The sequence below is a fragment of the Nicotiana tabacum genome, chromosome 6 (genome assembly GCF_000715075.1).
Source record: "Nicotiana tabacum cultivar K326 chromosome 6, ASM71507v2, whole genome shotgun sequence".
Lineage (NCBI taxonomy): Eukaryota > Viridiplantae > Streptophyta > Magnoliopsida > Solanales > Solanaceae > Nicotiana > Nicotiana tabacum.
The window spans coordinates 191606502-191678590 of record NC_134085.1 but is presented as its reverse complement, the minus strand read 5'-3'; the positions used below and the strand labels follow the sequence as shown (position 1 = coordinate 191678590).

General features: G+C 37.9%; 2 protein-coding genes across 4 annotated transcripts; one reads left to right on the top strand and one right to left on the bottom strand.

Annotated features, from left to right (window-relative positions):
• The first annotated feature begins 20495 nt into the window (after positions 1–20495).
• LOC107826626 (protein PAF1 homolog) lies at positions 20496–28304 on the top strand. Its single transcript, XM_016653626.2, has 12 exons — positions 20496–21930; positions 22460–22528; positions 24469–24576; positions 24667–24850; positions 24939–25015; positions 25110–25229; positions 26715–26820; positions 27230–27316; positions 27404–27472; positions 27570–27641; positions 27725–27868; positions 27960–28304. The coding sequence occupies exons 1-12, from the start codon at positions 21143–21145 to the stop codon at positions 28104–28106; spliced, it is 1971 nt and encodes a 656-aa protein (XP_016509112.1). The 5' UTR covers positions 20496–21142; the 3' UTR covers positions 28107–28304.
• Positions 28305–29088: 784 nt separating this feature from the next.
• Positions 29089–50246, bottom strand: LOC107826625 (MMS19 nucleotide excision repair protein homolog). Of its 3 annotated transcripts, XM_075256248.1 has the most exons (22): positions 50046–50246; positions 49883–49945; positions 49737–49791; positions 44381–44478; positions 43396–43554; positions 43180–43239; positions 39817–40005; positions 39123–39176; positions 37647–37733; positions 36857–37562; positions 36159–36538; positions 35626–35699; positions 34863–34968; positions 33884–34737; positions 31943–32018; positions 31739–31850; positions 31138–31214; positions 30340–30420; positions 30086–30165; positions 29922–29990; positions 29574–29629; positions 29089–29467 (listed from the first exon to the last, which is right to left on the bottom strand). In XM_075256248.1, exons 1-20 carry the CDS (start codon positions 50121–50123, stop codon positions 29957–29959), a joined length of 3423 nt encoding a protein of 1140 aa, XP_075112349.1. In that variant the 5' UTR covers positions 50124–50246; the 3' UTR covers positions 29089–29467; positions 29574–29629; positions 29922–29956. The 3 variants fall into 3 exon arrangements, with proteins under 3 accessions (XP_075112349.1, XP_075112350.1, XP_075112351.1); XM_075256249.1 differs by lacking the exons at positions 29089–29467; positions 49737–49791; positions 49883–49945; positions 50046–50246 and having other exon boundaries at positions 29489–29629; positions 43396–43550; XM_075256250.1 differs by lacking the exons at positions 29089–29467; positions 49737–49791; positions 49883–49945; positions 50046–50246 and having other exon boundaries at positions 29489–29629; positions 44336–44460.
• Positions 50247–72089: the final 21843 nt, after the last annotated feature.

Below are 72089 nucleotides of genomic sequence, written 5' to 3'. Positions count from 1 at the left end.
AGCTAAAGCTGCTAGCATTCGTATGGACGTAATTCTCGTCACTGGAGAATATGTATCAAAGTAATCAAGACCTTCTCATTGTCTATACCCTTTGACAACAAGTCTTGCCTTAAATTTATCAATAGTGCCATCATCTTTCATTTTTGTTTTAAAAATCCATTTAGAACCCAAAGGTTTATTTCCGGGAGGAAGACCAACCAATTCTCATGTATGGTTGTTCAATATGGATTCTATTTCACTATTGACTTCCTCTTTCCAGAATAATGATTCCGAAGAAGACATAACTTCTTTAAATGTTAGAGGCTCATTTTTCAATAAAAAGTCACAAAATCTGGTCCAAACGAAGTAGACGTTCTTTGACGTTTACTACGTCTTGTGATGTTCTAAAAGTCAATACCACACAAGAGGGTGATGATTTGTATGGTACCCAATTTTCGCTCTAGAAGAACCTAGTTCTTCTAGGTGTTCTAACTACTACTGTTTGCGGAATAAAAAGTAAATAAAATAAAGAACACAGAGATTTTTACGTGAAAAACACCTAGCTCAAAAGGTGAAAAAACCACGACCTACTACTCAGTAGGATTTTCCCAAACTTTCACTAAAACCACTTAGCCAAAACCGCATTTACAAAAACTCTTTGTAAACCTAAGGATTAACTCTAATTACTTGTAGCACACAGCCTCAACTGTTGCGACAACTTCAAGTTAGCTTATAACTTGAACACGCAAAGTACCTAATACAATTGCTTCTATGAAAGCTGAAAGGTACAACTTTAAACCACCTACTACAATTGAACTAGAATAAGAAAAAAACACAATGGAACTGGTTCTTCTATCTCATTCAAGTAGCTTCAGGAGTGCACACTCAAATCTCACATAAATTGCTTGCAAAATCGCCTTGCTCTTTTGCTTTCAATTTAGTTTAACTTCTGCGTTGGTGCAATACCTGTAAAAGAGAACAATCACTATCATTTAATAGGTTAGAAATCAGAGTTTGATTGTGACTCAATTTCTGATCTTCTATCGTAGTTGAGTCCTTGAAGATATCAAACTCTAACACTCTCTTTATCCAGATTGTATTCTCTTCATATAAGGAGACTTTTTCCCTTTATCCAATATGCAACCTTTTCGATCAGATCAGGAGATATTGCTGCTTGATCAGTAGGACTTATCTCCTTTACGTGCATCTCACATGTACAGGTTGATCATGACAGTGCTTCACAAGATGGACCTGGTCCATGACTGAGTTCATTTGTCATTCTTCAAAACTTCACCTGTTCTTGGGCCAACAAATTCCCCCTTTTTATGATGACAAACTTTGTGCTTTTTACTGATCAAAAAACCTATAAGGACTCAGCTTAACCATCAACACTAAACTTAGAAAATTTTCTTTTCATCAAGGACCAGGTTAATTAGGTTATAAATATCACTTATTTCAGAATAATGTGTAAAGTACAATATATCTTCCCCCTTTTGGCATCATCGAAAAGTTACATACACAGTGTGAATTCCCGATTTTAATAAGTACTCATGGCCACTGGGGCAACTGCAAGTGCAATCATCACTAATCAAACAAATATATTTAAACTATCAAGGTTAGAATAATCATTGAACAAGAGAAAATAACAGTTGTCATTGAGAGAGATATGTTGCCACTAACAATCCACAAACAGAAAGAAAAACATCCAAACCATGAGCAAAAAATAGAAAAATCCCTAATCTAGATCACTGGGGGGGTACTAGAACTAGTTCAGGAGACAGAAACTAAGAGTCCTAAGGCTTGGAGGAACTGGAGGGTTGAGTTTGGAGAAGATTCAGCGTGTTCTGAAGAATTCCATCATTCTTCTCCTTTTCTTTTGCAAGCTCAATTTTGAGACCATCCCTCTCAGCTTCCACTTCAACCACATGAGCCTTGAGCCTAGCAATTTCCGCATCCTTAGCTGCACATTCCTAAACCAAAGTCCTAACATTGTTGTTGATGGGTATCCTCAAGGATGAACCAGGTTCAACTGGGATAGCATTGACTGGATAGTCACAAGCAAGAAGAGTTTTGATTCTAAAGTGTTCTTTGCTCGAGGCCATTTCCCATCTCTTCAAAGACACATTGAGCCTGTCCAGAAATTGTGGTTAGTATAAAGCCATATGGGGTAGCATGAGCCTTGGAACCATTTATAACCCTGTCTAGCAGTTTGACTATGAGGGCAGGCCAGTTGATTTGCTTTCCTCTCTCCAGGCATTCCATAAGAACCAGATCCATGTAGTTGGCAGTGTGCTTTCTCTCCTGTCTTGGCAATAAGCACTTGTTGACAAACTCAAACACCACCTTGTGCTGAGGCGTCATCTCACTTTTCTGCACAGCTCTGGCTTCATTTACATTCTCTAAATCACAGAACCATTTGGTGATTTCAAGGGTAGTGGGGAGGGAGTCTAGGCATGGCCACCTTTGCCTAGTATAGTCATCAAACCCTTCAGAGGTTATGTCCAGAATCTCTCCCAGTTTCACAGCATCAAACTGCACTTGAACTCCCTTCACCTGGCTACTGACAACCCCATCCTTAACAGCAGCATTTGCCATAAATTCAATCAACTCATTTCTAGCTAGCCTACCTTCCATCTGAAGGACCATGTCCTTCCTTCCCTGAGAAGCCAAAGAGTCTACCAATCTCATCATCCCTAGTTCCACCATGTCCTTCAACAATCTACCTTTTAAGATTTTTCTTTTGCCAAAAATGGCAAGCTTATCCTGTTCCTTCTCAGATTCATCTTCTTCTTCTTCTTCTTCTTCTTCTTCTCCACTCCAATTATCATCATCAAAAACTTTGGTTTGCTTAGCTTTCACTGCAGATCTTGTCCTCTTGGCTAGTGTAGGTTCAGCAGATACAGGCACAGAGGAGGACTTCTTGGAGGAAGTCTTGGGTTTCTTAGGCTTGCGTGTAAGAACCTCCACTATTGTACCCCTCTCTTGATGGATCAGTTCCATATTTTCTTCCTCAACAGCCTCTGAGGATTCTGCAACCTTTCCCTTTCCCTTATCGTTTTTCTTTTTCTTGCTTTCTTTTAAAGCCTTTTATAGATCAACTTCACTCTGTTTTACCCTACTTCTTGTGGCTCTACCCCAAGGGACTGAAGAGGCAGTAGGTGTTGGGGATGAGGCTTTCTTTTCTTGGATGGCTTGGGAACATTTGGGGCTTTTGGTGTAGTAGCTTTGCGTTTCTTTGGAGCATAACTTGCCCCAACCTTTTTCGGTAGGTCAGCCAAGGTTTCTTCAGTAGAAGAAACATGTTCATCTCTTTGTTTGATTAGATGAACCAATCCCCCAACTGCTTCCCCAGAACCACTTCCCCCTGACTTCATGTCACTCTCATCTAACCTATCTTGTGCAACCCCACATATAGCAAGAACTGGTCCCTTCCCTTTCCCCTTCTCTTCACCACATGCACTCTCTCTCTCTTTTTCTTTTTTAAACTTCTTTTTACCTCCACTCCTACTCATCTCAGGCAACTCAACATCCCTAATGGGTCCAACCAGAACAAACCTAGTTTCTAAGTTTTCAATCACAGAAGAACTTACCTCAGAAGGAGATCCTTAAGTCTTTTCAGAGTCAGAAGACCCATGTCCATCTCCCTCAGACGCGGATTGAAAGGATTCAAACTCAAAGATAGAATCAGACTTTGGAGCTGGGCTTTCTTTCACTTGGCTAGCTTTCAACCTTTCATTTAAAACCTTCCTCAAAGCCCCAGATGCTACAGTTTTTCAAGCAAGCATTTTTTGCCTTCGAAACCTAGATTTTGGAGATACACTGGGTGGAGTAGATGAGGATGAATTTGAGGGAGATGGTGGTGGTGGAGTGCTAGGATGATCTTGTGGGTTAGACATGATTCTTCGTTTCTTGAGAGAATTTGGGAATTTTAAAGAAGAGGGCAATTAGAATTGAAGAGAAATTTTTTACGGTTTTAGAATTATGAAGAAGACTGGAGATGTGGTGTGTATTTAAAGCGAATTAGACATTAAATAAGTAACGACAGCTTTTTCAGGGGTCAAATAAAAGTCTAATCAAACTTAAATTCTAGAATTTTAATGATAGATTTGGCTTCCCTAGATATTAGGCAAAAATCACGGTTTAGAGTTCTAGATGGACGGAACTGGTTCAATGCTCAACGGATAAAATTTTCTAGGAATTTGACAAGTATAGGACTTCTTCTTATGATTGAATTATTAATCTTTCTAATTGTGCAGAGTATAGAAAACATACCTGAGCTTTCATATAAACCCATACTGATGAACTAGGTTCTTCATATAGAACTCTCTTGAACATGCTTCAAATGACATGATAGAGAAAATGTTGTAAGAGATCAGTGAGTCATATATACACATGTCACGGTAGTATACTAATTAAAGTATGAAACTGAGTACGAATTAATCTAGATATTTACACAAGGTTAGAATTCCTAGCCAAAAAAAATTTCATTTTTTTGTGCATTCTGAGATGGATTTATTAGGTGATATTAATCATCCCTAATTCTAACCTATTCCTCTTAAAGTTTTCTCTACTCAGTGCTTTAGTGAAGATGTCAGCAATTTGCTTATCAGTAGCACAGAATTCTATGGAGATCAAACGTTTCTCAAAGTTATCTCTTAAGAAGTGGTGCCTAACATCTATGTGCTTAGTCCTCTTATGATAAATAGGGTTCTTTGTCATACTTATAGCACTAGTGTTATTACAGAATATAGGAATGCAACCAACTTCAATGTCAAAGTCTACTAGCTGTTGTTTGATCCATAGCAATTGAGCACAATAAGAGGCAGTAGCAACATAATCAACTTCAGCAGTAGATAAGGCCACTGAATTTTGCTTTTTAGTAGCCCACGACACTAGACATGAACCAAGGAAGTGTGCCATACTTGAGGTGATCTTCCTATCTACTAGGAAACCTGCATAATCAGTATCAGCATATCCTACTAGATTGAAATTACTACCTTTGGGGTACCAAAGACACAGATCGGTGGTGCCTTTCAGATATCTTAGTATCCTCTTGACAACAGTCAAGTGAGACTCTTTTGGATTTGCTTGAAAATGAGCACAAAGCCCTACACTGAAAACAATGTCAGGTCTGCTGGCAGTAAGATACAAGAGTGAACCAATCATACCCCTATACAACTTTTGATCAACTGATGAACCAGGTTCATCAATATTTAATTTAGTGGCAATTGCAATGGGTGTGTTTATTTCTTTTGATTCTTCCATTTTAAACTTCTTGATAAGCTCTTTTGCATACTTCTGCTGATGGATCATGGTTCCATTAGGACTTTGTTTGTTCTGTAAGCCTGAGAAGAAGTTAAGCTCACCCATCATACTCATTTCAAATCCACTCCCCATTAATTTTTCAAAGTCCTTACTTAGCTTATCAGTGGTGGCCCCAAAGATTATGTCATCAACATATATTTGTACCACAAGGAGATCCTTACCTTTTTCCCTTAAGAATAAGGTACTGTCAATTTTACCTCTTTTGTAACCATGCTCTAGTAGGAATTTGGACAGTCGTTCATACCATGCTCTTGGGGTTTGCTTGAGTCCATAGAGAGCCTTGTCTAACTTGTACACATGTTCAGGACATTCTTTGCTCTCAAACCCTGGAGGTTGTTTTACAAACACTTCTTCTTTCAGGTAGCCATTCAGGAAGGCACTTTTGACATCCATCTGATGAAGAGTGAATTCCATGTGTGCTGCAAAGGCTATGGGGAGTCTGATTGCCTCAAGTCTTGCAACTGGAGCAAAAGTCTCATCATAATCTATGCCTTCCTCTTGACTATAACCTTGGACCACCAGTCTTGCCTTGTTTCTTGTAACTGTTCCATCTTCATCAAGTTTGTTTTTGAAGACCCATTTTGTACCAATAATTGATCTGTCCTTGGGTCTTAGAACTAGATGCCAAACTTGACTTCTCTCAAACTGATTGAGTTCATCTTGCATTGCATTCACCCAATCTGCATCCTGCAAAGCCTAAACAACATTTTTAGGTTCAATAAGAGATAAAAATGCATCAAAAGCACACAGATTCTTTAATTGTGATCTAGTTTTGACTCCAGATGTTGGATCAGTGATAATGTTCTCAATAGGATGAGAACTTTGATACTTGTGAGGTTTTACAACCAACTGGTTTCTGCTAGATGTTTCTCCCATGTTCTTTTGCTGAGGAACAGGGTCATGAACAGGTTCTTTTAGGGGATTTATTTCAATTCCTTTTTGATCAGTTCCCCCTGTTAGGTTGCCCTGGATGGAAGAACATGTTCCATCACTTGTTCCTTCTTTTGGTGCCACTTTGACTTGTGCTAAGGTTTCAGTCAAATCCTTTACCAATCCAATGGCTTCATCTTCATGTTCATGTCTCTCAGAAAGAATGTAAGTTTCATCAAATACTACATGTACACTTTCTTCTACACACAAAGTTCTTTATTGAACACTTTATATGCTTTGCTATGTGAAGAATATCCCAAGAATACTCCCTCATCACTTCTGGGATCAAACTTACCTAGGGAGTCTTTTCCATTATTGTGCACAAAGCACTTGCATCCAAATGCCTTAAGATGGGATATATTTGGTTTTCTCCCTTTAAGTAACTCATATGGAGTCTTCTCTACAAGATGTCTAGTCATGCATCTATTGATAATGTAACATGCAGTGTTTACAACCTCTGCCCAGAAGCTATGGGGCAGTTTACTAGAAAGAAGCATAGTCCTAGCCATGTCTTCAAGAGTCCTGTTCTTTATTTCAACTACTCCATTTTGTTGAGGGGTCCTAGGAGCAGAGAAGTTATGAACTATACCATTTTCATCACAAAATTCAGCAAACTTAGCATTTTCAAATTTAATTCCATGATCAGACCTAATTGATGCAAGTTGATTTCCTAATTTTTTCTGAGTTTTTCTAACAAAGGCAGTGAACATGTCAAATGCTTCATATTTAGATGTTAGAAATAGTACCTAGGTAAATCTAGAATAATCATCAACAAGTACCATTACGTATTTCTTTCCTCCTCTGCTCATGGTTCTCATTGGACCACAGAGATCCATATGGACCAGTTCTAATGACTTGGTTGTGCTTACCATTTTCTTGCTTTTGAAAGATGATCTTACATGCTTCCCCCTTACACAAGCCTCACAAACTTTGTCTTCTTTGAACTTGATGTTGGGTAACCCTATCACCAAGTCCTTAGAAACCAATTTGTTTAGTTGATTCAGACTGGCATGACTAAGTCTTTTTTGCCACAGAAGGAGATCATTATCCAGCACACTTAGGCAGGTTAGTTCATTTTCTGAGAGGGTAGACAAATCTACAATGTAAATATTGTTAACTCTTTTTCCCTGCAAAACAATCTTGTTAGTGGTAAGGTTAATCACAAAGCATTTATTAGAGGTGAATGCTACAAGGTTACCTCTGTCACATAGTTGTGACACACTGATCAGGTTGTATTTCAAGCCATTTATCAAGTATACATTCTCAATAGAGTGAGACTCTGTCTTACCTACCTTTCCAACCCCAATGATCTCATCTTTCTTCCTATTTCCAAAGGAGACATTGCCTCCCCTGAAGTCCTCAAGTGAAAGGAACTAGTTCTTGCTTCCAGTCATATGTTTTGAGCAGCCACTATCCATGTACCATATTTGGCTGCTTCCCTTCACTTGGACCTCTTGTTCATCATCTGATTCTCCGATGGCCATAAGTGCTTGTTCATCTCCAGATTCGTCTTCTGAGTCCTCATCTGATGTTTCTCCCTTGGCAGCAACCATAGCTTTTGTTGATCCTTTGTTCTTTTTTGGTTGAACTTGTTCCTTCTTCATGTTCCTTCGTTCAGCCTCAATTCCCCATTGAGGGCAATTCTTGATCATGTGATCAGTCTTACCACACTTGTAGCAACCCTCATTGGTCTGTTTCTCAGGAGCCCTTGATTTGTTGAAGGTTGTACCTCTTGAAGAACCCTTTCCTCTCATCAAGTACTTTTTTAAATCTCTTGTGATCATAACCATTTCATCATCCTCCAGATTTAAACCTTCAGCAATTCTAAGAGCCAGACTTCTTTCCTTCTTTGGTGCATCCATTTTCATGGGTTTCCTTCTCAGTTCATAGGCAGTAAGGTTTTCAATTAGTTCATCCAGATTGAGGGTAGCAATGTTCTTTGATTCCTGAATAGCAGTGATTTTACTTTCCCAAGAGACTGGCAGAACCCTTGTCAAAATCTTCTCAACTTTGTCTTCTTCAAGAATAATCCTTCCAAGAGACTTAAGTTCATTTGTTAGTGTGGTGAACCTTGTATACATCTCTTGGATGGTTTCTCCTTCCTTCATGGTGAAATTCTCATACTGAGAATATAGCAGTGTTCCTCTGGACCTCTTCACTTGAGGTGTTCCTTCACGAGCCACTTGCAAAGTGTCCCAGATTTCCTTAGCAGTGGTACAACTTTGAATTCTACTGTACTCATCTAGACCTAGTCCACACACAAACCATTTCTTGGCCTTGGCATTCTTCTCCCACTTCTTCAGGTCTTCAGCAATGCAGTCAGCTCTTGTCTTTGGCATATCCACTCCTTCAGCATTCTTCTTAGTAGTTGATAGAGGACCATCAGTGACTATGTCCCAGAGTTCATAGTCTTCTCCTATGATGTGATCCTTCATCCTGTTCTTCCACCAAGAATAGTACTGACCATTGAAAAGTGGAGGCCTAGCAGTGGATTGCCCTTCCCAGTTCCCAGGTGGTGCACTCATGTTAATCTTTTCCTAAGGTGTTAGTCTCTTCAAGGATAACCCGCTCTGATACCAATTGATGTTATAAACGTCAATACCACACAAGAGGGAGGTGATTTGTGTGGTACCTAATTTTCGCTCTAGAAGAACCTGGTTATTCTAAGTGTTCTAACTACTACTGTTTGCGGAATAAAAAGTACATAAAATAAAGAACACAGAGATTTTTATGTGGAAAACACCTGGCTCAAAAGGTAAAAAAAACCACGACCTACTACTCAGTAGGATTTTCCCAAAGTTTCACTAAAATCACTGAACCAAAACCGCATTTACAAAAACTCTTTGTAAACCTAAGGATTAACTCTAATCCTTTGTAGCACACAGCCTCAACTGTTGCGACAACTTCAAGTTAGCTTATAACTTGAACACTCAAAGTACCTAATATAATTGCTTCTATGAAAGCTGAAAGGTACAACTTTAAATCACCTACTACAATTGTACTAGAATAAGAAAAAACACAATGGAACTGGTTCTTCTATCTCGTTCAAGTAGCTTCAGGAGTGCACACTCAAATCTCACATAAATTGCTTGCAAAATCGCCTTGCTCTTTTGCTTTCAATTTAATTTAACTTCTGCATTGGTGCAATACCTGTAAAAGAGAACAATCACTATCATTTAATAGGTTAGAAATCAGAGTTTGATTGGGACTAAATTTCTAATCTTCTTTCGTAGTTGAGTCCTTGAAGATATCAAACTCTAACACTCTCTTTAACCGGATTATGTTCTCTTCATATAAGGAGACTTTCTCCCCTTATCCAATATGCAACCTTTTCGATCAGATCAGGAGATATTGTTGCTTGATCAGTAGGACTTATCTCCTTCACGTGCATCTCACATGTGTAGGTTGATCTTGACAGTGCTTCACAAGATAGACCTGGTCCATGACTGAGTTCATTTGTCATTCTTCAAAACTTTACCTGTTTTTGGGCCAACATCTTGGATCCTCCTAATTAAATGTAATTTCGTTTGTTTCTTCCCGAGGTCATTTAGATCCTTCACCAAACGACTCACATTCCTTTTTATACGGGTATATATTTTCAAAGAACTCAACATTATATGATTCTATAACCGTATTATTGTGAATATAGGGATTTTCTGATTTATGAATCAGAAATAGATATGCTTTACTATTGGTCGCATATCCTATAAAAACACAATTAACTGTTTTCAGTCCTTTTTTTACCCTTATGGGTTTAGGAACTTGCACTTTTGCCAAACACGCCCATACTTTCAAATAATTCAAGTTGGCCTTCCTTCCTTTCTATTTTTCATATAGAATAGATTGTGTTTTGCTATGGGGTACTCGATTTAATATCCGGTTAGCCGTAAGAACGGCTTCCCCCCCAAGTTCGATGGCAAACCAGAACTTATCAACAATGTGTTCATCATCTCCTTTAATGAACGATTCTTTCTTTCCGCAATCCCATTGGATTGGGGCGTGTAAGGGGCTATTGTTTGATGAATAATTCCATATTCTAGACATATTTCTTCAAAAGGAGATTCATATTCACCACCCGTATCACTTCTTATCATTTTTACTTTCTTGTTAAGTTGTGTTTCAACTTCATTTTTATATTGCCTGAATGCGTCTATTGCTTCATCTTTACTATTAAGTAAGTAAACATAGCAATATCGAGTATTGTTGTCAATAAAAGTTATGAAATACTTCTTTCCATTGCGAGATGGTATTGACTTCATGTCACAAATATCTGTGTGAATTAAGTCTAAAGGATCTGAATTCCTTTCAACCGACTTATAAGGATGTTTAACATATTTAGATTCCACACATATTTGACATTTTGATTTTTCGTATTCAAACTTAGGCAATATTTTCAAGTTAATCATTTTCCGCAAGGTTTTATAATTGACATGACCCAAACGTACATGCCATAAATCATTTGACTCCAGTAAGTAAGAAGAAGCTGAAGTTTTATTATTATTTTCGACAACTATTACATTCGGCTTGAAAAGGCTCTCAGTAAGGTAACTTTTTCCTACAAACACTTCGTTCTTACTTATCACCACCTTGTCGGATACAAAAATGCACTTGAAACCGTGCTTTACAAGAAGTCCAGTAGAGACTAAGTTCTTCCTAATTTCGGGAACATAAAGGACGTTGTTCAAAGTCATGACCTTGCCAGAAGTCATTTTGAGAAATATCTTCCCATATCCTTCAATTTTTGCTGTTGCAGAATTTCCCATAGAAAGCGTCTCTTTGGGTCCAGTAGAAGCATATGTAGAAAATGCTTCCCTCACAGCACAAACATGGTGCGAGTGGCTCCAGAATCAATCCACCACTCCATAGTACACAAGTCATCAATATCTTCGTGCTTTTCAATCATGTTTGCTTGACCCTTCTTCAGAAACCATGTCGATGCATTGGTAGTCACCATCAGACAGTTTGGTTTTCGTTGTCATTCATCATTTTTTCTGTAAAAGAATGACACAAACAAACGTTTAAACTTGGAGTAAAAAAATCACATAGATTTTAATCTCCAACAAACCGCCACGAAGGTTTTAAAACTGGAGTAAAAAATCACGTAGATTTTAATCTCCAATAAACCGCCACGAAGGCTTCAAAACTGGAGTAAAAAATCACGTAGATTTTAATCTCCAATAAAACGCCACGAAGGCTTTAATCTCCAAAACGGGAGTAGACGAAACCACAAAGGTTTTAGTCTTCAGAATTGTAAGTTCTCCAACAAAACGCCATGAAGGCTTTAATCTCCAAAAACGGAAGTAGACAAAACCACAAAGGTTTTAGACTCTAGAGCAGTACATATACCACAAATACAGAAATAAAGATTAAATTCCTTAAGCTTGTTGGTTGTATCTTCTTACTTGTTGTATTTGTAAATAATAATTCTGGAGAAAAGAAAGTTAGCGTATAAACGTAAATATAAACGAAACAATAATTAATTCGAGCTCACTGAATTCACATTGTTTCCTTAAGGAATTTAATCCCCTCTTAGTACCCATGGTTATGGATTATTTATTCCCAGGATAGAACGAATTACACACTGGTGTAGCGGCACTTCAAACTCCAACATTTTAGTGAACACAAAGTTTGGCAGCAAATCACACTTACGGTTGCTTTGTTTGTAGTTTAAAACAATGTAGAACAAAGGAGGAGAACTCAGAAGTCGAATGGAAAATTTGAGAGGAAGGACTGCAATTTATAGCCAACGTTGAGTTTTAACTGAAGAGGAGATCAACAACAGTGAAGCTCTCAATTCCATTTCTGCCCGAGCCTTCTCCTAACAGCTGCTTATGTTTATTTTTCGGTGTCTTTGCTCTAACAACTGTTGCACATATTTATAGTGCAGTCAGCTATTAAGAGAATGACCAGCCACCACTCATTTACCCATGGTGGAACATGCACTAGGCTGTTATGGAGCAAGCACTTGGCCATGGTGGGAGGAGCACTAGGCTGCCAATGGACAATGGAGCATGCACTTGGCCGAACTGGTGGGACACTTGGATTCTATCCACGGATTGGAGAACATCTGTTACAAACACGGATAATATTATGTTAATATTCACTATTAACAAATAAATTTGGTCCAAAAAAATAATCAATCAATCGATCATTTGACCAAATCTAAATCCAAATCCAAATCTGAAGCCGAGCGAGCGACAACGACAACGGTGCGAGGCTTGCCTTCTTCTTAACTCTTTAAGAGCTACAAGAAGAGCAATTGTATATATACCCACCAAAAGCCTTTTCCTCTTCCAATATGGGACAATGTCTCATTGTCAAGAGAGGGAAACTTAAATTTTACTCAAAAATTTCATTTTTCCTCCATTTCTCATTCACCCTCTTTTTAAGACTTTTTCATCTTAAAAAGAAACTCAACAATCCCCCACATAAATAGGGAGTGGCTATATCACAGAAGTATGCATGAAAAACTTGTGTGATTTGCAAGCAAGGATTAATTGCATCTGGATAAGTAGGTTTCCCTTTGAACTTTTCATAGTGAACTTATGTCGGATATACTCGGCCAATCGGTAGATTTGATATCTTTGAACCGTCGAACTTTAGTGTATACCTAGACAACCATAAGTCACACAATCAACCCTTAACGTCTTTGGTTCTCATTGATGTGTTCGTTTCAGCCATGAACACCTCCTGGTTTAAAGCTCTTAAAGAGTTAAGAAGAAGGCAAGCCTCGCGCTATCGTCGTCGTCGCTCACTCGGCTCGGCTTCGGCTTCGAATTCAGATTCGGCTTCGGCTTCGGCTTCAGATTCGGATAATGATCGATTGATTGATTAATTTTTTGTACCAAATTTATTTGTTAATAGTAAAATATTAACAGAAATGTTATTAAATATTTGTTTTAATAACAGAATATTAATATTAAAATAAATATTAATATTAAATCCTCCAATCCGTTTTTCTATTTTGGTAACAGAAAATTAACTACCCTCTTCAATTTTTTCTCTTTATTTTCCCTCTTTATTGTTGAGTAAATAGCCATTTATGTAATGACATTTATGTTGTGGCCATTTTGCATAAACAACTATTCTGAAGAGTTTCACTTCTGAGTTTCTCCTCCTTCTTCTGCATACTTTTAGCATCAAACAAAGCAACTGTAAGTGTGATTTGCTATCGAACTTTATGTTCGCTGAAGCACTAGGGTTTGAAGTACCACTACACCAGTGTGTAATTCGTTCTATCCTGGGAGGAAATAATCAACAACCTTGGGTACTAGGAGGGGATTAAATTCCTTACGGAAATACTGTGAATTCAGTGGGCTCGAATTGGTTTTCTTTTATTTAGTTGTTCATTCCTGTTTATGTTCATTTATATTTCTAGAATTATTTTACAAATACAGTTTACTAACAAGCTTAAGGAATTTAATATATTTTCTGTATTTGTACTCACTATTTCTGGAGAGTAAAACTTTTGTGGTTTTGTACTCTATTAAAATCTACGTGATTTTAACGTTTATGTCATTTTTTTTTACAGAAATGACTAATGATAATGTGAACCAAGATGTTCCAATGGTGACTGCCAATGCCTCAACAAGCCAAACAACACCGACAACATTGGCACCGGCGGAGAAATTCGAAAAGTTTTCTGGGATTGATTTCAAGCGCTGGCAGCAAAAGATGTTCTTCTATTTGACTACTCTAAGTCTCCAGAAGTTCATCAAGGAAGATGTTCCTGTGTTGTCCGATGAAACTCCAAAAACTGAATATTTTCTCGTGATTGAGGCCTGGAAACATTCAGATTTTTTGTGCAAGAATTATATTCTAAGCGGTTTGGAGGATGCTTTGTATAACGTCTACAGTGGCGTGAAAATGTCAAAAGAACTATGGACTGCGCTTGAAAAGAAACACAAAACCAAAGATGTCGGGTTGAAGAAGTTCGTTACTGCAAAGTTTTTGGACTACAAAATGGTAGATAGCAAGTCTGTTATTACCCAAGTCGAGGAATTGTAAGTGATTATTCACGATCTCCTTGTTGAAGGTATAAATCAAATTAATATTGATGTTGAAAGTAGTAATCTTAGTATTTTTACTAACAGAAATTTCATTGAAGGTCTTGTCATCAATGAAGCATTCCAAGTAGCAGCGATGATTGAGAAGTTGCCTCCTTTGTGGAAGGACTTCAAAAACTATTTGAAACACAAACGCAAGGAGATGTTCCTTGAAGATCTCATTGTTCGATTGAGAATTGAGAGGACAACAAAGCTGCTGAAAAGAGAGGCCGTGGAAATTCAACAATAATGGGAGCAAATATTGTTGAAGAGAACAAAAAGAGGAAAAAGGCTTCTGGACCGAAATACAACCCAAGCAAGAAGCAGTTCAGTGGAAATTGCTACAATTGTGGAAAAATCGGACATAAATCTACGGAGTGTTGTGCTCCGAAGAAATACAAGAAGAAGGGTCAAGCAAACATGGTTGAAAAGCATGATGATGTTGATGACTTATGTGCCATGCTTTTCGAGTGCAACTTGGTGGGCAATCCTAAAGAGTGGTGGATTGATATGTTTGTGCTGTTAGAGAAGCTTTTTCTACTTATGCTCCTGTTGGACCCGATGAGACGATTTCTGTGGTAAATGTTGCAAAGGCCAAGATTGAAGGATGTGGGAAGATATTTCTCAAAATGACTTCCGCCAAAGTGGTGACTTTGAACAACGTCCTTCATGTTACCGAGATTAGGAAGAATTTAGTCTCTATGGACTTCTGGTTAAGAATGGTTTTAAATGTGTATTTGTATCCGATAAGGTTGTAATAAGTAAGAACGAGATATGTGTAGGAAAAGGTTACCTCACTGAGGGCCTTTTCAAGCTGAATGTAATGGTTGTTGAAAATAATACTAAATTTCAGCTTCGTCTTACTTACTTGAGTCAAATGAATTATGACATATACGTTTGGGTCATGTCAATTATAAAACCTTGCGGAAAATGATTAATTTAGAAGTATTGCCTAAGTTTGAATGTGACAAATCAAAATGTCAAGTATGTGTGGAATCTAAGTATGTTAAACATCCTTATAAGTCAGTTGAAAGGAATTCAAATCCTTTAGACTTAATTCACACAGATATTTGTGACATGAAGTCAATACCATCTCACGGTGGAAAGAAGTATTTCATAACTTCTATTGACGATAGTACTCGTTATTGCTATGTTTACTTACTTAATAGTAAAGATGAAGCAATAGACGCATTCAAGCAATACAAAAATGAAGTTGAAACGCAACTTAACAAGAAAATCAAAATGTTAAGAAGTGATCGGGGTGGTGAATATGAATCTCCTTTTGAACAAATATGTTTAGAATATGGAATTATTCATCAAACAATGGCCCCTTACATGCCCCAATCCAATGAGATTGCAGAAAGAAAGATTCGTTCATTAAAGGAGATGATGAACACATTATTGATAAGTTTTGATTTGCCACAGAACTCGTGGAGACAAGCCATTCTTACGGCTAGCTGAATACTAAATCGAGTACCACATAGCAAAACACAATCCATTCCATATGAAAAATGTAAAGGAAGGAAGCCCAACTTGAATTATTTAAAAGTGTAGGGGTGTTTAGCAAAAGTGCAAGTTCCTAAACCCAAAACTAAAAACAGGACCGAAAACCGTTGATTGTGTTTTTATAGGATATGCAACTAATAGTAAAGCATATCGATTTCTGGTTCATAAATCAGAAAATCCCGACATTCATAACAATACGGTTATAGAATTAGATAATGATGAGTTCTTTGAAAATATATATCTGTATAAAAAGTAATGTGAGTAGATTAGTGAAGGATCTAAACGACCTCGGGAAGAAATAAAAGAAAGTACACTTAACCAGGATGATCCAAGACGTAGTAAACGTCACAGAACGTCTACTTCATTTGGACCAAATTTTGTGACTTTCTTATTGGAAAATGAGCCTCAACATTTAAAGAAGCTATGTCTTCTTCGGAATCATTATTATGGAAAGAGGCAGTCAATAGTGAAATAGAATCCATATTGAACAACCATACATGAGAATTGGTTGATCTTCCTCATGGAAATAAACCATTGGGTTCTAAATGGATCTTTAAGAGGAAAATGAAAGATGATGGCACTATTGACAAATATAAGGCAAGTCTTGTGGTCAAAGGGTATAGACAACGAGAAGATCTTGACTATTTTGATACATATTCTCCAGTTACAAGAATTACATCCATATGAACGTTAGTAGCGTTAGCTGCAGTTTATGGTCTTGAAATTCATCAAATGGATGTTAAGACGGCCTTCTTAAATGGAGAGTTGGAGGAAGAAATCTACATGGAACAACCCGAAGGGTTTGTGGTTTCAGGTAAAGAAAAGAAGGTCTGTAGACTTGTTAAGTCCCTTTACGGACTAAAACAAGCACCCAAACAATGGCATGCGAAATTTGACCAACAATGTTGTCAAATGGGTTTAAGATAAATGAATGTAATAAATGTGTGTACATTAAAAATATTCCAAATCACATAGTCAGTGTTTGCTTATATGTGGATGATATGCTCATAATGAGTAATGACATTGCCAACATAAATGCTACTAAGCGTATGCTAACTAGCAAGTTTGATATGAAAGACTTAGGAGTTGCTGATTTAATTCTGGGGATGAAGATCCATAAGACTCCTCCAGGTCTGGCAATGTCACAATCTCATTATATTAAGACAGTGCTTGAAAAGTTCAAGCACTTAGGGTTTAAAGTTGCAAAGACTCCAATTGATGTGAATCTTGCATTAGCAAAGAACAAAGGCTAAAGCATATCACAATTGGATTATGCTAGTGTGTTGGGTTGCTTAATATACATCATGAATTGTACATGGCTAGATATAGCTTGTGCTATAAGTAAATTGAGTCGATATACGAGCAATCTAGGTCAATCTTATTGGATGGCAATGAAACGAGTTTTGGAATATTTAGAACATACCCAGGGCTTTGCTTTGCACTACAGTAAATATCCTGCAGTGATAGAGGGATACTATGATGCAAATTGGATCACTGGTTCAATTGATTCTAAGTCCACAAGTGGTTATGTATTTACTATTGGTGGAGGAGCGGTATCTTAGAAGTCATCCAAACAAACTTGTATTGCCCGCTCTACAATGGAGGCTGAGTTCATAGCCTTGGATAAAGCTGGTGAAGAAGCTGAATGGCTACGGAATTTCTTGGAAGATATTTCATTTTGGCCCAAACCGTTGGCACCAATATGAATACATTGCGATAGTCAAGCGGCAATTGGAAGGGCTAAGAGTATTATGTATAACGGTAAATCTCGTCATATACAACGAAGACATAAAACCGTTAGGCAATTACTCTCTAGAGGAATTATCACGATCGATTATGTAAAGTCAAGTGATAATATGGCGGATCCACTTACAAAAGGCCTAACTAGAGAGGTAGTTGAGAAGTCATCAAGGGGAATGAGACTATGGCCGAGAACAAGTCATAGTGGCAGTAACTCTACCTAGAAAACTGGAGATCCCAAGATCTAGGTTCAAGGAGATCAAACAAAGTGATTAATGACGGTTCAACGTTGTCAACTAAACTTTTGGTCCATTCTCGTGATGAGACAATGTTCAGTACCAAGGATAAAGCATTAAAGCTTTTTAATGATTTCTAAATTTGATACAGGATATATCAAATAGTGTATCTACGGGATGACACGTTTAGGAATCACCTATGTAAGTGTGAAGTGTTAGCCTCTTCAAGGAGAACTTTGTAAGGCTAGTTCTCTACGCACTTATGAAACCAGGCGGTGTTCATGGCTGAAACGAACACAACAATGAGAACCAAAGACGGTTAAGGGTTGGTTGTGTGACTTGTGGTTGTCTAGGTATACACCAAAGTTCGACGGTTCAAAGATATCAAATCTACCGATTGATCGAGTATATTCGACATAAGTTCACTACGGAAAGTTCCAAGGAAACCCACTTATCCAGATGCAATTAATCCTTGCTTGCAAATCACATAGTTTTTCATGCATGTTTCCATGATATAGTCATTCCCCATTCATGTGGGGGATTGTTGGGTTTTATGTATTTAATTATATTAAATACTTAAAAGAGAGTGAATGGGAAATGGAGGGAAATGAAATTTTTGAGTGAAATTTTAAGTTTCCCCCCCTGGCAAAGGGACATTGTCCCATATTGGAAGAGGAAGAGGTTTTTTATAGGTATATAAGCAATTGCTCTTCTTCTAGCTCTTAAAGAGTTGAGAAGAAGGCAAGCCTCACGCCGTCGTCGTCATCATTCGCTCGGCTCGGCTTTCTCCTCCTTCTTCTGCATACTTTTAGCATCAAACAAAGCAACAGTAAGTGTGATTTGCTAACGAACTTTGTGTTTGCTAAAACACTGGGGTTTGAAGTACCACTACACCAGTGTGTAATTCGCTCTATCCTGGGAGGAAATAATCCATAACCTTGGGTACTAGGAGGGGATTAAATTCCTTAAGGAAACACTGTGAATTTAGTGGGCTCGAATTGGTTTTCTGTTATTTAGTTGTTCATTCCTGTTTATGTTCATTTATATTTCCAAAATTATTTTACAAATACAGTTTACTAACAAAAAGAACTACTATTCCCTTAATAATAAGGGTATAGTTGAAAATAATTATCAAATTTAATATTGAATTCATATGGTGATAATTTTTTTGGATAAATTTTTTAGCTTAAGCAACAATTAAAATGGGTAGAAGGGAGTAAATCAATTGCATAAGTAGAGTTTTCAACTACCAAAAAGCGAGAGAGAACTTCAACCTTATTCACGTTTTATTTATGTGTCATTATTACATACAAAAAAAACAAATCTACATGCAAATTAGCACGTAACTCATTGCAAATTTGCAATGGAACACTTGTAATAATTTACTGTTAACAAAAGCCACACTTTATGTTTGTGTTATAGTTTTTTGTTTTAACGTAATCGATTGTAAGTGCTACGAATGCAAATATAGAGGGAGGTTTATGAGATTATTCCTTTTTATGCAAAACAATTAATGTGTTACACTTTAAAAATTCAAATTGATTATTCCTTTTTATGCAAAACAATTAATGTGTTTACACTTTAAAAATTCAAATTGATTATTCCTTTTTATGCAAAACAATTAATGTGTTTACACTTTAAAAATTCAAATGCTATCTAACTAAATCCTGAAGTCCAAGTGCAATCCATCACAAATTACGTAAGATGAGTCATCAATTACAATGCAGGTAGAATTTTCAATTTCAATAAATAAAATAAAAATATTTAAAAAGTATTACAGCAATAAACTTGCATTGAAATTTTTTCCGTTCTACCAAATTATAAAGAAATAAAACATACCTATGTGGAAAATAAGAAGAGTTATGAAAGGCAAAGACTAAAACAGGGAGGATGTCACCCATAGTCACTTTTTCTATGTTATTATTACACACATAAATTAAAGCATTGCAAGGGAACAATTGTAATAGATGAATGTCAACAAATACCCCAATTTCATGCTCTTTTATTTTGGAAAAAAATGGTTATAAATTAAAAGTAAAATATCTTATTTTGGAAATTCAAAATTAGAGTAATCTTATTGAGGAGTTAATAATTTAAGTTATAACTACTTAAAAATTATAAATAAATAAAAAGAATATTTTAAGTCAATACTTTATAAGACGACAATGCACACAGACTCTTAAAACCATTTCGAGTCGCTTCTTCTACGCTCTTTCTCCAGTTCCCGAGCAAACTTGCATCTTCAGAAGGTGAAATGGAGTCATGTCCTCGCCTAATATAAGTATCCGATATCGATTTCTTATTATTGATAGATTGGTGTTCTCCCTGCCTTCTCAACGCCAAATAAAGCAGAGGATGGGAACGAGAACACATATAACATAAAGAGGAACACTTATTGCGTTAATGCTTGATTTTATGAAATTGAAGTTCATCCGACCATTAGACTTTCAGAGAAGGAAAGTCATATCGCCATTAAAACTCTTTTCAGAAATCAAAAAAATATAAAACCTAATTTCCATACTAGGTAAGATTCACCGTTATTAGTCATAACACACAAGTCAACTATGAATGAGATCGGAACTACTCGATCTCTTTGGAGAAATGACTTATTTACAGATACATCGACTGATCTCGTCGACGAGAAAAGAAAAGCTCTTTTGCTCGACGATTAAACATAAAAAAAAAAAAAAAACAATCAAAAGAGTAGTATATTACGTTTTAATCTTCATTTGGAGGAAGAGTTGGAATTTGTTGTTTGCTATTGTATTGTCAAAATATTTGGTCAAAGGTACGACTGAGTCATTTTTGGGGGAAATTTGCGAAAAACATAAAGCGGCGACTATATAAACCGTGGGATCCCATTCCCTGATGCTTACATAACTGGCAAAACTCAGCTAAAACACAATCATTTGTCTGCTCACTCTGCTTCCCCGTACTAAACTAGGAAAAATCCTCTCCTTTGTCAATGTCACCAATTCCTTTTTACCCTTCTGGTTTCAACTCAAATTTCATGTTTCTAGTTGCTTTCTTCTGAAAGCTGTTCTGTTTTGGTTGAAAATTGTTCTTGAATTTCTCATTCCCTTTTTTTGTTCAAATTCAGTCCTCATTGTTTTTTCAATCTTTTGTTTTGTTTGAGCGAGAGAGAAAGATAGATCTTTTATTTGATTTTTTCGGCCAGTTTTGTCCCGTTTGTTGAAAGGTGAAATAAGAAATCTTTTCAGTCGAAATTTGTTTGCTTTAGGGTTCTTTTGATTGTTTTTACTTGGGGAGGGTTGTGATTTGTTGGTTGATTGGGTGGTTCTAGGGTTTTAGTTTGCATTCAGATTTCAGAGTTCTGTTTTGCCGTTGAGTGACGTAGGGTTCACCACAAGTGTGTGTACCATGGCTTCGTATAGGCCATTCCCACCACCGTCTCAGTCGAGTTTCGTTCCTCCGCCACCGCCACCGCAGAATCAGAACCCTCCTCCTCCGCCACCGCCGTCTCAGTTCTCTCAGAATTGGGGCTACGGTGGATCTTCCTCCTCCTATACTCAGCAGCAGCAAAATTATCAACACCCTGCTTATGTTCCTCCTCCTCCTCCTTCTTCGTATCCACCTCCACCGCCACCACCTTCAGCACAGCCTCCGCCACCACCTCCTCCACTGTATTACTCCCAGTATACCCAAAACCAGCCCCCACCTCCTTCCTCTCCTCCTCCAAGTTCTTCAATCCCTCCTCCTCCTCCACCTTCTCAGCCCCCGTCCCCTCCGCCACCTCCTTCATCGAGTAGGCCCAGTGGAGGCGAGAAAAGGCGAGATTCTGGTTGGCGCGAACCGGGACATGGTAATCATCAGGCTGCTGGTCGGTCTAAACAGCCAGGAGGGCGTTCTGTGCCTCCATTGCCTGTGAAGAAAGCAGCCAATGCTCGGGTTGAGACTGAAGAAGAGAGGAGGATTAGGAAGAAGAGGGAATTAGAAAAGCAAAGGCATGAAGAAAAGCATAGGCAGCAGCAACTAAAAGAATCACAGAATAGGGTTCTGCAGAAAACCCAAATGTTAGCCTCTGGGATGAAAGGTCATGGTTCTATTAGTGCATCACATATGGCTGATAGAAGGACCACCCCTTTGCTTAGTAGTGAGAGGACTGAGAACCGTTTGAAGAAGCCGACCACATTTCTTTGCAAGTTAAAGTAAGACATTAATTCTTGATTTATTTTCCAGCCCAATTGACTGTTTGATCATAATACATTTCAATAGTGTCATGGTAAGGGTGAAATTTACACGTGATATCAGGGGCAGATGTAAAGCACATATTATGGGTTCAAACCCTATAGCCTTTGACTCAAACCATGTATGTGCTTAAAAATCCATTAAATAAGTGCGAATAATAGATTATGAACCCAGTCAATCAAATGAACTTTGGTAGAATCCCAAACTCGAACGCATAAAATTCAAATAACCGATTTGCCTTTGCATGATGCAAGATGGCCATTTCATAGGGTAGGTTGGTGATAAACTTGATGAGCATCATTTAGATGGTGGGCGTATTTAGCTATTTGCTGAATCACTTATATTCTATTATGTCGTTTCTTTGAAGTTATTCCCTTCCGTATCAAGATTATTTGTGAAAAGACTACATGGTATGCTTATCACTTGGGAAAAACACGTCTTACATATGAGAGAGTGTTGAACGTTCCTTAATTTATGTGTACTCTGCAGATTCAGAAATGAATTACCAGATCCAGTAGCACAACCAAAGCTTTTGCAAATACCCAGAGACAAAGATCGGTATGTGATCCTTTAATGAAATTCCCTTACTTCATCAAAAAAAAAAAAGATCGGTATGTGATCCTGCTTTTCTTTGTGCTGGTCCTCTCTCTTGTATTTATGATACTTTTATCTTACGTATAAAAAGAACCTGTATTTATGATAATCAATTCAACCACCAATGCACGTTCTAACAGAGATAGAACAAACTAAACAAGGCATGCTCTTTATATGTAGATGAATTGTCCCATCTAGAGTGTGCCGCTATTTTTGAGGTTACCAGAGTTAGCTCAATCTTCTTTCCCAAACCATCACCTCTGGTTACTGTGATTAGTCTGATCCACAAGTCGTCAGGCTATCTCTATTGGTGTGAGAATGGACATGGTCACTGCTATTTCTTTTCTGTTTTTTAAAACTTCAGTTTTCACCACTTTCATCTGTAATTAGCATTGCCACTATAATTCACATTATGCATGGTTTTTCCTAGAATTTGGGCCTTTAATCTGTGAAGGATAATAATGTTTTCATCTTATTGATAGGCAATTGCTTTAATTCTTATTTTTGCATTTCTCATTTTATATGTTAATTCCTGCCGTTAGTTGAGTTTCATTGCTAAGCATTTGAAGTTTGGGTATTGCTTATGAGCTTAATCTGAGGTTGTATAGGCAAGAGTTTAGCTCATCCTGGGCTCCTCATCCCTTTCCATGTCGTCTTTTTTGTGAAGCCAAGCTTGTTTGAGGCAGGTCCTACTTAATAGATTGAGAAAGCTTATCTGAGGTTTGCTTATATGTTTGTATGTTCATCTTGATTTCAATTCTGAGTGCTACTTGAATTTGATTTTCTATTTCTTCTGTTTTCTATTTCTTCTGTTTTCTATTTCTCCTTGGACTGATAGACTGCACCTCCATTTTTCTCCATAAGCATTTCAAATGGAGCATATGGAAGTGCTTTTGGGAAGATTTACACACACACACACACACACACATATATATATATATATATATGGGATAGATGGGTTTTGCTAACCTACTACATAATTGTAGTAGGTTAGCATTGTATACATATTTGAGTTCTCCAAAATACCCTTATTATATGCCACCACCTTTTCATTAATAATGGGGACATTTTTGACATTCACAAAAGAGGCCCCCCAATCCAGCAATCTCCCCTCCTCTTCGTCAAGCTCTAAACCTGTCCTTTTCAGCAATCCCTTCTTTTTTAATCTCTAGATCTACGTTCTTAACAGATCCTATAATTTATTAATGTTTAGCCTTTTCCATTGAAATCAAGGTCAGATAAGAAGTGTTGGGTGAGAGCAAATTGAAAAAATGCAAGAAAAAGATGAACCCCAATTAAAAAAGTAAATGAGAAGAAAACATAAAGGTGCCTGCAATTGAGAAATTGAGAAAACACAGTCAACTCCATCTGTTCTGGGACGTTCCTCGCTCTATGCACTAGCAATACTCTTCCCCTCTGTCGGTTAAGTCGATTTCTCTGAAAGACTTGTTGTTTCAATGCCTAATTATTAATTTGTGTCAATGCCTAGAATGAGAACATACTATGAGGACAAATTGTTCTTCTAAAATGTAGTGGACATTGCATCAAAGAATTGGGTTTGTCGAGTGTGAATTGCAAGAAAAAAATGATATATTTTGGTGAAAGACAAAAATGTCCATATATTTAATGTGATGACATGAAATAATAAGGACATTTTGGAGAACTCAAATATGTATACAATGCTAACCTACTACAACTATGTAGTAGGTTAGCAAAACCCCATATATATATATATATATATATACTGGAGTGCAGAGCGTTGCTTGAAATTGATGGTATCTTTGATATCTTTTCCACCTTTCTTCAGCACTTCGTGTAGCTTTTGATACATGAAACTCCAGGTTGTCATCACTGTACTACTACCGTTGTCATTTTTTTTAAGGACAAATCATTTAAGTGTGCAGATTTACTAAATACTCAATCACCTCACTGGAGAAAATGCACAAGCCTGAACTATATGTTGAACCAGACCTTGGAATACCTCTTGACCTTCTTGATCTCAGCGTATACAAGTATGTTACATGCTCTCTCTCCTTTTCTTCATGCAGCAGCTATTAGTTGAATATTATCTATTATTTTGACCTTACTGCTGGCTTGCTTAGTCCTCCCAAGGGTGAAAGGCTACCACTTGCACCGGAAGATGAAGAATTGTTGCGTGACGACAATCCTATCACCCCCATCAAGAAAGATGGCATAAAAAAGAAAGAAAGGCCAACGGACAAAGGTGTTTCTTGGCTGGTCAAAACACAATACATCTCTCCTCTTAGCACGGAGTCAGCAAAACAGGTTCCTGCTGATAATAGCGTTTTAAAGGAATATTCTTCTTCAAAGAGTAGAAAAACCTTATTTAATTAATTGTTTATGCCATTTGCAGTCTCTGACTGAAAAGCAAGCTAAAGAATTGCGAGAAAATAGAGGTGGCCGCAACATCTTGGAGAATCTTAACAATAGGTTACTTCTACTTTCAGTGTCCATGCTATCCATGTCTAAGATAGTGAGACATAGTTGAGGCCTGAATGTTGTATTCCTCAAACCCTGTTTTCAGAGATAGACAACTCCAGGAGATCGAGGCTTCTTTTGAGGCATGCAAGTCACGGCCCATTCATGCGACCAATCGCAGATTGCAGCCTGTCAAAGTCCAGCCACTTTTTCCTGACTTTGATCGGTAAGTCTTCCTCTCTTTTTCTTCTGTTTTCATGTTAAATATCTGTATGTTGGCCTGAATGTTGAAGAAGAGGGATGAAAGATTTAAGAAGATTAAAACTTTATCTTATCAAAGAAAAAAAAAGATTTAAGAAGATTATGTTTCAGTATAATTGGTGCAGTCTCCCTCAAAGAATGAGGTACTTTCACTTCATCCATAAGAATGTGGCGTTGTCTTTTAACATGCATGCATAAAGGGCTCGCATATTTCCTAGTTTCTCCTTTTATTTTTGATTTATCTTCTTGTGATAATTGCAGCTTTCAGTCCTTTTTTTCCCTTTGATTATCCGGATGGGGAAAAGTTTATCTCATTTCTCAGTGCCAAAAAAAGATCACCATAGTTGGACTGTAATTTGTGAGTTGGAAGGGGATTTCATGTTAAGTGGAATAATAAAAAGCTATACTTTTTATGAGAACAACATTCTCCATTTTTATTGCAATATTTGTGCAACCCCTCTATGCGTGGTACTTTAATGCCTTAGTGCCTTGAGCTAATTATTTTTTCAAAGTTCTCTGTGCTTCCTCCTAATCGTTGTTTGGTAGCAGCAATACTGGCACATATGTCGATTATTTCTCAGTTCACTAACAGAGGTCTGCTCACGGTCTGATGGGCAAACTTCTCAGAATGATGAGCTTTTAATTTATCTTATGTTTGATCTCTCTGTGTTCTGCTGTCTGAAAGCACATACCCCAATTTTGTGTAATCCTCTTTTGTCCCCGCTCACCTTGTGTAGTAAGTACTCCTTTGCTTGCTCTTTATCAAAAAACGTACTCGTTTGTTTGCTTTGTTGAGCAACAAGCAGAGTAGGTAATGGTAATTGGCGGTACTAGGTAATTGAAGGTTAAGGGAAACTTGAGTGAGAAGAAATGCTATTAACTATTAAGGTTATACAGGACTTTGGGACTTTTAAGTTTTGGGCTTTTGTATGTTTGATATGTGTGAGTTTGGCCCTTGCTATTTATTGTACCCACTTCTGTGGTGGACCTTTTCTCTATTTGTCACCATATCCTTCGTTTTCACTGCTATTTTTCTACAATTTATGGCATTTATAGATGCAGCCCATAAAATTCCTGAAAAATTGTTGTACAATTATTGTAGGTAGGCAAATGAGTCTGGTATGCCTTTTTTATATTCTTGAAGTACCTAAGACATCCCACTTGTATAGATAATTGGATGGCATTTTTACAGGAGATCACCAGATTGCTATCTTTTCTTACGCATCGCGTATACTAGAATTCTTCTGCTATCATTTTTGTCAATAAAATAACATTTGCTTGTCAAAAGAAAACAGCAGAAGCTGGATGTATTTGCCAATATGCAAAAGAATTAAAGTAATAATTGCCTGCAAAACTTTTCCCCTTTTTCCTATGAAACTCATCGAGTCATTGGATCATGGCAATATCTTGGTGATGGAGATAACATGAACTGATAATGCTATTTTTCCAGGTACCAAGACCCGTTTGTGCTCGCGAATTTCGATAGTGCTCCAACTGCTGACTCAGAGACCTACAACAAGTTGGATAAAACTGTTCGTGATGCATATGAATCACAGGTGAAATTAATTGATGCCTTTCTCCAAGTTTGTAGTGCTTTCTCCAGGTTAGTAAGCTAAAGTAAAGACTCCTTTGGTCAATAAATGTGAAGGAGCAATTGCTGAGTGAAAGCAAGATTGGCAAAGTTAGCTTTTTCATATGAAATTGAGACCCCATATATTCATCTTCTCCGAACTTATGTCTAATCATTTTGCTATCAGCTCCTTGTCCAACATCAATTGACCAACGCGAGAATGTTCAATCCAAACTTATATTGAGTTGGAAAAGTTTGAAGGCCTTTGCCAGAGTGTTGATATATAATGTGTCTGTGTCAGCATGATCTTCTATTTTCCCTCGGACCCCACAACACTATGATGTTTGAATGCAATCTTAACGAACATGAATTATGGTTTGCAATACATCTTGCAGGCCATTATGAAAAGCTTCGTGGCTACAAGCTCAGACGCAGATAAACCTGATAAATTTCTGGCATATATGGTTCCAGCACCAAATGAGGTGAAATTACATCTATTTAAAACGGAAAAGTTCATGAGCATAAATCTCATTTAATGATATTCTGTTGCTTTTCGTTGATTTTGACAGCTAACGAAGGATATGTATGATGAAAATGAGGATATTTCATACAGTTGGGTTCGGGAGTATCACTGGGACGTATGTACCTTTTCCGAGTGCTGAACTTGACCTAGTTACATTTTTATATTTAGTATACTTAGTTTTATTAATATTGCTCGCATTTGCCCATTGGCAGGTAAGAGGTGATGATGCAGATGATCCTACTACATACCTTGTGGCCTTTGGTGAAACAGAGGCCCATTACATGGTAAAAAACTGGGTTTTAACTTGTAAATTTTATGTGGTTTAACACTGGAACTTGACTACAACGTGGATGTGTGCGTGATGCAGCCTCTTCCAACGAAGCTTGTTTTGAGAAAAAAGAGAGCTAGAGAGGGAAAATCAAATGATGAAGTTGAACATTTTCCAGTACCTTCAAGAGTTACAGTAAGGAGGAGAAAAACAGTAGCTGCCATTGAACTGAAAGAAGAAGGGGTAATGAAGCCACAAGTCTACTCTTCCTTCTTTTTCTTTCTACATTGCCTTTCCTTTTGCAACTGATTATGACATCGGTGGATCCTTGCAGGGTTATACAACAGCTTCGAAGGGGGGTGTCTCAAGTTCAAGGAGAGCAAGAACCAATGACGAAGATGCTGTTGGTGAACAACAGAACGATATGCATGATGGTGATCAGGATCAATCTAGTGGAGCTGAGTATGATATGTCTGACTGATTAGTTCACATTCTTTTCAGCTGATCGGTTAATTTACAGCAAAGAATTAGAGAACAGGAAGAAAAAAACATGAGAGTAGATATATGGGAGAAGTTGCACAAATAAACAATGCTCTGTACCATATAGGAATTTTGTTCTTTGAAAAGATTGAACTTTCAAGTAATGTTTTACCAGTGCTCCAATGAGTGTTTGGCCCTACAGTTATTCTTGTTCCCTCTCCTCCAGTCTTGTACCCTCTGCACAGATGTTGCATTAGGTGTAGCGACTTGTGGTTTAATTTTCGGTGTCAGCTTTTTCAAAAAAATTCTTTCTGCTCTTTTGCATGTTGTGGCAGTGCTTAGAAATGAGCTCGGAGATGTATTCTGGTTCAAGAGGAGATATGTCTTGTGCTTCAGGCTGACGCTTTGTGCTTCTCGCAAAACTGGAAATCACAGGAAAGTACACATTGCAGCTGCTCGCTAATTCTCATTTGTGCTGTAATGGTTGTCTAGGGATAAGTGATAAGCAAACTCAGGTTTCATTTACTTGAAAAAATAAATGGTCAAGGCAAATAGTGCTATTTCTAATTTCTGTTACGGAGAAAGACTATGGTAGCTGAAACCTAGTACTCATATTTTCTCTGTCCAACATGTTACTGTTTGAAGTTAATAACACAAATCATAGTTTGGTACAAAAGTTGGACGAGACTGCAATATAAAGATGGACATCAAGACGTTCGATGATGTTGCATTCTGCATTTAATTGTCCAGAAGGTTGGTTGCAGAAGAAAGATCTTAGGGGTAATAAGTGCAGGTTTGGACGAACATCATTATACAACATCCAGAATATATCCAGACTGCTCTTATCGAGAACTTAAAGCTAATGAAAGATCCCACAACCATATTCCTGGCAGAAATTAATTTTCCGAGCTTTGTTCTTGAAAAGTGAGGTGCCACCATAAGCACCAAATCAATGGATGATAAGTTGATAACACCACAAAGTAGACAATTTATGAAGGAAAATTGCATTGAATGAATACTACTATCTTTTGTTCAGACAGTTTTCCCTAGTATGAAATTCACACTAGCCACAAGCTCCAAACTTTACAGAAGTCAGTACAACTTTAATTTACAGTTTGATCTCTCTGAATCCAACTGAAGGGAGGTGGGACACCATTGTAGCATTGATCCATCACCTGATAATCATTCTCACTGGGGTGGAGATAAGACTGCTGCTCCTTGCTATGTTGGATCATTGTACATTGCGATTTGATAGAACAGGAGCTGCCAAACGCCCAAGCCTTCCCCTCTGCCACACCCCTCCAGAGTACACTTCGTCATAAATCAATAAATACCACAGTCCTTGACAACAACTCTGAAACCCTATACCCCCCCCCCCCCCCCCCCAAAAAAAAAAAAAAAAAAAGCTTACATCAAGACTGTGGACCTATAAGTAAGCTGCTATACAAGCAGAAGCAAGAGGGTGTACCATCTGCAAGGATGCAACACATGAATGTAGTCTGAAGCCTGCTTGGCTATACGATCCTGTCAACATAACATCCAGGCATGGTAAGCAAAACTCAATATGGAACCTGTTCAAAAGCTGGACTGTTGAGGTGAGATTGCCAGCATGGTAGTGCACATACAGCAAACTATTGGTAGGAGGATGTAGATTACAAAGGTAATGACTGTATAGAAGATCACGCTCAAAATCTCAATCTCTGATTTATTGAATTTCCCACATGGAAAATTCATGAAATAATATGTGCACAGTAGTTTTACATTGATGTGTTGAGGAATATCGATGACAAAAGGGATAAAGATCTCAGTATCTCACCCAACCGGGTTTTCAAGGAAGTCTTCTGCATGCTTTCAGAAGTGCAAACTCCTTGATGCAATTGAAGCCCTAAGAATTAAAAAAGGCCCAAAAAATGTAAATGAGTTCAACTCGGTAAATATGTATAATTAAAGTAAAGATACAATGGATCTATAATGTCTTACCAAGCTTGCCGACATTTCACTGCCTCTTGACGAACAACCCTCTTTGTATCATCAAGAGCTTTGGATAATGCTTGCAACACCTACATATGAAGAGACACATTATGAAAATCCAGGCTTCATGAGAAAGACAAGAAGAACCTCTTACACTCCTGATAAATAAGCGGCATCCATTGTTAGGCATTTAGTTGATGTTTCAGGATCTTCTGATAAAATGTTGGTGGATATTCTGATTGCTCGCACTACAAAACACCAACCTGTGTTCTCATGGGGTATATCCTTGCATACGGAAACTCTGACATGGCAGCAAGGCACTGAATTGCAGTCTCTCGAATCACCTGATAATTTAAGAAATTTCTCAAATTTAAGAAAGGTCCCAGCCTATAGTCGGAAGTGAAGGAGAGTAGTGGATTATTTTCATTAAAGTCCTATTATAACAGGCTCTTGATCAAAGAGGAATCAGGCTTCCCACATCTATCTATTTGATTCCTAGGTCACCACAATGGGGAGTTTCTTCACTTGGTTAGCAACGAGTGGAGCAATTCTGAGAGCTGACAACTTGTGAAAGAGTAGAATTCCATATATCAGTTGGTAGTTTATCTGCCAAAATCCGGACAAAGATGCGGACACATTTCCTTTACATTGTCAGGTAGTGTCTAACTTGTGGGAAAACTTTAGATGGTTTAGGCTACAATGAGTGATACCAAGCACTGTGATGCAAGCACGCTTCAGCTGGACTTTTAGAAGATGGAGGACAAGATGAAGGGCGTAAATTGTTGTTCCACTAGCACTATATGCATTGTGCTGAAAGAGAGAAATAGGAAATATTTTGCAGGGACGAGTAATTTTGTACATTTTTGAGGAATGCCACTTGTTCCTTGTTTCTTTTTGGTGCACCCACGAGTTTTATATTTATATGGAAGATTGGAAGAGAATCAAACTTCCTTGTAGGTTCTCTACTTTTTGGCATACTGCTATATGAGAGTTATCGCCTGCCATCTCAACAAAATTATTTTACCACATCACAAAATCCCAAACTTGAAAGAAACTTTTACCATCATATGGGGATAGGATGTGAGCTCAGTAAGTCGGCAGATAACTGTGGGCGCATTTTCTACAATAGCTTCTTGTCCTGCATCAGCAAAAAAAGAAGCTGGAAAATGAATGATGAAACCATTGAATCCCAAATTTAACATCAAAGCATGAAACAATAACCTGATTAACCTCAAGTTGGAGAAAGACAGGTTTAATTTGGTAAGATTTAGTAAAGAGCTTTTCGCTCGCAATTTCGAAAGCTTAGACTAGGGGTTCTCCAGATCTCTGAAAGGAAACTCATATGAGGTTCCCGGGAAATATTCAAATATGCCACTTACAATTGGTCATTAGCGCATACAAAAAAAAGAATCTTCCGTAAGTATAAAATTGGCAGCTAATGAAGCCTTTCTAGATTATTCAAGCGAATTTTTCTGCAAGCTAATTGCTTATGTCTATTAACTTCTTCACGCAACCTTGAAGATGAACATGTGCAAATATGCAAGGTACAATTAATATGCAAATCCTTAGCGGATGATGGTCCATAAGCAAATTATGATAGCCGATCTGATAAACTTTTCAGAGCTAAAAGAAACTCTCACAGAGATAAGCAAATGGTCTTACCATTTTTATCTGTTATTATTCCAGAGAGAACTATTATGACACTGTAAATTATCTCCTTATGAGAGACATCCTTGCTTAACATAAGAAAGCAATCTAAAAGTACAGGAAGGACCTGCATACAAAGATAAATATCATAAGCAATTAACCTTGGACCTGACTATCAACAATATGAGTACAAATAGTTGGTCATTGCTACTTGCTCACCTTTTTGGCATCACCAACAATAGCAGCAAGAGGAGTTTCTGATATCAGGTGTGCGAAAGCTTGATAAAGAAAACACCTGAAATCACGGGAGGATTAACTAAGGCAAACCATCTTTAAATTTGATCAGATCTACAAAAGTTTAATTCAACTCATTACAGTAAGCTCTTTTAAGATAGAAGTCCTATTATTCAATCTTTAATCAGGGAAAATGATGTAGCTACTGAAACTTCAAAAAAAAAAAAAAGAAGTTACTAGTTTTATTTTAGTGAATGCAACAGAGCTTTGGAAAACATATTTTACGGGGATTCATGTGTGCTCTGACATGGATATGTTCAACATTTAACAAGGCTTTAGTGCACTTAGGATTACTTAGGATTGGGGAGAGGTGATCAAGCGGGACATGGCGCGACTTAGGATTACTGAGGACATGGCCCTAGACGGGGAATTGTGGAGGTCGAACATTAAGGTTGAAGGTTAGGGGGAAGTTGTGAATATTTCTACAGCGTACTAGAGTGAGCCTAGCCAGTTAGGAGTTAGGCTTAGGATGCTATTGGTCAGCTACTGATGCAGGGCTTTATGTGCTGGGTATTAGTTTACCTTCCATCTCGCTCGTATTTACTATATTCTCTTATATTGTTGTTATTTTGCTATTTTAGGTTCCTTTATGTTATGTTATGTATTTTATGTTATTTTATTGTGAGTCTATCGATGGTACTAATATATCGTCACTTGGTGCTTTCTTGAGTTGAGGGTCTCCTGGAAACAGCCTCTCTGCCCCTCGGGGTAGGGGTAAGGTTTGCGTACATGCTACCCTCCCCAGACCCCACTTGTGGGATTATACTGGGTTGTTGTTGTTGTTGTTGTTGTTGTTAGTGCACTTCGAAAATCCACATGAAACAACCCATACTTTTTATATCAAGTAAAATATAATTTAATTGAATAATTGGGACAACTCCCGCATACAAGAGGTATGCCAAAAAAAATAGAGAATCTACAGAAAGCACATGAAACAACCCATATGTGAGTAGAACACAAGTATTTAGGCACATGAAGATCGCACATAACATAGGTAACAAATTGAGACATACAAGATGGGCAAGCTTGAATATTGATTCTGTTTATTTTTTTTCCAGATGAGTATTGGAATTAGGCACATGATACAAGAGGTATGCCAAAATAGAGAATCTACAGAAAGCACATGAAACAACCCATATGCGAGTAGAACACAAGTATTTAGGCACATGAAGATCGCACATAACATAGGTAACAAATTGAGACATACAAGATGGGCAAGCTTGAATATTGATTCTGTTTGTTTTTTTTCCAGATGAGTATTGGAATTTAATAAATGAGAAGAAAACCCCCTCCCCCAATTTTTCTTTTTTTCCCGATAAAGTACCCCACCCACCCAAATTATGCTAGAACCACATTACCCTTTCCGCCTTTGATAAGCTGCTTCAGAACATACACTATTAACTTTGTTTTAGAAAGAACATATGCTATTTTTAACTGATAACTAGCACCCCAGGGCTCACACAGATAGTCTTCAGAGTTATTGAAATTAAATAAAAATGACTTCTTTAAGCAAGCTAATAAAAATTACTCAACAAACTAACTTAATACAAAGACCACAAAAGCATCTATTGGCGTTCTTAGGCTTCTAAATGTTTCTTGACTTTCTTCAACAAACCATGAACCAGAAGATTACAGTCTCCATCATCAACCAGATACAAAATGAGAGTATGAAGCGCGGGATACACAAAAATTTTAAAAAAGGGAAGCCCAGTGCATGAAGCATCCAGGCCACGTAGGCAGCCTAGGGTAAGCGTTAGTGGCTGATTCCACGCTCAAATCCGTGACCTATAAGTCACACGGAGACAAATTTACCGTGGCTCCAATAAGAAAAATTAAACAAATGAAATCAACTAGATTGATACGTACCGTGTAGTGGATGAGTCACATTTTACTATTGCAGATAAGAACATAGGCAACATAATGTTGAAAAACCGTTGCTTATAGAGTGGGCGAATGATTGCATGATAATTCCTGTTCAAACAAGCATCAGAGTCGCTCATAAGAATATGAAATGCATCCGCAGCTGATTTTCTGAGACAAAGCACTTCATGCTCTGCGCCATCTTTTATTTGATCCTTGAAAGGCAGCAAATTTCTATTATGTCCGCTTGAAACTAAGTAACTCAAGAAAGTCATAGTCACATCTTTTAGCTTCTCATGACCCCGCATAAGCAGACCTTTCCCTATCCATGCTAATCCAATAACAGCATGACTATTCATACTGCTTATTCTCGGGTTACCCATATTAACAGCACCACCATCATTGCACTCTTTCCCAATAATAATGTTGCACCACATCTCATTCTTGAATAACGTATCAATAACTTCTTCGAGACTACAGTTTTCTGATATATTTACAGGAAGTTTGTTAACCAAAGACCCCAGGGCCTGAGCTGACGGTAAATGACCTTCAAGGAGAGTCGTTGTCAACAACTGTAATAACAGTCTTATATTTGGTATTCGAGTTTGAGGACGCAACGCAATTACAACTGATGCGAAGAGTGAAGTAATCCATTCGTCTCGACAAGACAAACCATCAAAAGTCTGACAAAGTTGACTTTTCTCGTTAAAGCGATTGGTTCCTAGAATCAAATCCTTGGATAGGAATAAGGAGCATGTTGCCATCACATCAAAAGCTTTCCGAAGAACCTTTTCCTGGCTTTCCATTGAACAGCCTGCCACAGCTTGCTTCATTGCAGCCATTGTTGCGTCCAGAAACTCCTGAGGTAAGTATGGTATGTTAACATTTCTAGTCGAACTTGTGGGAAAATAAGATGGAAATCAAATATTTCTTCAAATAAAACAAGACATGTGAAGAGGAGGAAAAGAAAATACGCTATGCTTACATTTCCCTTTACTCCTAGACTCAAAGATGTGATATTTTCCATTTTAGCAAAAATATTAACTGCAAAATTCAAAGAGACCTCGTCTGCACCTCCATTGCAATGGAACCTGAGAGGCAACCAAAAACTACATGTCAGATCTTTGGTAAAAACATTGAAAATATTGAGAATGTTCAGTTATTCTTTGATGACGTAGGACTGTTAAGCTATTTAACTCATTTAATTACAACTGCTAGCCAAAAAATCCGATCATCTTCCAGCCTACATAGGCCGACTCCACCTGCCAAATGGATCATATAGCAGATTGTTTTGTTAGGATGTGAGACTTAACCATTTCCATGCTACAGGAAACAGTGACAACAGAAATAAAGGTCAGAAAAGAACAACTAAATACTGTATACTTTTTAGATCTCCTTTTTTCCCTTTGTTCTTTGCCCTTCCTTCCTTTCCTCTTTTATTTCTTAGTTCCTTCTTAATATTCTCGTTTGTGGGAGCATAAGTGAAAAAAGCAAGCGAAATTACATTTTTTGCTTCACCATAAGCAGGAAATGACACTGTGTGGCTTCCTTTTTCAAAGCAGAAGTTAGTGAACCAGCAAAAAACTGAGTTGCATCAAATATCACACATAAGAAAAATCAACAGAGACTACTGGCCATCCATATGAGGATGCATCACAATAGAGAATGCAGTAGGGAGAAATACCCAGAACAGAGATGGAATAGAATGGAAATCTAATAAACAAGATAAATTAAGATCGTGTACGTACCATGGAAGTACCTTAATGGAATAACATTCCAAAAGCACAGCTGTCAGTTCAGCTAACTGCAGATTTCCATGGACCTGCAATAAGATAAAGTACTTTTGTTAAGGTCAAGAAGTTAGGAAAGGGAAAAAGAGAGTTAAACAGACAGTTGGTTGGGGGGGGGGGGGCGCTCAAGAGAGAGGTTCTTCCATTTCTAGTTTAGTCATTTGCAGCAGGAGTTAATGGGAGCAAACACCTCCTAGATGTGTACTAAAAATGCCAAAGAGAGAACAATGCTCGACTCTAGTTTAGGCAGTTGCAGCAAGAGTTCATGGAAGCATACACCTAGATATGAGCTAAACAAGTCAAAGTATTAAAGTAAAAAGAGACTAGGAAGCACATGACGAGAAGAATGACGGCGCTACAAACTTGACTTAAGTATAACACAAGGATGCACATGATATTTCCTGTAATGTGGCTTCAGAATGCCCAGAATTAAACAGGTGAAGCATGCGGTGAATTAATAATGGCCTAGAGGTTTCAAATAGTACACGTACAAAAATCTCAGATAAGTTGGCAGATATAGTCTTCTCCAATTGGCTTGCAGCAGCAAGCATGAAACTCTTCCTGGTCATTCCAATGTCAAAAATGGCCTGTATCTTGAGTGATAGCGGCATATTTAAGTCACCCGAAGAAATTAGAGAAACAATCTTTTGCATGACAATACTGTTAAAGCTAGCTGCCTTTACATCCTCGTCATACTTATTGACAAACAAGCTGATTTCCACTAAAACTTTCAACGCTGCCTTCCATAGAAATGTCTTGTTGAAATCAGATTCAATGATTGACATCAAAGTCAGCAGGATTTTCTCATACATGAACTTTGACGCTGAAATAAAGCTTCCAGGAAATGTAGCCAAGATCTCCAAACCTTTAACTATAAATTGCGCACAAAAAAAAAAGAATGTTTCAGTCAAAAGCAAGTAAATTACACTTTACAAAACACGATGAGCACAGAAGACACTCGCATTCCCTATGACGTTAACAGGATCCAAACGATCCTAAGACAAAGCGTGGGCAATTTTAAACTATGAATAGCTCGTGGCCTACCATCATAAAACCTTTTTTGGGAGAATGCAGATTGGAGCTATGGGAAACTTGACAGGAAAAGTACGACCATATTACCTATAGTACTAAGACTAAAGAAGACAGCTTAGTTCCAGAACAAATTCATTTGTCAAGGAGAAGTATTTACCTGCTGCATAAACATAAGCATTCCAAGTGATTTCAGCACAACTTGCTCGAATGAGACAAAAGAAAACATTGCATAATGATGTGGAGAAACTATGAAGTATCTGGCACCAAGTGTCATGTGATAGATCCGGAGCTGAAGCGACTTTATCGGAGCTGACTACCAGCTGTCTGCATGCAGCAAGGAGTTCGACACAAAGATACAAGGCTCCGAAGTTAAATTTTGCATCCAAAGCTGAATGAATAGCCTCGGGGGAATTTTCAACCGAGAACCTTAAAGCATCCACCAACCGAGGAAAGAAACTTTCAAAAACTTTATTGCAGGAAGACCCAGAAGATTTAACACAAACAGAAAGAATACGAGCAACTGCATGTAATCTCTGCTTGTATTCAGAAGAAAGACTATTGAAATCGTTGAACTGGGAAAAGGACTTTAGAAATGTGCTTATGTCCCCATCACCCAGAATCAAATTTAAGAATGACGCATTATGCTGCTGAACAAGCACCTGGAGAAGTTCATGGGCCTGCGCCATAATTTCACTCTCATGAAAACCTATTCCATCTATTGTATAGGAATCCACTGACAAAATGGAGTGCGGACAAGTAAATATTGCATCTTTCAATGCAGACCAAAGGGATTCGGTGTATTTTTCCATTCTATCTCCTCCATATTTCAATGTGCAGTAGCTAAGGTACTTAAAAGATTCCACCTGTAGCACAAGAATCAATGAAAATATAATACATTCAATCCAAATGCTAATATGGTAAAACTAATAGAAATAGTTGGAACTTACCTTTGCTGATGGCAGAGAAGAAGATATTTTTTCAAGAAGTAATGGAATGGCTGAGGGTTCAAAAAGTGGCGTGGAAGCAAACGCCAGCTAGAAGACAGCAAAGTATGTTAGAATCTAATTAAAAACCAATAAGAGGAATATGGAATATAATAGGAATATGAAAAACGATAAGAATGTGAAAATGAATAGCAAGATATTCTTATTGACTCTTTGAACGAAGACACCAGAGCAAACTATTGCACCCCCAACATAATTAGTTGATAAGACTTCCTTATGTATGGGAATAGGCTCTTAAGTTTAACATTTGGAAAGCATGTATCATCTGTTCAAATTCAAGAACTTCGCACCTAAAATCTAAAGGCCAAAAGATTCGGGTTTCAACAATCAACCCAACTAAAGGTTAAAAGATCCAGGTTTCAACAATCAACCCAACTAAAATCCTCTCAACCACTTGATAACTGGAGAGTCTAGGACTGGCATGAAATGCCTCCCCATAACAAGGAAACTGTTGATGGACCAGGTTGTCCATCCGGACAGTTAGAAGAAGATGCCAAAATTATAAATGTTAAGACTAAGCTGATCAATTCATTACATATTAATTTTTTTAATGGAGACCATCTCAAGCTTCAAACCAGCTTCCTTCTTTTTTGGGATAAAGTAATAATTTTAGTATCAAACTTCTTACACTGAAAGAAAGAGAATATTTATCATCCAGGCACTAAAGAATACACCTCCCGTGGAAGCATCCTAGGGAAGCGAGATAATACATAAGCACCTACAATCAATTCACAATGAGCATAGAGATTGAATCAGAAAGTCTTATGGCTTTCTCCTATGCCAAGTCACATTACTTTTTTAAAAAGACCCATAGAAAGTACGTTTTTTTAAGGTCTAGAAAAGTTATAAGCTTCAAACAATGCATACATTGTTCAGTTAAATTCCTCTTTTTCCGATAGGTACAACTGCTTAGTAAGTCCGTAAGAATTTATTTTGTTTTCTGATTAGGTGGAGCAAAGCTACTCATTTGCATATGCATAACTTTATACATGCTACTTCAGCAATAAAGGCATATCAGAAAACTATACGTTACATATGTTGTGGACCAGAATGAGCCTTCCCCAGAATTAAGCTGCAAACTCTAATGTTGCTAACCTCTTATAGAAAAGTTGGAAGAAGAGACGTCTATTCTCGACTAGAGATAAAAATACCAGCTTTTTCTAACCAAACCATAAATAAAGAATTAACATGTTAACCAAAGTGATGCAAACTCAACTCAGCATATAATATCTACATTTTCTTGAAATTCACAAAATCACGAACAGTCAATCTTTTGGGATCTCGGAGGATCCTATGTGGCTTCTGCTCCATTAATGGATTAACTTGTTAGTTATTTTTATCATGAAGATAAAAATCATAATATTCTCTATAAAAGAAGCTTTAGAAAAGGTATAAATGCATTAAAAGAAATTGGCATACCATTAGGGCTCTTGAGAGTTCCTCCCTCTTTACATCAATTTCATCACCTTTAGGCTGGGTATTCCAAAGAGCAAGACAAAAATAAATTGTCAAGTAAAGGAGAGAGAACAATAATGACTTGGAATTACTTATCAAAAGAATAAAAGACTGTAGTTTATTAGAACCTGCTAAATTAGCTACCTTCGCATAAGTCTAAGGCTATTAATCATGAAATCATTGCTTATACTTTCCCTAGAAGGGTAGGAAAATTATTCTTGAATGGTATCACCAAACCCGAAGAGAATAAATAAGGTATACAAGCAATATAGGACGTTGTGCAATTCTAAAGTTCATTATCAACCCAACCCATACTTTCTTGTCCCACAACATATATAGCGAGGTTAAAAGCTAGTCCATCGCTTCTCTTTCCGTTTCTTTCATAGCAATTCAGTTAGAGATGATATATCAAATGTTGCCTTCAGCCCTTCATGGTTGCAGATCATTTTCTCATTGATGTCGGACGAGATAGCAGTATCACATGTTTACTTAATTATCAATTCATAACAAGGATTAGAGCTTTCCAAGGGAATCTATTAAAAATATCTTCATTGAATCTTGAAGCGACCAGCATAGTCAGATACATATTTCCTAAATTCAGAAGAAGAAAAAAAACACAAGTAAAGAGCAGAGATACAGTATAATTCAATGATCTCACATGGGTAAAATGGATAGGAAAGTAACATCCCAAAATATCGAACAGATCCCCTGCAAAATTCGCCAATGGGCCAGAAGATTCGGGAAATAATTGTGCCAGAACTTCAACTACACGAAATATGAGCATCAAGCATTGTGGGTCCTTTTCACCATCAATAGCTTCACAGATTCCATATACAAGATCATCACCCTAGGAAGCCACAATCCAAGATTAAAATTAAACAAGTAGAGGACTAAAAAGCAACCAAATACATAGGAAAAGGAAGTAATAGGCTTCTGAAAAAGAAACTAGATATTGTAGTCAAAATAATGACAAATGGGGTGTCGGAGACCTCTATATAAGAAGGGTATAACATATTTTTTTTATTGGTATTTGGTAAGTGTTATAGTGTGACACTGGTACTCCATGTGAAGGTGGTGTTTCAGTTTAACTGCGCACCGAATTTAAGAAATTAAATAAGACTTTTCATATGTGAGCCATATATGCGAAGTACGAAATTATCCTTTTAGATGAGTGGTGCTGAGGGTTACACGTGTCTTTTCATTTTCTCTCCTTATAAAAAAATGAACTTTTATATGAATTGGGCCCCAACAAGTCATGACATTACGGGTAAAATGGGAATGCTAAGATTAAATAGTTTCAAAAAGAGAAAGATATCATTCTTTTAGGAACAAGATTCAGAGGGCAAGTGTGTCACATAAAATGGGACAGAGGGAGTATAACATATTGGCACCACATATCTACATGGCTGCATGTCTCTCAAGTGAAGAATTGCAATCTTTGCAAAGTATACCATTATAAAGCCACTCGGCCTAATTGCAAGAATTCAAGAAACTAGCTTTATAAGGGTGACATAAAATTAAAGTAGCTAGAGCTAGAAACAAAGATGCATAAGACATTGAACGCCAAAATTTTCTTTTGTTTCTTTAGTATTTTGGTGTAAAGATGAAACACCAACTTGTCTACATAGCTAGTCCAGCTCCTAGGAGGCTTATAGCCTGTTTGGCCAAGCTTCTCACCATGCCAAAAGTAATTCTTTTTTTTTTCAAAAAAGCGTTTTTTTCCACAATTTGAGGTGTTTGGCCAACCTTTTTTTTTTTGGGAAAAAAGTATTTTTGGCTAGAAGCAGAAGCAGTTTTCAAGAAACAGAAAAAAGTAGCTTCTCTCCAGAAACATTTTTGACTTTTCTTCCTACCAAAAATACCCTTTGCAAAATATTATATATACCAAAATAACCTTACTTAGATTAAACTATTAAGTAATATAAAATGACTTTTGGGATGAACTTTCATATTTATTGAATGATTTTTTGATATATTTAAATTATCTTGAAAGAATAAAGTACTTTTCAATTTTATTTTATACTTTACTTAAATAAAATAAAAAACTTAATTATTATCTTTAATAATAAATATTTGTAATTATTTATATACTTATATAATATTAATTTTTAAGCAAATCTCTTCATGTCCTTATTTGTAATTTGACACTTAGCATTTTTTGAAAAGCTTGGCCAAATACAAATTATTGTTCAAAAGTGCTTTTCAAATTGATTAGCCAAACACAAATTGTTTTTCTCCAAAAGTACTTTTTGAAAAGCACTTTTGAAAAAAGCACTTCTCAAAATAAGCCGATTTTTCCAGCTTGGCCAAACATGCTACTCCCTCTGTTCCAATTTATGTGAACTTGTTTGACTGGACACGGAGTGTAAGAAAAAATAAAGATTTTTGAAATTTGTGGTCCTAAACAAGTCAAAAGGGGGGCCCGGAGTATTTGTGTGGTTATAAATTTGTCACGGGCTTAACTCCAGTAAGCTATGTGCGGACAACTAGACTGCCTTTATGCTGCTCCTAGCTTCAGTCCTAACCAAGAAATAAGCACAAATTCGTGCTTAAGGAATGGCAAGCGCACAATACACAAGGCTGGGAAGATAATGAAGCAAAAGACACACAAGAGTTTGGAGGACAAGGCCAATTTTCGGATTTACTTGATATACAAAAGTAAGTATAAGCTAAGTATGTAAGATCTGCCTTCTAACAAGGCCTAAGCATATCTATTTATACACAAAAATGTCCATTGATGGGTATTGCTGGCAGTGGACCCGTCCAGCTGTGTGGCACAGCTTTCTGCTAGTACTAAGTGACTTCCATCATTACGCTGACAAAGAATTGTGAAGGAACATCAGGCAGAGGGGCCTCATGTGTGGACTTGTGAGCTTAGCTTGGGATCAGCTAGGAGAGCAAGGGTTCGTTGGCCTAGGCGTGCAGTTGTGGGGCGACACTGCACTATGCGGGATGGAAGTATGTCGCGAGGGCTATGTTTGGCGATGCCATAAGACAAAGATAGGCAAGCCACTAAAGACGCACATGACAAAGGCTAAGGACTAAAGGCTGCCCTACTCGGCGAAGCACAAGCCAAGTGCGGATGCACGAGGCGAGTGTCAAGCTTGAGGATTACACTGCACGCAAAAGCAATGCTCAGTGCTAGGCGAGGGACGTAAATGTCCTTAGCCAACCCCGGGTGTGCGCAAGGATAAGATCCAGCAGATGAGAAGCGCCACAGCCAGTCAAGGCTATGAGCCTAGACATCATACGGGCGGCACAGTTGGAGTAAGCCTCTTAAGCAAGCTCCACCACAGGCACAGGATCGTGCTAGAAAACCTGGGAAAAGCAAAGGCTTGCCTTTAGTGCAGGGTGACTACAGGCGCCGCACGGGCAATTTGGTACCGCTTACGTCCGGAATAAGGTCGGCCCGTGACACGTTCTTATTAAGGATAGAATTGTAAGTTTAAACTAAATTGTTTCCAAATTTAGAAATGAGTCATTCTTTTTGGAACGAACCAAAAAGGAAATAGGTTCACATAAACTGGAACGGAGGGAGTGTTAGTTATTGTTACAAGAAAAAATAACACCATCTTGGATTAGTTATTAGTGAACTTTTTCGATTTATCCAAATAAAAAATAACAAGCATCCAAGGGTGTGGTCTAGTGGTTAATGAAGTAGGTTGAGAAATGAGAACCAAAGGTCTCGGGTTTAAATCCTAGCGGATGCAAAAACACTAGGTGATTTCTTCTCAGCCGTCCAAGCCTTGATGGACAGAATTACCCGGTACCTGTGCAGCTGTGCTGGTGAGAGGTAGCAAGTACCTCGTAGAATTAGACGAGCTGACCACAAGCTGGCCCAGACATCACGGTTTTTAAAAAAAACAACAAAAAAAGAGGTACACCGAGAGCTAGTAGTTACTTATAATGTTTTGTTGCTTGCCCCAGGACAAATCAATGAAGATACTATCAAACAGTAAACCATGCTGAAATTATCACATAGATGAAACATAATTAACTGAAAAGAATTAAAAGCTATTACCAGTGACAAAAGGGCATCCGGATAACAATCCAATAGGCATTCCAATAGTTGAAGACAAAGCTGCAAGAATAAGACAGTAAATTCACCTACTAGCTGAAGATACTATCAACAGAATATCTGTGTCATTCCAATTTTATCGGATTTCTCCGCAGGGACGAAGATACTATCAACAGACGCAGAAACAACAGTTTATTTGTCCGTGTACAATCATTTTACCTTCCTGTCTTGCAGTCCCAATAACTGCACCTGCAGGTTTTGCAGATAAGACTGCGCAACGGCCTTTGCTTGACTTTTATTGATCATGCCAGCATCACTTTTCCTCCTTAGAAGAGCCAAACAACCAACAAGGGCACCATGCAACGCTTTCCAGTCTGCCTGATACAAGTACAGTATCATCTAGTCAGAGAACATTAGATGATAACCAATTAAAAGAACAGAGGTCTTACATGGTGCATATAGCTGTTAAATTTTTACAAAATGTTGGACTGGATTAAACAAGCAGATATTCTGCTGGAAGTTCAAGTCGATAAGGACAAGCATCAAGAAGGATCAGAAAAAATTCAGTAATGCATCCACTTTCAAATGGGCAAGTAGGAGTACTTTTAGTATGTGGATCCATTAAATTATGCAATTAATATGTTGCACACAGACTGATGTTCAGGAGAGTATTAACGCTTCCGGTGTAAGTTAAAGAGGAATGAGAAAGTTGTATTAGCAGTATTGTTAGGAGATTGTAACATCATTGGGAAACAAAAGCAATTTCCAATCTGCTGAAGAATCTCTATGGTAGTAAAGTAGGAAGACTTAGAGCTGATAGGATTGTTACATGGGAGCAGCAAGCTGATTTATCTTCTAGTAATTAGTCAAATCTACAACAGATGATTGAAAGCATGTTCCCTATGAGAGTTGTGTCCGTCAATTACAAAGCAACACATGAACTTAATACTAAAGGATAATTTGGAGAAAAATGGAGTCATAAATTTTGCATGCATTGAGAAAGACAATACACAGTGGCAAACACAACTAACTAGGCAAAAACAGAAAAGATGAAAAGTAACTCAAACAAACATCGTAGAGGTGTAAAAGTATGCAGAAGAAAAACAATTTAATTGACCGCATTGAGTTCCAAAAAGCAAAATAGCTGTGCACAAAGCACCTTGTCTTTCTATGACAAATTCCTGATCCTAAAATGTTTGCTCACCAGCCTCTCTGTGAAGAATTCCACTAAGCTGCTTATTGCAGTATCACCCAAGGGCTTCGATATTAGTCGCATCAATAGTTCTCCAAGTAAGAGGATACCTGCAAGATAACAGGTTATCTAGCATAGAGAAAACATAGGGAGAGAAAGAGGGGTAAAATAAAATAGGGAGAAAATATTAATATTATCAAAGACAAAAAGGAGAAAGAGTGTTTAGACCTGTTGGAGCTTTCAACATAGTTTTGCAAAGGGAAAAGGGCCAAATTTATACCTCTACTTTAGTTAATTAGTCACGTTTATCCCTTGTTCTACTATCCGTACAAATTCGTCCCCACCGTTAAGATGGTAGACAAAATTGTCCCTACCCCTAACAGAAGTCCACCGTAGCACCGGGACCCTTCTCTTCAACTGCCAACTAGGCAAATTTTGAACCTAACTTTAAAAGACCCGCCCGACCCTACTATCCATGACCCTATTTGAACCCTTCCACAGATCTTATTGGGGGACCTTCTGGCTTTGGGAAGAGATCTTAATGAAATTTATGGAGATGCAATCTGCAATAGAACGAGACTCCATACCCATCACCCGAGAACCCACCATAAACAAAATTAATAGCAGAATAACTTAAATAACACTTACAAAACCAAATTTCTAAAAAATTTGCCACCCAATCAGACATAAACCCGTAGATACAATGATAAAGAAAAATAAATTAACCCCTTTTCATTTGGTTGTTGCCAAATTTGTTAACGAGAAGTTTGTTCATGGTGAATCATAGTGGCATCTATTGGAAATCTATCTGCAATTGTGGTGGCTTGGGTAAAAGAACTTGGTGGACTGGTGAAGCAGCACCTGTTTTGACGAAGGTGAAGGAAGTGTGGGGGGTAGGCGTTGGTGACTACAACTTTTTATATGGTTTTTCATCATTAGATATATAAATCTTCAAGTTCTTTATGTTCATGTTTGCAGATCTGAGATACTTCCAGATTAAGGTACCTTAGTTGGAGTACGCTAAAGCTTTTGAGTTGGTGATCGCTAACTCGTGTTACCCAAAGAAGGCGGAGCACCTGATAACTTTTCGGAGTACGGTGGCCAAGATCCAGATTGATTATCTACTTCTCCGGAAATGTGATAGAGGTTTATGCACGGATTGCAAGGTCATCCCGAGTGAGAATCTTACGACCCAGCATATGCTTTTGATTACGGACTTAGAGATACGGTGGACGAGGAAGAAGAGGGCTATGTCTGGTATACCTAGTGGGTCAGGTGGGGTGCATTGACTAAGGACAAGGCCCAGGAGTTAGGGGAGAAGTTGCTGGTTATGGGGGCCTGGAGGAGTAGCGGGGACGCGAGTTGTATGTGGTCTATAACAGCAAATTGTATTAGAGAGGCGACGAGAGAGGTGTTAGGAGTCTCAAAGGGTTTTTCTGGTGGCCATAAAGGGGACTGGTGGTGGAACAAAGAGGTTCAAGGGAAAGTGGAAGCCAAGAAAGCAGCATATTTGAAGCTAGTAGAGAGTATAGACGAGGGGCAGAAGAGTGCTAACAGGGAGGGGTATAAGAAGGCTAGGAAGGAGGTGAAGTTGGCGGTTGCTGCGGCTAAGACCGCGGCATTTAGTCGTTTATACGAAGAAATTGGGGATAAAGGCGGGAACAAGAAGTTGTACAGGCTGCCGAAGGTGAGGGAGCGGAAGGTCCAGGATCTGGACCAAGTGAGGTGCATAAAAGACGAGGAGGGTAGAGTTTTATTAGAGGGGGCACAAATTAGGCAGAGATGGTAGTCTTACTTCCATAAACTATTGAATGAAGAGGGAGATAAGAGCATTGTGCTGGGGGAGTTAGAGACGGGAGCGAGATTTTAGGTACTGTAGACGCATACGAGTGGGGGAGGTTGTAGGGGCTATACGTAGGATGAGTAGGGGTAGAGTGACTGGGCCGGACGAGATCCCGGTGGAATTCTAGAAGAGCGTGGGTAAGGAGGGCTTGGAATGGCTTGCTAGGTTGTTTAACATCATTTTTAGGACAAAGAAGATGCCCGAAGATTGGAGGCGGGGTATGATGATCCCGTTGTACAAGAAAAGGGGGATGTCCAAAACTGCAACAACTATAGGGGTATCAAGTTGTTAAGTCACACGATGAAAGTGTGGGAGGGGGTGATTGAAGGGAGGTTGAGCAGGAGGGTGTCCATTTCCGACCAGTTTGGTTTCATGCCGGGACGGTCGACTACTGAGGCTATTCACATTGTGAGGAGATTGGTGGAGCAGTATAGGGCAGTGAAGAAGGATTTGCATATGGTGTTCATTGACCAGGAGAAAGCCTATGACAAAGTCCCGAAAGATATTTTACGGAGATGTTTGGAGGCTAGAGGAGTGTTTGTAGCATATATTAGAGTGATTCATGACATGTATAATGGAGCTAAGACACGGGTTAGGACAGCAGGAGGAGACTCTGACTACTTTCCAGTTGAGATGGGTTGCATCACGGATCAGCACTTAGCCCGTTTTTGTTTTCTCTGGCGATGGATTCTTTGACGCGACACATTCAAGGGGAGGTGCCTTGGTGCTTGTTATTTGCGGACGACATAGTCCTGATTGATGAGGCGCGAGGTGGCGTTAATGAAAGGCTAGAGGTCTGGAGACATACTCTGGAGTCTAAGGGTTTCATGTTGAGCAGGACCAAGACAGAACACTTGGAGTGCAAGTTCAGCGGTGTTACCCACGAGGCGGACGGGGATGTGAGCTCTATACGCAAATCATTCCCAGGAGAGAGTTTCAAGTATCTGGGGTCTATAATTCAGAAGGATGGGGAGATAGATGGGGATGTCACACACCGTATCGGAGCAGGGTGGATGAAGTGGAGGCTCGCTTCCGGTGTCTTGTGTGATAAAAATGTGCCGTTGAGATTTAAGGGTAGGTTCTACAAGGTAGTGGTTAGACCGACTATGTTGTATGGGGCAGAGTGTTGACCAGTCAAAAACTTCCATGTCCGGCAGATGAAAGTAGCGGAAATGAGGACGTTGAGATGGATGTGTGGGCATACTAGGTTGGATAGAATTAGGAATGAAGTTATTTGGGACAAGGTGGGAGTGGCCCCTATGGAGGCAAAGATGCGTGAGGCGAGGTTGAGATAGTTCGGGCATGTTAAGAGGAGAAGCACAGATGCCTCAGTCAGGAGATGTGAGAGGTTGGCCTTGGGAGGTGAGAGGAGGGGTAGAGGTAGGCCAAAAAAGTCTTGGGGAGAGGTGATCATGCGGGACATGGCGCAGTTTGAGCTAACCGAGGACATGACCCTAGATAGAAGGGTGTGGAGGTTGAAGATTAGGATAGAAGGTTAGTAGATAGTCGTGTGTTTCCCTCTGTCTTCTCTAGTTCGATAGTATTAGTGCTAGTACGGTACCCTTTTTTCTTTAATTTGCTATATTCGCATGTCTTGTTCCGTTATTACTTGCCATCGGTAATTCCGTAGCTTGCTAGCAGTACTTTGTTCATATTCTCGTTTGCTGCCTTGGATTTAGTTTTCAAAATATATTGTCTTGCTATTACTTGTTATCGATACCTCTTTCATATTCTCTGTTACTTCTTCGATTTAGTTTTCTAGTTATTTGTCTTGCTATTACTTGCTATCAGGCTTTTTTCACCTTCTTTAGCCGAGGGTCTATCGGAAACAGTCTTTCTACCCTTCCAGGGTAGGGGTAAAGTTGCGTACATCCTACCCTCCCCAGACCCCACTTGTGGGATTATATTGGGTGGTGGTTGTTATTTATTTATTTTTCTGATCTTCAACTCTTCACAAAATTAAAAATAATTACGCGGCTTAAAGGTCTGTAATTTTGAATTGATCTCGATTCATCTATTAAGCACTTAAAATTTGTAAACACCACAATGTTAATTAGCACCCTTTATCTGGTAAATTGGCACTATTCAGTTATAAAGGCAGTTTAATATGATTCCATAACCATTTTCATTTCATAACCACCCCAAGTATCAGTTTTTTTTCAGATCCAATTTAAATCGAGTCATGGATAGGAGGGTCATAGCGGATCTTTTAAAATTGGGTTCAAGATTTGCCTAGTTGGCAGTTTAAGAGAAGGGTGTCGATGCCATGATGGACTTCTGTTAAGGTTAGGGACAATTTTGTCTACGATCTTAATGGTGGGGATGAATTTGGACGGATAGTATAACTAGGGATAAATGTGGCTAATTAATTAAAGTATAGGGACAAATCTGGCCTTTTTTTCCTTTTGCAAATAAGCAACGGACTTTAATGAAAAAGGCGCAAATGAAAGAAAAAAAACATATGAATTTCAAGAGTACTAACTACAACAACAAACCCAGTGCAACCCACACGTGGGGTCTGGGGAGGGTAATGTGTACGCAGATCTTACCCCTACCTTATGAAAGAAGAGAGGATGTTTCCGATAGACCCTCGGCTCAAAAACAGTGAAAAGGACTTCAAGAGTACTAACCATAAAGACAAATAACAATCACATGGAAAAATGATTTTATAAACTATAACAAAGTGAAAAAGTTATTGTTTGGTGCTTTAGTCATCATCCTACCAAAGTGAAAGATAAGTTCTATAGAAGAGTTATAACACCAGCAATATTATATGGAAAAAAATGCTAAGGTCCAACACCTCCACGAGATGAGTGCCGCAGGACCAGTTCCCCCAACTCTTTTTCGTATTGACGGAGTGGTCGGCATGGTTTATGGGGTTTTGCAGGTATCTCATCTCCACTGGTCAATATAAACTCTTCTGAGCAAGAGGATGGTACATCTTCCCTCAGTTGCTCTTTCTAATAAAATTTTCTCTACATATTAAAAGCAGTATATTATACATGCAGCACTCTTAAGAATCCCTATCCAAACACCGACATCAAAATATGCAGAATAATGTCTAAAGATTAACAACTAGTCGTACTATCAAAATGTTCAAACTCAATGCACTCTGAAATCCCCCTTCTACCTCTTTGGTGTCTCAGTGCTGCCCCACATTCAAAGAACAATGGCACAAGGCAGCAAGAACTGTAAAGCAACTAAATGATATATCGAACTCTAAATTGATTGAAATGTTAATAAAATCATTTATCTCATCCAAAAAAAAAAATGGTTTTTATAATAAAAATACAACTATTCTTTGTCAATGAATAATTCACCCCTTCTCAAAAGAAAAATTTCAATTCATAAATTTTTCAGATATTCCAGCAAAAATCCTAAAATAGCCAAATCAACCCCTGTACCAACATTTGCACTTCTAAGAGACACTTGTTTTTTTTCCCCTTCAACAAATACTTCAATTGTAAAACTTAAGATAACAATAACCAAAAGATGAATACTATCAAGACAAAAAGAAAAAGATACCTCTTGAACGAATGATATTATCTGTAGTGGTCAAATACATCTCCATTTCTCTAACCTATGTGTATCATACCCACCAAATTTTAGCAAGGCAAAACAGTAAGTTTAACAAATAGCAGAAGAAATAAAAAACTTGAATAGTAACTCACCAAGACTTCTAAAGTTAACAGGTCATTTTTCAGAAGAAGAGCAATTGCATCAATGCTTGCCGCCTACAAAACGCAATTAAATGATTGAGCAGACAAGAATTCAATGACTTCTTATTATTGCGTGAATTGAAAGTTGAGAGAAAGAAAGAAAGGAGAAAGGGACCTGCTGTGCCGGAGAGCTGGAAGAGCTAACGTAAGACTCAATGTGATTGACATACTCAATTGTAGGAGTCGCTGCCATGGCAAGAGAGAGATGATTTTAGGACAAAGTTAATCGGAGGGTTTAAGGTCCGGCGAGGGTTTATGAAATAGTATCAAAGTAAATGAAGACTGAGCGTTGGAGTAAACTGTTGGAGTAGAAAAAGCCAAGATACGCGCACTTTTATACGTATAGGATGCTGCTAAACGACCACACTAATGTGGCCCGACTGTGGCCACAGTAGTGAAATTACATCAACGACCTCTTTCCTATTTGGCCCTACAATTTTCCCTCCAAAACGGAATATTAAGCTAGCATTTGCATATAGATTTAGTTGAAACTTAAAAAAAAAAATTGAAGTAATTTTGAAAAATAATTTTTGGAAGTTGAAATTATGTTTGGACATGTATTTTATTGAAAAAAAATTGAAGTTTTATGAGTGGGAGAACAAGTTTCACCCAAAATCTACCCTAAACTAGATTTTGGGAACTTGAAAAATAATTTCAGAAATTTTTCAAAAATAGATCATTAATCTATGAACAAATAATATTTTCAAAAAAGATTTGAAAAAACGTTGCCAAAATATATGGCCAAACGGGGCATAAATATGGAGAGCTTCTTCTTATTCCCAAACATTGAGCAACGTAAAATCATCCATGTTCACATATGGAGAAAGCTAAAAAGTCTTCACATTCATTGTATTTTATTTGTATAGTAAATTATTATATTTAAAAAAAAAGTATACGATCACATTAACAGTTAGCATCCTTCCCTTTTTTCTTTTCTAATTTAAAAATGAATTCAAACCAAGAAATTTGGCGGTGCAAGAAAATATGAATCCAAATGAATAGAGGCGGAGCAAAAAATTTAAGCTTATGGGTCCGGGATTCTAATCGTTGTAAGTTACTGGGTTCTAAATTAATAATTTATACATATTCAATGGATTTTTTAAGATAATTACAGGATTTGAATCAAAGCTACTGGGTTTGGCCGAACCCGCTAATGGCACTCTAGCTCCGCCCCTGCGAATGAATATAACACAAATACAACAACCATGAATATGAACCAAGATAATAGGTTTGATCGAGTTAGGGACGAGTTGTACAGATCTTTAGGGATGGCATCAGACGACAGTTTGTTGAATGAATACGAATGGGTCGATGTTGATTCTCACGGCAATTTCAATAATGTTGTGCACTTAGATGATGATGAACCCGATGGAGAATATTATGGAGAAGTTGATGAAGAGAATGAGCAGTTTTTAAGAAATGAGTTAGAGTTATATGATGTTGATCGAAAAATGGAGAATAATTTCACTGAAGATGATATGGTTGTAGGTCCAATCTCCAGAATGCGATATAGAGATAAAGTTTCTTCGTTTGCATTCTATAAAGAATATGCCCAATTGAAATAATTCTCCGTCGTCAAAAGAAATTCCAACAAGAAGGATGGTGACACTGCCAAGTACATAACTTACTGTTGTACTATGGCTAGGATTCACAAAACTAAGTTTACCACCAAGAGTAACAATTGTAAATTTAGGCTCACTGTTGTTTTGGATGATTATGGTTGTTGGCGTGTCTCTAAGGTCGTTCACGATCACAATCATGATTTGCTCCCTTCCATGTCGCGCCTGGTGGCTGGATATAGGTCCGTTTGTGATTCTTTGAAGAGGGATCTTGTAGCTCATGATCGATCTGGCATTAGGCCCTCCAAGAATATTAGACTTGCTGAGGTTCAAAGTGGTGGACCGCAAAATTTGGGTTGCACTCCAAAAGATTGTAGAAATTTTATTTTAAAGAGTAGGAATTTTGAAATGCAAGAAGGGGACGCACAGTCGTTGCTCAACTTTTTTCGTGAAATGCAGGTAAAGGATAGGGAGTTTTTCTATTCAATAGTCGTTGATAATATTAGTAGGCTGCGAAATATAGTACATTGTAAGGCGGAGTATGAGCGATTCCATGATGCGATATGCTTTGATACGATGTACCTTGTGAATCGATATAATATGTCATGTGCTACATTTGTTAGCATCAATCACCATAGACAGTCTATCTTACTTGGATGTGCTCTCATGTCTCATGAAGATATCGACAATTACAAATTGATTTTTAGAACTTGGCATGAGGCATGAGGCCATGAGAAATGTTCGTCTAGCCATTGCTGAAGTGATGCCACATACAATACATAGGTATTGTATTTGACATATATTTTTAAAGTTGCCTATTTACTTAAGTAGTGTTCGTCCTACTAAAACTGCAAGTGGAGAATTTAAATCCATGGTCCTTGATAGCATTACTATTGAAGTTTTTGAGACAAAATGGACAAAATATATTGCAAAGTATAATTTGCATACAAGGAATTGGTTCAACAAGCTTTACTCTAAGAAGGAAAGTTGGGTTCCTGTGTACCTTGATGTGTATTTTTGGGTTGGTATGCTGTCTACGCAAAGAAGCGAGGGGATGCATGCATTCTTTGATGGATATATTACCCATTAAAGCACTCTTAGAATGCTTGTTCACCAGTATGAGTTAGTTATAAGAGCTAAGCATGATAAAGAGTTGGAAGCAAGATATAGATCAAAAGGGCTTTCAAACTGTGTGTGGGTCATTATTCAAGTGGGAAGAGCAGGTAATTAAGTGTTATACGCGTACAGTGTATGAATTTTTCAAGACACAACCAAGGAAATTGTATTATTGTGAAGTCAGCAACCTCGTTGATCATCAAGTTTTCCCTAGTATTGAGAAATTCATCGTTAGTAATTATTCAGTTGTAAAAAAATGGTGGAAATATAGTAGAGTACACTGTTGAATATACACCTATCAGCGATTATTTTAGTTGCAGATGCAAATGGTTCGAGTCTAGAGGGATACTTTATTGTCATATACTCAAGATCTTGTCACACAAGAAGATTGATAAAATTGATGAAAGGTATATACTGACAAGGTGGAGAAGCGATGTTATTCGGACACACTTGAATCGATTCCATCAAGTCGGCTAACCAAACATGATTCCTAAGTACAAGACATACAGGAGCATGTTGAAGTATTTTGACATGGAATATGATATAGCACTGGTCACCAACATGAAGGTTCAATATGTTAAGCATAATTTGAAGATGATGGTGCATGATCTTCAAAATTGGAACGACGAAATGATCGTGCCAAACCCCGAACAGGATGACTCAGATGAAACTGAAGGCACAACTCTACGAGATCCCCAGTACACTCGTTCACGTGGTAGGCCGCACTTGAATCGATATAGAGGAAGAATTGAATACTACTTTACAAGTTCACAGCCGTGTGGTGTATTTGGAGCTAGTAATGGCGGAAGAATTGGTGTTGGAGGGGGTGGCAGGGGTGGTGGCAGTGATAGTGGCAATCATGGTAGTACAGGTGGTGGTAAAAGTGGTGGATGCAAGGGTAGGGGTAATGAACAAGGCAGAGGTACAAACATTGAGCATGATGGTTTTCTAGGTGGGAATGAGGTATAATTTTGCAACTACATTTAATTTATTACTTAAACATATCATTTTTCTTATAGTGTTTGTTTGATTTTAATTGCAGCAAATTGATATTACACAATCGCAATCAAGCTTGTTTGATCCCAATGTCGAACCAGACTTGGAATTATAATATTTGTGAAGAATATTGTTGAAACTTGGAGTTCTCAATAGGCCTAATTGCATTATTGTTTTATTTGGTCCAGGACTTATTATTTTTAAAGAAATTTTGCTTGTTTTGCATAAACTTTGTTGTTTAATAATTTATGAAATTTATATTGTTGTGAATTGTTGGTTATTGGTATCGAACTCCGACCTATGTCCCAGCTTGTCACAACTTTCAACCTAAGGTTAAGTTTGTTACTTATTAAGTACGTGGGGTTGGTTGTACTCATACTACACTTCTACACATTACGTGCAGATGTTGGATGCTGATGTTGTTGTGATCGACGGGAGCTGGGTTTGAAGATGTACCTGTGTTCCGGTTGTAGCTGTCTCGTGTTCATGGTAGCCTTAGATTTACAAAAATATGTTATGTACATTTCGAACAAATGACGTATTTATTTCATACTAGCTTTGTAAACTCCAAATCTTAGAAGCTCATGATTTGTACTACTAGTCCTTGAAAAATGTATAAGATTCAGATATTTTTTTATTTATTTATCTGATTAAATTTCATTGGAATTAGTTTATTGTCAATTGGCTTACCTAGCGGGTAAGGTTAGGTGTCATCACGACTAGTTGGATTTTGGGTCATGACACTTTCAAATATTATTTGGAATATATTAAATTATCAATTAATCAATGAAAATTATGCTTATTTCGTATTTCTTTACCCACTGCCTCCTTTACTTTTGATTTTTATTTTTTGCTACATGTTCAAAAATATTTTTGCTTCCTTTATTCATCAATTCCAAATATTATCGAGCCAAAAGCAATACACATATTTTTATGCATAAATATAGTGAAGTTCTTTTACTTTTTCACCCTCTTTGTCTCTCCTTCTCGAATCATTTAATAGGAACCTTTCCAATATCACATATGACATTTATCACAAAGAAACTAGTATTATTTGTGATCTTTCCTTTGAAGATTTTGTTGGCACAGGATGTTGTAGTTAACCTTATGACAAATGAAACTAATTTTAACCTTAAATGAATAATTATTTTCGTATTAGTAAATGAGTACTACAATATATAATAAAACAGGAGATTCGATAAAATAGTAGTGCTAATTGAATAAAAAGTTAAGAAATATTGCATTGTACCCTATTTGAAATACAATGCATGTACAACACTTGCGAAATACAAATTAATATAAAATGTACAAAATGCAAAGGTACAAACATTGAGCATGATGGTTCTCTAGGTGGGAATGAGGTATAATTTTGCAATTACATTTGATTTATTATTTAAACATATCATTTTTTCTTATAGTGTTTGTTTGATTTTAATTGCAGCAAATTTACACTACACAATCACATTCAAGCTTGTTTGATCTCAATGTCGAACCAGACTTGGAACTATAATATTTGTGAAGAATATTGTTAAAACTTGGATTTCTCAATGGGCCTAAATGCATTATTATTTTATTTGGTCTAGGACTTTTTGTTTTTAAAGAAATTTTGCTTGTTTTGCATAAACTTTGTTGTTTAACGATTTATGAAACTTATGTTTTTGTGAACTGTTGGTTATTGGTATCGGACTCCGACCTATGCCCCAGCTCATCACTACTTTCAACCTAAGGTTAAGTTTTGTTACTTATTGAGTATGTGGAGTCGGTTGTACTCATACTACATTTTTGCACATTGCGTGCAGATGTTGGATGTTGATGTTGTTGTGATCGACGGGAGCTGGGTTTGAAGATGTAGCTACGTTCCGATTGTAGCTACCTCTTGTTCATGGTAGCCTTAAATTTATAAAAATCTATTATGTACATTTCAAACAGATGACGTATTTATTACATACTAGCTTTGTAAACTCCAAATCTTAGAAGCTCATGATTTGTACTACTAGTCCTTGGAAAATGTATTAGATTCAGATATTTTTTTATTTATTTATCTGATTAAATTTCATTGGAATTAGTTTATTGTAATTGGCTTACCTAGCAAGTTGGGTTAGGTACCATCACGACTAGTTGAATTTTGGATCGTGACACTTTTAAATATTATTTGGAATCTGTTAAATTATCAATTAATCAACGAAAATTATGCTTATTTTGTATTTCTTTACCCACTTCTTCCTTTACTTTTGATTTTTATTTTTTGCTACATGTTCAAAAATATTTTTGCTTCCTTTATCTATCAGTTCCAAATATTATCGAGCCAAAAGCAATACACATTTTTATGTATAAATATAGTGAAGTTCTTTTACTTTTTCTCCCCTCCCCCTCTCTCCTTCTCGAATCATTTAATATGAACCTTTCCAATGTCCCATCTGACATTTATGACAAAAGAAACTAGTATTATTTGTGATCTTTTTTTTGAAGATTTTGTTGGTATGAGATGTTGTAGTTAACCTTATGACAAATGAAACTAGTTTTAACCTTAGATGGATAGTTATTTTCGTATTAGTAAATGAGTACTACAATATATAATAAAATAGGAGATTCGATAAAACAATAGTGCTAATTGAATAAAAAGTTAAGAAATACTGCATTGTACCCTATTTGAAATACAATGCATGTACAACACTCGCGAAATACAAATATATTAAGTACAAAATATAGATTTTTTCCTTGGAATAATTTGCCTAAAACTGGACCGAAATGCTAAAGAAGTCACAAACTTCAAACTTTATAAATAATGAACAAAGTAAACTTGAAATAATCATGGTCAACTTCATACAAAACTTGATATTCAAAATGCAAAATAAAGTCTACATCTCTTGTACACCAAAACTTATAGCAAACACTTCTCTAATATATGAGAAAATAAGAAATAAAATTGACATAATCAGTTTGCAACATTTTCTGATAACTTCATCCCAATAAATATTACCGCTAACATAACAGATGAAATAGCACTTGTTGCATTTTCACTTGTTACCACTTCTATACTTTCTTCAACAGCCGAGGTTGAAGATGACTCTTCCTGAGAACAACTTATTGTTTGAAATTTGTTGAAGGCTTCTAAGGCTTTATCATAACATTGGAAAGCTTGAATGCAGCTATCCTCGACTCCAACAATCATATTAATACACTCAGACCAATATTCGTATAATCCCGGCTTTTTGCCACAAAATACAATAAACACCATCGATTTGAGTTTTTTTAACCTTTGTGACGATCTGGACAGTCGTCTCATGAGTTACCGCTCCGTTTTCCCCATTTCTGCTTCTTTATGCTTTGTTTATCTGTGTTATGTGGTATTGGATTGGTCGGATCGAATCCGGAATGATTTTGGTAGGGTTTGAGACACTTAAGTCTCTTTTAAGAAAGCTTAAGTTGGAAAAGTCAACCGGATGTTGACTTATGTGTTAGAGGGTTCAGATGTGAGTTCCGATGATTTGGTTAGCTTCGAGAGGTGATTTGCGACTTATGAGCGTGATCGGAAGGAATTTTGGAGGTTCGTAGTAGATTTAGGCTTGATTTGGCGAAGTTGATATTTTGGCGATTTTCGGTTGGTATGCGAGATTTTGATATAGGGGTCGGAATAGAATTTCGAGAGTTGAAGTAGTTCTGTTGTGTGATTTGGGATGTGTTTACAAAATTTTAGGTCATTCGGACGTGATTTGGTTGGGTTTTTTTATCAAAAGAGGAATTCAGAAGATTTTAAAAAGCTTGGACTGAATCCGATGTGTTTTGGGTGATTTGATATTATTTGAGGTGCTTTGATGATTGGAACAAGTTTGAATAAAGTATTGGGTAATGTTTGTACTTTTGGTTGAGGTCCCGGGGGCCTCGGGGTGATTTCGGATGGCTAACGGAGAAGTTGGATTTTTGTTGCAGCAGTTGAATTTGTTGCTTCTGGTATTTTCACACCTGCGAATTGGGGACCGCAGGTGCGCCGCCGCATATGCGAAACAGTGGCTGCAGAAGCGGTTTATGGGGTTTTGTTAGTGACTGCAGAAGTGGCTAAGAGGACCGTATCTGCGGAATCGCAGATTCGGAAGGATGATTGCAGATGCGGATGTGGCCGGTTTAGTGATTTACGCAGAAGCGGAGTAATAACCACAAATGCAGTACTGCAGAAGCGGCTATTGTGTCGCAGATGCGAATAGGTCTGGGCAGAACATATAAATTGCCTTCTTCGCGAATTTGAGTTATTTCACCATTTTTGACTTCGACTTTGGAGCTTTTTGGGCGATTTGAAAGAGAGATTTCAAGGGAACTTCATTGAGGTAAGGGATTTGGACTTAAAACTCATTCCTATGCGATTATTCCATGGATTAGAGCTAGAAATTAAGGAAATCAAGGGTGAAATTTGGGGAAACTAGGGCTTGGGAACTTAGGCCTTTAATTGAGGATTTGAAGGACCATTTGGAGTCGGATTTGAGAACTTTTGTTATGTATGAACTCATGGGGAGATAAGGAACTTATTAATGTAAAAATTATTTAATTCCGAGACGTAGGCCCGGGGTAGGGTTTTGGTAATTTCGGGATTTGTGCCTTTTTAATTGTTTTCGCTTGGGCTTCGCTCCCTTAGCATATTCTGACGTCCTCGTTCTGATTTTGGATAGATTCAACGCGAGTGGAGGCCGATTCAAGGGCAAAGGCGTTGCGAGCTAGAGATTTAGCCGGTTCGAGGTGAGTAATTGTCACACCTCCTTTTTACTCTACCCCCGAAAGGGAGTGTATAAGGGAGTTTTTTCCAACTTAAAGTGACAATCGAAACGGGATTATTTTTATTTAAAATTTCAGAGTCACCACTTGGAATAATTTATGGTGTCCCAAGTCATCGGTTCAAATTCCGAATCAAAGAAAGATTGACTCTGTATTACAGTCCGCGAACCAGAAATCCGGGTAAGGAATTCTGTTAACCCGGGAAGGTGTTAGGCATTCCCGAATTCCGTGGTTCTAGCACGGTCGCTCAACTGTTATATTTGGCCTATTTTCTTGATTTTAATTCATGTTTTAGCCTATGGTGCAATTTTAACTTTATAACCACTTTTATTCATTTTTAGGAAGGTTGCAACGTCATTTAAAATATGTCTTGAACCACGTCACATAAATGCACCCGTAGTTCGCAACACATTTCATATAACATTGTTGAGATTTGGATTCGGGTCACATAAATGCGCACCCGAGTTTAGGGAAGTAATTTTTAAATAGCGCACCTAAAGCAACTACGCACTTTATGAATCATTTCCTAACTATATTTGAGGTGTATTGTAAGGCAAGGAATTATGGAACAATTAAGGAAAATGGGTCAGCTTTTTGTTCTTATCAAATTGGGTCTGGCATAAATTATTGCGGCCCAAAACTTCAAACCAAAACGCAGCCAAGCATGTCTAATATAGCTACTCAGTACATGATCCAGAAACTCTTGCCTTAAAAATATTAACCCACATTGTCCAACTAACAAGCAATTTTCGAGTTTTAACTACAAGTAAAACAACTAACCATGATCACATATTCAGGAACTACACCATTACAATAGAATCAAAATAATCGATAAATCCAACTAAAAGATGATCAAATGACAAAAATCTACATCACAATGAATAATTTCCACAAGTTTTATGCTTCAAATGATATATTCATATATATAGAACTCAAAAATTTAAACGAGAGTAGAAGGATGAACCTTTTCCTTAAGTAGCAATTGTAGAAACAACAAGTAAGCTGTATCGACCCTAAAATCTCAACGAGATTTAGCAGCAAAGAGGCAGGAACACGAACTAACGCTCGACTTCAACAAACCTTGAATCGACAACCTCACTTTCACGACATCAATGATGAACTCTCTCGAAATTGCATTACAAACAAATACCAAAACCTTCGTCCACCTGTTGCGAACTCAAATCCGACGACCTTCAGACGGAACTCGAACCGGAAACCAATGATATTACCTCGACGAACGACTGAAACAGAAACTCGGACAACGACCTCCGACGAACTCGAAGCTCGTCGAAAAGAGAAACGAGCTTGAGTTGATAAAACTTACTAGTTGTTCTATTTCATGGGTGGCTATGGAGGGTGGTCATTTGGCGTGATGTTTCTGTTACTGGCGACGGACAACGACTGGTGAAAGGCTGGGCGCTGGATTTTGGGTATGTCCGTATGAGTTCCGACGAGTGGTTTCGCGACTGAAGTAAGGTTGTTGGGTTCGAGCGTGCTGCTTTTGGGTGGAGGAAACGAGTATGTTGTTTGTTCTGAAAGAAGCAATCGAAGGCTGCTTCATTTTCTTCTGAAAAGGAAGGTCGATAGGGGTCGTTGGTTAGAGATGTGACTGGGGTCGTCTCTTGGTTGAAGGTCATGAAGGTCACATGGATGTTAGTGTCGGAGAAGGCCAACGGGGAGGGGAGTTGAAGAAGACGATGTCGGGGGGATGGGGTCATTTTTGTAGGGCTAGAGTCGTTTGGAGAAGACGATCCGAGGAGAGCGGGGGAATCATTCCTTGTGCAACTTTTTTTAGCTTTTTGTTTTTTTTTTCTTTTTGATTTTTTAAGCACTTATTTATAGGTAGAGTCTAGGTGTAGGTGTATTTTTGTGTATTTTGTCCATTAGTCCCTAGGTCTTTTGTGTTAAGTCCTTAGGGTCCTCTTTATTTGTTTTATTATTCCAAAGAAGAGTCTAGATGGGTCCCTAGACTTAATAGACTAATCCGAATTGGGCCAAGAATTGGGTTCTAAAACTCATAAAATTATGATCCAACACCTTAATTGACTCATTTTAAAGTAAGATAAAAATACTACCCCATGCCAAAGGCTAACATGAAACTATTATATATTTTTATTTTTAAAATTATATAAAGATAAAAATAAGTACTATTTTTGTATATTTTTATTTAAATTTATGAAAGATACATAAGCTAAAATATTTTTTTTCGTAATTTTCCATTTTTATGACAAAAATAAAGTAAAGAAGTTAAAAATAGTTCAAATAGCTATATTAGGCCTAAATTAAATATTTATGTGCTAAAATATAAAAAATCTTGGGGAGGATAAAAAATCACATGTCTACAGCTGCCCCTCTTTGACTGGAAATTCGAAGAGTTTTCAGACAAAGAACGACTAGACAAGTTTTTTGACCCGACCCTTATTAAGGAGACCAAAACTAATAGAAAAGGGGAATGTGACCGAGCCCTGGTATCTGAGCTGCCTACATATCCTTGGTGTAAGCACGTGATTTTTGCTTCACGAGCAATCACTCCAAAAGGAAAACAAAAAAATAAAAATAGTGACAAATGACTGCGCTATACAATGTTTCGAGTTTTCCGTGACATATGTTGTTAATCATTTAGGGGTCTGTCCATTTTGCATTTAAATATTAACAAACAAAATACAAAATATGTATGTTAGGATGGTTAAACCATAATTCGGTCAGTAAAAGAAAATTCAAAAAATATGTATTTGTGTGCATCGTTAGTTCTAGGCTTTTAGTTAACTTACTTAAATATTTTTGTGATAATTGTGTTAAAATGTTGCATTTGTTGTTTAGTTTTAATTTCGTTATTTTATTATTATTTGATTTTATTTTTGTTTTAAAAGAAAAAATGAAATTAGAAAACAAAGAGTGAAGGAAATCGATTTGGGCCAAAAGAAATGAAACAAAAAAAAAAAAAACAGGCCCAACCAGCACTCGACCTAGTCCAAATCCAGCCTGCCCAGGCACGGACTCAAACGACGTCGTATCAGCGTCCCCATTTGAAGCCGTTGATCTGATTCAAAGGAACGGTCCAGATCAGGCTGTTCAACTCACCTCAACGACGCCGTTTCAGGCAAATTGATCTGAGCCGTCTAAGCCTTTTGATCCAACGGTCCACACACGCACCCGTGACCCAACCCTTCACTTAAACCAAACGACCCCGTTTAACTACCAAACGACCCCGTCTCATTTCTCACCCTCAGATCCAAGCCGTTGAGATCATCTGATCTAACGGCTCAGATCCAATCCCATAGACCATATATAAACCTTCCCTTACACCCCACGCCCCCTATACCAGCACCCCATCCCTTCGTCCCCAAGATCAAACCTGAAACCCCAAACCCTAGCAAGCCGCCCTAGTCTCCCTCGCCATTAAAGCCGGCGGCACGAACGCCGGTGACCACCCCCTTCACACCCCTAAAGCATCCAACCACCCTGAACACGAATCCACTAACCATGAACCTCGAATCACCTCCTATCGTCTCGAATCTGGATTTGAAGATTCGAGACAAAACTCGATCTATACCAAACCTCACCATCTTTGTATCAGACACTCCCCTGACCTTCCTCGTGACCAAACCAAGCTTGGTTTGGTCCGAATCTACCCACAACTCCTAAAAATCCAGATATGAAAATCCAGACCTTAGGACACATGCACCTGGGGAATCTGGCCGGTTATGACAAGGGTTTGAGGTCTAATAGACCTTAATCAAGGTGTTCTCATGTGAGAACACCCTGATTAAAGTTTGTTCGGCCTCAAGAGGTCGAAGTTGAGTCTTGTCACACCTCCTTTTTGCGCGCCCGCCCCGAAGGGTTAAGTGCGCGAGGAGGAGTTTTTCCAATTTAAGTGACAATATTCGAAATGGGATTATTTATTTAATTCAGAGTCGCCACTTGGGAAAGGTTTGGCTTTTGGTGTCCCAAGTCACCGGTTTATCTTGAATCCCAAATCGAGGAAATTTTCGACTTTTCCTAATGAAGTCTGCGAACCAGAAATTCTAAGTAAGGAATTCTGTTGACCCGAGGGAAGGTGTTAGGCACCCTCGAATCCCGTGGTTCTAGCACGGTCGCTTTAATTGCTATAATGGCTAAATATCTGATTTAAATACATGTTGTGGCTTATGTGCTTTTATTAAGATTTAAACCGCTTTTATTATTATCATTTATTTTTATGGAATTGCAACGTCGTGAAAATGCATCTCGAACCACGTCACAATCAATGCACCCGTAGTTGTTAACACATTTCGACTCCGTTGAGACTTGGATTTGGGTCACATCAATGTGCATCCGAATTTAGGAATATAATTTACTTAAACCGTGCTTAAAGAGTCTAACGCGTTATTATTTTGTAGAAAAGCCATGAAATTTATTAAATGGCCTATCTTGAGTTCTAAGTAATTGTCATGGTTATTTATGGAGGGCCCCGCAATTTTTGCATTTTTTATTTGGCGAGGTTCATCTCTATTTTAGAAAGGATATCCTCAAGTGGCTACATTTCTAATGCGTTTGTCTCTAAAACTAGAAGAAAAGGTACGTGCTAATTCAACTATAGGCTTTTGCCTAATTCGTATTCTTATCAATTTCTGATTGATTATTTACAAAATGGAGGAATGTCATAACTTATGAAACATACTTTAATTGGACAAAGAAATTACGCTCGAGATTGACCCAACATTATACTTGTGTCCAAATGTTTCTTGACTTGAAATTTACTAGACTGATTGGGGCTGAATTAAAGGAATTAACCACTAGGCATTGTCGCTAATGGGATTTGAATATAATATTATGTACTGCCTAACGAGTTATGATAAAAGAAAACTAAAATGAACAAAGAACATTTGTGTAAGGTGGAAATATTCTATTCTATGCATGTCGTTCAGTTGAACGGGAATCTAGTCAAAATCTATACTAATTCCCCATGCCCTCTCTGTATTGTATCGTTACATTTTGTACCAGCAAACAACTACAAACTAAGAAGCTAGAGGCTAAACTTGATTGAGTATTATCTAACTAATCTTCATTACTGAATCACACTAATCAATTTATACAATCTGAAGTCAGTATATCACAAGCATTACAAAACAGATATCTAAATCTTCTTCAAGAAACTCCTTTCATTTCATGCTTTTGAATTGTTACAGTTAACACCAAAGTTGGGTTTGAAATGTGTACCTGGAAACACTGAAAATGCAAAGGAGAAGAAGAAAAAGATGGGGAAATCAGCAGCAGCAAGAGACAAAATAGCAGCAGCAGCAGGGCAAGATAGAAGCAGACAAAGCAATACAGCAAGAAACAAGCTCGAGTGCAGAAATGCAACTATGGCCAATAGAAAGCAGTAGCCAAATGACAGCAACACCCAGTGGAGTAGACTCAGGACTCCAGACAGACCAAGCCAGTAGTGAACCAAAAACACTCGACTAGTAGACACAACTGGAATTTCAAAGAATCAGAATTGATTTTGAACCAATTGAAAAGCTGAAACCCGAACAATAATAGGAGGAAACAGTTTCTGATTGTTGATTGTACAGCTTCTATCCCTTCACCTCTCTCTATCTGTGTTTTGTGTTTTTCTTTTTTCAGCTCTTAAGGTTCAATGTGTATCCTTTTTTTTTCCAGTTCTGATTCTCTCTATCCTCTGATTCTGTCTATCCTCCTTTTTATAAGCCTCCATCCTACTCCTTTTAACAGCCTCTTTTTAATATCACAACACCCCTCCCATGTGCCCTTTTCCTTTTTCAGATTCTAATTAGTTATTTAAGTATTAACCCCCATCAACATTCCCTGGCAGATTTATTCTTTAAAAGGCTTAATATTTCTTAAACTAAAGCAAGGTATGGGGCAGTAGAATACATCTGACAGCATATGCTGTCAAACCATTTTAAAATTAAAAGCCCCTTTATGCAGAAAAACAGGCTGTGCACAAAGCACATGAGGTGCACCAATGCACATGCTGTGCATGAGTGCACATGCCCTCCAATTCAGAGTTTAAACCAAACATCCCTTTCAAATCAAATAGCTATAAGTAAGCAAAACTGGTTCTTAATTGATTCAGGCAAATGTTCAACAGAAGCAAATCGATTTAACTTTGTTCAAACAGTTGAAACTAATTGACGACACATGTCGACTCGACTATATTAGCATTAACATACACAATCGTAGCCAAAAATCCAACATTTAAACAGTATCGATACATGGTTTGAATTACACTGACTAAGCAGAAATGCACTCGAGGAGTTAACTAGTCAGTCCAAACTCGAAACACAACCAATACACATGCCTTATCAGAATAGGAGGGGGGGATTTAGACAAACACAGAGGTTTAAGTAAAGTGGACAAACAAAAGTTGATAAAATCAAAACAAATATGAACAGACTTTTAAAACAATCACACGGACTAAAACAAATAAAGGAAAGAAAGCAGACTTACCTTAAAACTTGAAAAGTTAAAAGTTTGAACTCGGATTTGGACAAACTTTTCTTAAGGCTGAATGGACTTTAATCGAAGTGTTTCTCAGATGAGAAACACTTTAATTAAAGTCCATTAGACCTTAATCTCTTTGGTTGAACCGGTATGAACCAGTGACGAAGAACTACACAATTTTTCAAAACTCAGATCCGGGATTCATGTTTCCCTGGTCAGATTCGGACCAAACCAAGTATGGTTTGGTCACGAGGAGGGTCCGGGGAGTGTCTGGTGTGAAGCTGGGGTTGGTTGGTGTAGATCGAGTTTTGACTCGAATCTTCAAATGAAGATTCGAGGACCTGGGGGGTGATTCGAACCAAACGGTTAACAGGTCTATGTTCAGGGTGGTGAGGGGGTTCTATGGTGTTCAGGGCGAGGTCACCGGCGTTCATGCCGCCGGTTTTCATGGTGAAGAGTACAGGGGCGGCTCTAGGGTTTGTGGGTTTGGGTGAAGACGACGAGGCTGGGGTATTGGATAGGGGGGCAGGGTAAGGATCTAGGCTTATATAGTTAGTGGGTGGGTTGATCTCAACCGTTAGATCAATCTAGATCTACGGTTTGGATCTGATGGTCTTAAGTGAAACAATGTCGTTTCAAGTGTTGAGGGTTGGGGTCAGTCCGGGTGAGACGGGTCGGGTTTATTGATGGGTTATGGGAAATTGATCTTGGCCGTTGATCACTCTGAGATCAACGACCCAGATCAGGCACGACTCGAACGACGTCGTTTGGACACCCTGGGTATCAGGTGGTCTGGACCGGGCAGGCCTGGGTCTTGGGCTGTTTGTTTGGGCCAATTTTAATAAATTGGCCCAAGTCCGGAAAGGCAAGGTCCTTTTCTTTATTTTTTCTTTTTTTTTTCTTATTTATTTTAAAACAAAACTAAGCCAAAAAATCAAATTAAAATTAAATACACACTCAATACAATTATTTGCACACACACTAAAATATTTCAAAACAGGTAAAGTCAAACAAAATAAAATCACGGACGAAGATGCCTATTCATGATTTTCTATTTAATGACTGGATTATGGTTCGAATTATGCAGGACACATATTTTTTGAATTTTTGTTTTAATCAAGTAAATAAATAAAAACGGGCCGAAGTCACAAATAAATCAACAAGGTGCCGCACAGAAATCCAAAAATTGTACAGCAGGGCCAATTATTATTTTTTTATTTCTTTTTGGAGCGATTGTCGTGCGAAACAAAAATCACGTGCTCACAGCTGCCCCTCTTTGTTCGGAAACACGAAGAGTTTTCGTGCAAAGATAAAGTGAGCGTGTATGAGCGATTTTTGCCTATGGACTACTCCGTATGAAGCATGTTTTTGAAAGATTTGACCGAATCTTGCTTCAAAGATTTCCTACATATCCTGGGCTAAACAGGAATCAGGTCAATATAGTTCGGGAAGTTTTGGTAGCTGGGACTACCATGGGATTGCAATGCTTGCTGCTACTACTGCTGCTGTTATCACTGCTACGTCACTGGCCGCCTTATTACAACCAAACAAAAATTAGAAACTGAACTAACTACTTATATGTATGTCAACTGCTAGTTACAAGATTCCTATCTATGATTCTTTTACGACTTGATCTTGGGTCTTAGCTGATTCTGCTTGTAGACTCCGATCTGAATCTTGATGCTTGCGAGTTGCGGCGACTTGTTTAACCTCTGGGATACTGAGTGAGACGCAATTGGCAGGGTTTAGGACCTTAGTCAAATGTTGAAGTCGATCTGCTCTCCATTCACTCTGATATCTCGGGATGTCTTCTTTTGTCTTTTTTCTTCTTTGATTCTGCGTCGAGACTTAGCTCGTGGGTCATTTCGATCCGTGTGGGTCGAGGTTAGACATGCGGGAAAAAACAAACAAACAAACGAAATTTTCTGCCCCAGTTTCACTAGGGAAATTTCGTTAATTATTCACCATGAAGTTCATAAAATTGATGAAAGAGGATATGCATGCTCAGTTCAGGGTTGGAGCCCTAATACCGACTAGCTGGGGAAAGGTTCAGTTCAGGGTTTAAAACACTAATGCTGACTAAAAGGAAAATTCAGTTTAGGGTTAAAAACCCTAATGCTGATTGCATGAAAAAACTCAGTTTAGAGTTTAAAACTCTAATGCTAGCTGAAAGGAAAGGGTTCAGTTTAGGGTTTAAAACCCTAACGCCGAACAAAGGAAAATTTCAGTTTAGGGTTTAAAATCCTAATGCTGATTACATGGAAAAGCTCAGTTTAGAGTTTAAAACTCTAATGCTGGCTGAAAGGGAAAAGTTCAATTTAGGGTTTAAAACCCTAATGCTGACTAAAAGGAAAATTCAGTTTAGGGTTTAAAACCCTAATGCTGATTGCATGGAAAAAGCTCAGTTTAGAGTTTAAAACTCTAATGCTGGCTGGAAGGGAAAAGTTCAGTTTAGGGTTTAAAACCCTAATGCTGACTAAAAGGAAAATTCAGTTTAGGGTTTAAAACCCTAATGCTGATTGCATGAAAAAGCTCAGTTTAGAGTTTAAAACTCTAATGCTGGCTGAAAGGAAAAGTTCAGTTTAGGGTTTAAAACCCTAATGCTGACTAAAAGGAAAATTTAGTTTAGGGTTTAAAACCCTAATGCTGACTAAAAGGAAAATTCAGTTTAGGGTTTAAAACCCTAATGCTGATTGCATGGAAAAAGCTCAGTTTAGAGTTTAAAACTCTAATGCTGGCTGAAAGGGAAAAGTTCAGTTTAGGGTTTAAAACCCTAATGCTGACTAAAAGGAAAATTCAGTTTAGGGTTTAAAACCCTAATGCTGATTGCATGGAAAAAGCTCAGTTTAGAGTTTAAAACTCTAATGCTGGCTGAAAGGGAAAAGTTCAGTTTAGGGTTTAAAACCCTAATGCTGACTAAAAGGAAAATTCAGTTTAGGGTTTAAAACCCTAATGCTGATTGCATGAAAAAGCTCAGTTTAGAGTTTAAAACTCTAATGCTGGCTGAAAGGGAAAAGTTCAGTTTAGGGTTTAAAACCCTAATGCTGACTAAAAGGAAAATTCAGTTTAGGGTTTAAAACCCTAATGCTGATTGCATGGAAAAAGCTCAGTTTAGAGTTTAAAACTCTAATGCTGGCTGAAAGGGAAAAGTTCAGTTTAGGGTTTAAAACCCTAATGCTGACTAAAAGGAAAATTCAGTTTAGGGTTTAAAACCCTAATGCTGATTGCATGGAAAAAGCTCAGTTTAGAGTTTAAAACTCTAATGCTGGCTGAAAGGGAAAAGTTCAGTTTAGGGTTTAAAACCCTAATGCTGGCTGAAAAGGAAAAAGTTCAGTTTAGGGTTTAAAACCCTAATGCTGACTAAAAGGAAAATTCAGTTTAGGGTTTAAAACCCTAATGCTGATTGCATGGGAAAGCTCAGTTTAGAGTTTAAAACTCTAATGCTGGCTGAAAGGGAAAAGTTCAGTTTAGGGTTTAAAACCCTAATGCTGACTAAAAGGAGGATTCAGTTTAGGGTTTAAAACCCTAATGCTGATTGCATGAAAAAGCTCAGTTTAGAGTTTAAAACTCTAATGCTGGCTGAAAGGAAAAAGTTCAGTTTAGGGTTTAAAACCCTAATGCTGACTAAAAGGAAAATTCAGTTTAGGGTTTAAAACCCTAATGCTGATTGCATGAAAAAGCTCAGTTTAGAGTTTAAAACTCTAATGCTGGCTAAAAAGGAAAAGGTTCAGTTTAGGGTTTAAAACCCTAATGCTGATTGCATGAAAAAAGCTCAGTTTAGAGTTTAAAACTCTAATGCTGGCTGAAAGGAAAATTCAGTTTAGGGTTTAAAACCCTAATGCTGATGCATGAAAAAGCTCAGTTTAGAGTTTAAAACTCTAATGCTGGCTGAAAGGAAGAGTTCAGTTTAGGGTTTAAAACCCTAATGCTGACTAAAAAGGAAAATTCACTTTAGGGTTTAAAACCCTAATGCTGATGGCATGGAAAAGCTCAGTTTAGAGTTTAAAACTCTAATGCTGGCTAAAAGGAAAAGGTTCAGTTTAGGGTTTAAAACCCTAATGCTGATTGCATAAAAAAGCTCAGTTTAAGAGTTTAAAACTCTAATGCTGGCTGAAAGGAAAATTCAGTTTAGGGTTTAAAACCCTAATGCTGATGCATGAAAAAGCTCAGTTTAGAGTTTAAAACTCTAATGCTGGCTGAAAGGAAGAGTTCAGTTTAGGGTTTAAAACCCTAATACTGATTGCATGGAAAAGCTCAGTTTAGAGTTTAAAACTCTAATGCTGGCTGAAAGGAAAATTCAGTTTAGGGTTTAAAACCCTAATGCTGATGCATGAAAAAGCTCAGTTTAGAGTTTAAACTCTAATGATGGCTTAAAGGAAAAAGGTTCAGTTTAGGGTTTAAAACCCTAATGCTGATTGCATGAAAAAGCTCAGTTTAGAGTTTAAAACTCTAATGCTGGCTGAAAGGAAAATTCAGTTTAGGGTTTAAAACCCTAATGCTGATGCATGAAAAAGCTCAGTTTAGAGTTTAAAACTCTAATGCTGGCTGAAAGGAAGAGTTCAGTTTAGGGTTTAAAACCCTAATGCTGATTGCATGGAAAAGCTCAGTTTAGAGTTTAAAACTCTAATGCTGGCTGAAAGGAAAATTCAGTTTAGGGTTTAAAACCCTAATGCTGATGCATGAAAAAGCTCAGTTTAGAGTTTAAAACTCTAATGCTGGCTGAAAGGAAGAGTTCAGTTTAGGGTTTAAAACCCTAATGCTGATGCATGAAAAAGCTCAGTTTAGAGTTTAAAACTCTAATGCTGGCTGAAAGGAAGAGTTCAGTTTAGGGTTTAAAACCCTAATGCTGATTGCATGGAAAAGCTCAGTTTAGAGTTTAAAACTCTAATGCTGGCTGAAAGGAAAATTCAGTTTAGGGTTTAAAACCCTAATGCTGATGCATGAAAAAGCTCAGTTTAGAGTTTAAAACTCTAATGCTGGCTGAAAGGAAGAGTTCAGTTTAGGGTTTAAAATCCTAATGCTGACTAAAAGGAAAATTCAGTTTAGGGTTTAAAACCCTAATGCTGATGGCATGGAAAAGCTCAGTTTAGAGTTTAAAACTCTAATGCTGGCTAAAAGGAAAAAGTTCAGTTTAGGGTTTAAAACCCTAATGCTGATTAAAAGGAAAATTCAGTTTAGGGTTTAAAACCCTAATGCTGATTGGCTGGGGATAAAGCTCGAGAATACTACACGATCTATTTTTGAGTTTTCTTGTTTTAATAGAAGATAAAAGGGAGTTTTGCGGGAACTTACCTTTTGAGTGAATTCCTTATTGCCAAAATGTTTCTTGTACCCGTGTACCTTCTTCTTTGGGCGACACCTGCTTCTTGCACGGTTGTCTTGGATTAACACCTGTTTCAACTTCTCAGACAAAGAACAATTGTTAGTTCGGAAATGACTGTTGGTTCGGTGACCTTGATCGTTCCCAATTGCTTCGTTGCGTCTTTACTTCTGTTGCAAAGTCCCGCCATTGATTTGATTCGAATGGCGAAACCTTTAGACTGCACAGGCTTGTATTTTCGGATTCTGTGATGACTTGCTTCGTAAGGCCCTTTTTTTTGTGTCCCGTTTTGCTTGGAGGTTCTTAACGGGGATTTTATTGGAAGTATTTTGTGGGAATTTGTACAACAAAGGAAGCTCTGTGGGGAATATTTACAAAGTGGATTCTTTGTGTGGATTTTTGTACAATGGGGCTGGGGATTTATCTCAAAATGAGTTTCCTAGGGTTTGTTGGGGTAAGCTTGTTGGGGAATATTTACAAAAGGACTCGCTGGGGATGCGCCGATGAAATTCCAACGGGGAGACTTTGTGGGAGATTGTACAAAAGAGAAACTCTGTGGGGTTTTGTACAGGGGGGAACTCTGTGGGGATTTGTCCGAAGGTGGACTTGCTGGGGAAGATTTCAAGATTTCTCTCTTTTTTCTTTACTCTGGAACACCATCAAACGTCATGATTCATCATGCTTGGGTAATCATATCAACGAGATGAGGTGCTTTCCTTCGTGAGACGGGATTCCGTGCCAACAAACCTGCCACCTGTCCTTTTCGGTGTGTCCTGAACTCGGGGTTAAAATGCAAAAGGGATTCAAAAAGAAACAAAGAAAGGGGAGGTAAATCAGAAAAGGAACACCCTTCTCGGGACGAGGAAAACTTATCTGAGGAAGATAACGCCGTCTTTAAATGACATGACATGCTCTTTGGACTGGACGTCTGACCTTCTAAGAGCTTGCGTTTTCCTGAACCAGAACGGATCTGTGATTCCAAAACCGGTGGAACTTTGCCGAGACCTTCTTGGGGTGGCGTCATTCCTTTTCGGCCAACAACGCCCTTCGCGGGTTTTCGCTGGCTGACCTCTCTCATTTCTCTTCCTGTCATCGCTTGATAGCACTCTTTGCGAGTTTTTACTAAACAAGCTCTCTCATTTTGGTTTCTCTACTCCCGTCGCCTCGTGGCGCCCGAAGGTTTTCACCGCCGAGACTCTCTCATTTTATCTCTCTCAATTCAGAGTGTGCTGGTCTCCATTTGTGACGCTTATTGGTTCCCCACCATATTCGGTAATTGATTTGAAGGCTTGTGCTTGGTAAAGAGAGGTAGATGATACTAACTTCTAAACTGCTCGACGTGCCCTGGTTTCAATTTCAAGGTGAATGGGATTTTATTGTTGGTGTGACTGAACCTCAGGGAGAGGCTGCCTACGTATCCTTTCGGGATCAAGTCAAACGTAGTTCAGGCCTCAATCAAATTTGTTTTGTTTTGTTTTTTTTTCTTTTTTTTTCTTTTTTTTTTTTTTTTTTGTTTCTCTTTTTTTTTTCTCTTTTTGTAGAGAGGATTGGGTAGTGTTTGGGAGTAGTGGGGGATAAAACCTTCGCCATTCTCAAATGTGTCAGGACCGCTTGGAGTATGATCTAGGCGTAGTATCTCTTGACTGCATCTGCATTCACTGCTGTGTCAGGGTCATTTCCTTTGATATCACCTAAATACAATGCTCCTCTTGGCATTATTTTCCTTACGATGTATGGGCCTTTCCAATTTGGAGCAAACTTTCCTTTTGCTTCTTCATGATGCGGCAGAATACGCCTCAGTACCAGCTGACCTACTTCGAAATTCCGGGGTCGGACTTTCTTGTTGTAAGCACGGGCCATCCTTCGTTGGTATAACTGTCCGTGACAGACTGCAGCCATCCGCTTTTCATCAATCAACGTCAATTGCTCTAACCGAGTCTTAACCCACTCGCTGTCC

Bases quoted from the DNA above. Each gene is read 5' to 3' on its own strand.
- LOC107826626 (XM_016653626.2), top strand. From the start codon at position 21,143: ATGGCTTCGTATAGGCCATTCCCACCACCGTCTCAGTCGAGTTTCGTT. The intron at 24,577-24,666 runs GTATGTTACATG...TGGCTTGCTTAG, and splicing joins CTTGATCTCAGCGTATACAA to TCCTCCCAAGGGTGAAAGGC. The intron at 25,230-26,714 runs GTAAGTCTTCCT...CTATTTTTCCAG, and splicing joins CTTTTTCCTGACTTTGATCG to GTACCAAGACCCGTTTGTGC.
- LOC107826625 (XM_075256248.1), bottom strand. From the start codon at position 50,123: ATGGCAGCGACTCCTACAATTGAGTATGTCAATCACATTGAGTCTTAC. The intron at 36,539-36,856 runs GTAAATACTTCT...CGCAATTTATAG, and splicing joins TGCTTATGTTTATGCAGCAG to TTAAAGGTTTGGAGATCTTG. The intron at 29,991-30,085 runs GTAAGACATTAT...TTTAATTCTTAG, and splicing joins GTGAAATGTCGGCAAGCTTG to GGCTTCAATTGCATCAAGGA.